We start from the raw sequence: 68,212 nt of genomic DNA on the forward strand, positions 1-68,212 counted from the left end.
GGAGGAGGAGCCGGGACTGGGACTCTGCACCCCTGTGCTGTTTGCTTTGGTACGGTAACTAGATCACGGCAGCAAAGCAGAGCCCAGCTGCGGTGCTGCGGGCTATGGAGGATGGTGCCTCCCCAGCGCATCAAGCACAGGCAGCATCTCCTCGGGGCTGGGCTGTCCTGCATCCCCAGTCCTTCACCCTGTGGTTGTGGGTGCAGAGAGCAGCAGGAAAGCCAGCTTTGCCCTGAGGCCACGTGGGAAGAGGATTGACTGTCCGAGCTTGGAAACCCACCTGCATCCTGACCTAAGGCATTTCTCTATCTAAGGTAGGTGAGGCACTTAGGGACATGGTTTAGGGGGCATGGTGGTGTTGGGTCGACGGTTGGACTCGATGATCTTAGAGGTCTTTTCCAACCTCAATGATTCTATGATTCTCAGACATGGGATGTACAATTCAACAGATGGCCTTGATTTCTGCGAACCCAAGTGGCAGCTCAACTCTGAAGCATGTCCAACAGGATCTTTTCTGCCTCCCCATCACATTGCCAGTGTTCACTGTTCCCCTTCATGCTTTTTCCCCCCCCCAGACAGAGGCACCCTAGAAGCACTATTCTCTTAATTAAATTTCAGCCCCGGGCCAACAGCTAATTGATGGATCTGAAATTTTTTGTTCAACATATTTGGGATTCAATTAAAACCCAAAATCCAGTTCTCTTCTCCCCTTTCTGCCCTTATCTGCCAAGTACTGCGTGACCCTTTATTATTTCTTGAGAAGTAATTGGCAGATAAATCCCCCTGGCACCACGAGATCTCCAGCAAATGCACCAGAGCATTAAACTCTGTAGATGAGGAATGAGTTCCTGCTCCTTCTCCTGGCACATATTCTGACACGTTAGGAGGATTTGAGAGAGTTTTAGGTGGAAGTGGAGGCAGAAGGTCAGCACTCAGTTTGCTAAGGAGATGCTGGTTGAGAGGACAGGCAGCTGCGTGCTGTCAGGAAATAAATCACCAGCAGAAAGGAGTTAAAAAGAAGTAACTCATCATTGTAACTTCCTCCGGATATCCAGCGTCTGAATAAAAACCTTAATTCCTTATAAGAGATCAAAGAGCCCCCTTCAAGCTTGAGCCTGGACTACCTTGTACCCTGCAACACCCCAGCCTGCTCATAAAGTCTGAAGCTGTATTTTACCCTCAGCATTTATTTAGTCCCAACAGTGTGAATGTAGGCTGCGAGTTTATAAATATGCCACCAAATAGAGACTCTATTACTCCTAAATAATTTACCACATTGAAGCCGCTCCTCAATTTAATCTAACCTGTTAGTTTCTTAATTAAAGCCCTTCCAGTGCTTGTTGACCTGGTAAAATGCCATCTGCTTTCTTCGATTACACAGCAAACAAGTCCCCTGACAGGGGAGGGGGGACCTGGCACTGCCACACACTCCCAGGGAGGGGGATGAACTTGTGAGCAGCACAGAGAGGGGGATGGAGGAGGCAGCGGCTTGGGGAAGGGCTGGTGAGAGCGGGGTGAGTGGGGTTTATGGGCTGGGAGAACCACAGTTTGGCTGAAGTACACAGCATTCATCAGAGACTTCCAGTGTAGGAGGCACCACGTCCAGCAGGTTTACCTGAATCTGGCTGGTCTCAACACAGCATTAGTGATAGAGGCCACAGAGTAATTGCCTCTATGGAGTGCATGGATGGATCCTCAGCAACGGCTGTTTACTCCTGCAAAACACAGAAGTTTAAATAACTTAAAATAACTTACCAAAATTATCAGTTTAAGCTCCAGTCAGGTTGCCTTCTTACCTTGTCTCTGGATTTGGGTGGTGGAAAAGGTGCTTTCAGGGGAGGAATCAGGCATCCATGCCAGCCTGTGCCAGAGGAGAACATGGCCATGCTGATGGCTCTTTGGGAGAGCCTCTCCCCTGTGATCCTGGCCAGTGTCCCAGGAGCCAGCCTGTCCCAGGGCCACATTAAAGAGTAACCCACAAAACGTCAGCAGTTCCCTAAAAAAGGGAGGAAAAGACCACAAGGGCACCCAGCACCTGCCTGCAACCAGAGCAGGTTGTTAGAGCTTGGCTTTCACTCTGTGGTACAATACTGCAAAGAGCACATTATTAAAATTAAAATAGCAGTACCTGTAAATTAGTAATACTCAGGTCACTGAAGAGGATGCTGAGCAACTGCTTAAATTGTTCAGAGCCACAAGAGAGGGTGGGTCACCCATTAGGGAGTGAATTAGATACAGCCCCTTCTCAACCTGGTCTGGCCCCTGGCTGCTTCTTTGAACTAATTAGTTCAGGAAGGTCCCAGTTAAGGAGCTGCTAATAAAGCCTGGGGGATAGTCCTACAGCAATATTACTGTAATCACTCAGCAGTTATTTGTTTATTTTGCAATCCGTGTTTCCCAAGGCCCCCGGAGGGCTCTTTGGCCAGCGCTGTCCCTGGGACCTGCCTCCTCTCCTTGCTCGCTCAGAGGTCGCTCCTCAGCACTCTTCAAACCAAGGCATCCATTTTGGCGAGCACGCTGTGATGCACAGCAGACTGAAGCTTTCCAGTTCTGCAGGAGTAACTCTAATCTACTAAAATACCCTCAGTTTAGCAGTTAACCAGCCCTGCCCATTTCTGCCCTGCTGGGGTTTAAATGCAGACCCCGGTGGGAGGGCATCGCCTGTGCCCCAAATCAGGGGCACTTTCCCAGCTATCGTCTGAGGGAGGGAACGTGACTGCAATGCCACAGGTCCCCTGTGCTGTGGGTGATGGGCAGAAGTATAAAGTATCCTTTATATATATATATATATATCCTTTATCTGTGTTTTATAATTGCTGAATTTTCTTCAGTAACCACCTCATGAATTGTGCTCCGAGTGTGCTGTTTCTATAGAGACAGGGAATGCTGCGAGTGCACCGGCGGCCGCTCACTGCTCCTCCAAAAGGGAATGCCTGAAGCCATAAGCCGGGAGCCTTTAAAAGCTTTCCCCTCTCAAGGAGAAGGTCCTGGGGTGGTCCCGGTGCTAATATGATTTTGAGATGGTCAGCGAGGGCCCGTTGTCCTCCCGTGCTGGCTGATCCTGTCTGTCCTCGCGTGCACAGTGTGGGTGGCTGCTCAGAGGAAATAAAATAAAAGCAACTTTTTCCAGCCATGCAGTGCCAGTGTTTCTGGCAGAAGAGGACAGGAGCGGGTGGCCGCCGTGGGGCCCCTTGCTGCTGGTCCAGAGCTGGGCATGGTGCGCCCTTGGCTCGGCCAGGCAGGAGGGAGAAAGCCAGCGCTTTCAGAGCCAGGGCTGGGGGCTAAGCCGTGGCCAGGCATGGGAAAATGTTTTGCTGGAGTTGCTAACAGTGGCTATTCCCTGATGCATTGGTGCTCCTGAGGCCTGCTTCGGCATCCTCTGGGAAGGGTCCTGGAGCGAAGGTGGTGGCGTGGAGCCAGCCCCGTTCCTGGCTCCTGGGCCAGAAAGGAGCACAGTAACCCCCCTGTGCTTCCCAACACCTACTCGCTGCCAGGGCCACCTTTGCCCCAGCTCTGGCCCTTCCTCTCACACGAACACGAAGGCCAAGAGAGGGGGTTGCTGCCGTGAGCCCTGATGCCCCACAAGGACAGGGGAGGGCAGTGCGGCCATCCCCGGGACGCCTGGGCAGGTCACTCTCAAAGGACACCGGGGCTCAGATTGCACCTTCCCTCCCACCGGTGGAGGCTAAGGCTGCTGCCCTTCGGTCACAGGACCAGGCCAGTGCCTTTATCCTGCTTCTCGCATATCGGACACCTCCCTGCCCACACCCCGGGACGCTCGGCTGGGAGCAGTGTGGGGGATGTTACCCCCGAAACCAGCAGCTCCCAAGACAGAGACCCAGCACTGTCCCCTACCCTGGGGAAGGGGCAGGCTTTTTGTTTTGCCTCTATTAATATTTTTAAAGCAATACATCATTGCTTTAGCAGCAGATCCACCTCCCTCCCTGCTGCCTCTGCCACACGTGGGCCAAAGATCTGCTCCATTCATCAGCCTGAGATTTATGAGGTGCAAAGGGCTCCGGTTACACCGCTGCCCCCAGCCTCCTCCCAGAGACTGGATGAATGAGATGCTGCTTGTTCCTCTCATACCAGAAGCAAAACAAGCCCAGAGGAGAGTAAAGCCATCATTTCACCAAACTCAGCTCCCTAAGTCTCTACCAGCACATGAAATCCTCCGCCATGAGACCCCTTGTGTCCCACAGAAGCCGGGGGAGCCCCTGCTGCCCACAGAGGCTGAGCCTGCGTCCCGCCAGCCCCTCTGCACAGCCCGGCTTTGCTCATGTGAGACACTCCAGAAATAGAAAAGGGATTGAAGGTTTCGGCTACTCTGGATTCCTTGGGCCCCCAGGCCCCACTGCCCCTGGCTGGCTCTTGGGCTCTGCTCTCCCATCCTCCCCCGTAAATCACTCTTCTCCTGGGCTGCCATTTCCCTGTCCCTCGCGCCTGGCTTTCCTCTCACTTTGGCCTTTTCAAGAGGCTGAGCAAGAGGATGGCCATGGGTAGAGGAGAATCGCTCCTCTCCAAACCCAGGAGGACCATGGCGCCGGAGGAGCAGGCAGTGACGCACAGCTTGGAAGAACTTGGCAGCAGCCCTGGGGTCGGGAGGCTGCGAAGGGACCTGTCAGCGGCCGTCTGCATCACCCAGGCAGGCTTCGGGCCAGCAAGCCGCCTTTCCGCCCGGCCCCGTGCAACCTCGGGGGGAGGCCAGCACGATGGTAGCATACAGAGCTTGCTTGGAGAGCTGGAGATGTCCTCAAACATCTGGCACCAAACTTTCGAGAAGCAGTAAATGAAAACAACTCTCTTTGCAAAGAACCCCCCTATCAACAAAACCGCAGATTTTTAAATAGGTATTAGGGAAAAGCTAAAAACCATTCAGGTGCCACCACGCAAATTCTGCACCACATGTTGATGAGCTCTCCTGTAAGACTGGAATGAGCTTGCCAACCCAGAAAGAAACCTGGAGATTCCCCCGCAAAGATCCACATGGATACAGTGAGCAGATAACTGTTTATTATTGCACGTAATCCAGCAGAACAACCGACAGAAAACTCTGGACAGTAGTACACAGATTGTAGTAAACAGCTTGTAAAATCTGTGATGAAGGCATTTTTGTGTGAAGAGTGAAATGTATCTGCATCTTTGTAAGACCTGAAAAGTATAACACAATATCCTAGTCAGTTTTGAAAGCATGCAGTTTGAGGTAAATCTGTTATTTTGCATCTAAGAAAACGAAATCCCTAAGGGGCTATATATATGTGTATATATATCCATATCTCAGCGCAATATGGATATATTTATACGTCACATAAAAGCAAATCTACCTACTTTTCTCAGAAGGTTACTAGGAGGAAAGCACGTTACCGAGTGCGCATCACATGCATAAAAAATGGGGGCGGGGGGGGATTACCTTAGCACTGTTGAAAAAGATCCATTTTTGTGCTTAGTGATAAATAAAAGCCCCTCAGGTCTCTCAACGGAAATTGTCTTGGTGGTTAAAAAAAGCAGTTGGCATATTGAAACCGCAGAGCTGGCAAGTGAATGCCAGCAAACGGAGATAAAACGTCAAAGGCAGCAGAGCCTGGGGTTTGCAATACATTTATACTTAAGAAAAGAAAAAAAGAAAGAAGCAAATTGCTACTAAACTATGCTCTGTGGAAGTGTAGATGATGCTGCACAGCTTTCTCAGGACTGGTACAGCCACATGGCTTTTAGGAAGGGATCACATTCACTTCTCCCACAGTTAACACCACGTATTTGCTACTGTGGCAACGTTCCTGAGCTGAATAAGGTTAAAAAATAAACTTGGTTCACAAAGAAAAGTACTGAATTATTCTCACTCTCTTATGCCATAATTAGAGCAGATAAATTAGGCAGGTTTTGCCCTGTGTCTCCAGTCAGTGTAGAGCCCTGCCTGTCTGCCACCCCATCTCTGAAATCCTTTCAGATTGACCTTTGGAGCAGACTGGGCATCTGTTTTTTTCCTTACCATCATTTCCCCATTCTTTCCAGTCCCTCAGGTTTTCCCACCCAGTCCTGTGCTGTGGGACTTCAGGATACACAGAGGTGCACAACCGACTATAAATAACATTTCCGATTACCTTAAAAATGGATAGAAAATACATATTGCTTTTAGAAGAAGGAAGAAACATGTCCAAGCACTCAGCCTCACACTAAACTGTAACTTCATCTGTGCTGACTTTCTAAGCTCGCACTGCAGAGGATCAGAGCAGATCACGGTGGAAACATCTCCTTCCAAAGGTCACTCTCTCTTGCAGCTTTGGGAATATTCGGTGCAAATCACCCAGGCCTCTGAGCCTCACACAAAAGAACAACAGCTAGAATTGCCCTTCTGTACTCTACCACTGCTGAAAGTCTGGCTGCTGAGTATTTTTGAGCCTAACACCCAAAGAAATGGAGCCACTCAGGTCTCTGCACCTTTTTCCTTTCGGGAATAACGTAACCTCTCCCACAACAGCCACCCTGCATCCTCTGGCTGGAAAGTCTGTTCACTCTGTTGCAATGAAAGAGCACAGGAGCCCCCCTGCAGCCCAGAGCACGAAGGGGAGGAACCTGTGGGCATACAGAGGTATTTTTCAGTAAGTACCTCATTTTCATTGTAACTTGCACCATTTTCATAGAAAAAAGGGGTAAAGGGACAAATTCAGCACATCTATTTCCTTTACTGTTAGAGCGGGAAGTCATCCGCTGCAAGACACTTCTGCGTGGAGCATTGCTGGTGGCAGGAGAGCGCTCGGATGGTGCCTGGTCCTGAAACGGGACCACCTCCACCCGTAGCACCCCCCGCATGCACGAACAGCCTCGGATCAGCCAGTCCCTCGCACCCCACCCCGCGGCCCCCGTCCGTGGCACGTCAGCAGGCATGGGCAGGACTCTGGTTACTCTTCAACAAGCCCAATTTCAACTTGCTCCCCCTCTCAGTCCTCCATACGTGGAAAACGACTCCAGGCAATGGGGAAAGGAAACACTTTTTGTTCATCCCTTTGGATGACTTCCAAGCATGGAGGGCGATGTTGTCCGCCCCTAGCCGTGGCGCGGCTCTCATGAGTCATTTTGGTTGCTGTGTATTGCTTCATCTCCACGCCACGGATGACATTCTTCGGGAAATCTCTGACACTGAGTCAACCAAAGGAGTTACAAAACACATCAGTGTGCACAGATGAGACCTTCTTACTCGTTTTCCTACAGCTACAGATAAATCCCTCATCCCTGGCATGACAGGACAGTTGATGGCTTTGGTGAGAACAATTTAAGGCAACTGCTATTTTATACAAAGAAGAGAAGGAGGTTGAATTGCAGAAACCCTGGCTTTTCCTTGGTAGATTGCAGAGGCCAGCCACAGCCTGGGAGCAGGGAGACTGAACTGATCTTCAGGCACTTTTGTTTAAGGTTCATGTTTGCAGTGCAACCTTGGGATCTCAAGTCCTCCTCTTAGGTGTTTCCAGGTGGCTGAGATTTAATCCCTGCCGAGGTCTGTGGTCTCCATCAGCAGCAACGCCTGTACCAGACAGAGATGAACGGTAGAGTCAAGGGGGAGCAAAACACACGACCGACACATAATCACGGCTGTCTGCAAGGCTTTCACCTATGCAGGCTGAGTGGGGACTAATAACACAACAGAAAGCAGTGCTCAGCAGAGCAGTTTTATCCCCCAGGAGGCCCCAGGAAGGCAGCCTGATACCCTCACAGGGGCTTGGGAGGAACCTCTCACATTATGTTCACGTGAGGCCCAAGGGTCAGGTTCAGCCTTGATGGGTTTTTTTGCAGTATTTGAGCCCAAGGCAACAGAAATCTTGAGCAAACCCATGACACGTTCCTGTGTGCAGGAACCCCGGAGGCACAAGAAACCTCACAAGATTTTATTGCCACCAAATCCAAATGCAAACCCTCATCCCAATTCAAGTGGAAGAGCTGAGCAAGCTCCAGTTTAACCTTAGTCAGATACCCATCGCAGCTCATATTTACCTTTAGTAACACAGCTACGTAACAACAGCAGCAGAACTAGCACTGGTGCAATTAGAGCTGCAAATTTCAGTTTCACGTTCTCTTTGTGTTCCTGCCTCTTGCTGGGCTGAGTGCCAAGAAATACTGCAACGCACGAGTTACCTGGCAGCAGCGGCCACGGAACAGCAAATTGAAAGTGTTTCTTGCAGAAAACAAATTTCAAATTTAACATCACACATTCTTGCACTGGAAGTCTCCATGAATCACGTCCATCCAACTGGGAAAGCAAAACTATACTGTGGGACTGTATCCAATCAACACAGTTCAATTTTTTAACTTTGAGGAAATAATTTTACGAAAAGACTCGAGAACTATCCACTGAAATTACTCCACAAACACTCTTGGAACAGACAAGGGGTAACTGAGAATCTCAACGCTCAATGTAAGGCAATTGCATCTGTTGAATAAATGCCCATGCATTTCCATCGCCAGGGCATCCATCACTGAATGATTTGCGTTGGCAATAAAGCCAGTCAACCCTAAACCGTCCACAGTGAAGTCTACAAATTGAGGATAAAATCTCATTGCTCGTCTTACCTTGTCCGAGGGGCACATCATGTCAAAAAATGTACAAATAGGATGGCCAGACCAATGTTCAATAAGATGACCATGCAGATCACGATTGTGTTAGGTCCCTGAAGGAAAAACCCAAAACAGAGTATTATACACTGCAATTCCAGGTGAAGAGACAGATACAGCTTGATTCTGCTGTTCAAAACCACCAGAATCGCCCCCTTCCAACGTACATAAATCTGGCACTTCACCACCAGCCTGAATTTCAAACTAGTTGAATATCTATCAATCCCTATTCCTATTTCTCCCCTGCAAACTCCTGCTAAGGAGGCTAAATCAGGCTTTTTCTGAGGCTAAAGCAGATTAAAGGAGACCCTGACCACAGGCACACAAACTGCCAAGCCCGTGTCAAGCTGCTCCTCCCAACTCCCTTCTCCACCCATAGCGCCCACGTTTGTAAAGCTGCCATTTTTAAGATGACCAAACGCATCTGTATGAGATTGCTCTAATTTCAGACCAAAATATTTCCAAGCTGTGCTTTTCTAAAGTCCCGTCGGAACCGTTCACGTCCAGAGGGCTGCAAGATGAGAAGCAGCGGGCTAACAAAACGTCTAGTTTTACAGCTGTATTTGCTAACAGCAAAACTGAATTTCTGTATTTTAAACCTGGGAAATCAGCTGGTGATTCGATACCACAGTTCAGCTCATGGGGTGCCCCTGCTGCAAAAGAGTAAAAGTAACAGGTAAAAAAGAAACCCCACTCAGCTTTTTCTTCCCTGTCTGACATTTTCCCCCAAAATTTCCAGATCCACACTGGCTGGTAAAAGGGTGGGAAAAGAAGGGGAGAAAAGTGTAAAAAATGAATCAGAAAATGCCTGTTTTCCTCAGATTTTGAAATAGGGACGTGTCTGAAAGCATATCTACCCCGGCGCAGAGAGGAAGTTAAAATAACAGGGTTATGACCGCCAGCCCCAGCAGGCGGGGCAGGGTGGGCTGGGAAGATGGCGGGAGAGGGGAAAACAAGACCCTCCTCCAGCAGGCTTTGGGATCCCGAAAAGAGCCTTTGGGCACCGCTCGGCGCCCGCTGCAGCCCTGAGGCCACGGGCTCTGCATCCCTCTGGGCCCTTTCTGACCTCCCGGGGAAAAATAAGTCAAAAAAAAAAAAAAAAAGCAAAGATGGCTCCCAGGGGTGCCTCCCGGGCTGCCCCCACGTCACCTCTTCGCACTCCTCCGCCTCCTGCGCTGCCGCCACCACCGCCGCCGGGGCTGGGCCCCGCTTGGCCCCCGCCTTGGGCTCCGTCCGCCCTGGCGCCCTGGCCTCAGTCTTCCTGTCGGCGGCGGGCTCAGCCCGGCCCGCAGCCCTGCGCTCGGGGCTGGGGTGCTGCTTCGGCTCCTTGGGCCGGGGCGGCTCCGGCTTGGCCTCCGCTCTGGCTGCCGGCTTCTCCTCCCGCTCCTGCAGCGGGGCGGGGGTGCCCCCCTGGCGCTGGGGGTCCCCCCGGGGCTCAGGGGAGGGTGGCTCAGGCTTGGGGAGCGGCTCCTCCTCATAGTCCGCGGCGGGGGAGACCGGGGAGGTCCGGATGGCGTAGCTGTGGTAGCCCTTGAAGAGCTCGACGTCGGGCTCGCGTGCCATCCTCTGCAGTGGCCCGATCTCCATCTGCTCGGTGGGACGCCCCCAGCCCCGCGAGGCCGGCCGGCCCTCGCCCTCGGGGGGCGCGGGGCTCCCGCCGCCCACCCGGCCGCCCGCCTCGGCCCAGCTGCCTGGACGGAGGGCGCCGTCCTGGCGGGGGGCCGCCTTGGCCCGCTTGGCCTCGGGTGGGGTGGCGGCGGGGCTGGGGGCTGGGCTGGCACGGCGGCGGGCCTCGTCCTGCTCGTGGAGCTGGGGGCTCTCGGGGGGCGTGGGGGGCGGTGGGGCACCCTCGGGCCGCGGCGCCTCCTCCTCCATGTTGACAGCGTGCTCCGTGTTCTCCATGATCTCCTGCAGCAGCTTCCGCTTCTGGTACTCGGGGCCTGCGGAGAGAGGGGTTGGTGTGAGGAGCTTCCCCGGGGGCCAGAGGGATGGCAGGCCACCCCAGCTCCACGCCACCATTGCACCTTTGACAGCCATGTCCACAGCCCCAACGGGTTTGGGGATGACTGCGAGAGGGTCCAGGCTGGAGGCTGGGAGAGGAGATGCTCCCAAACCAGAGCCTGCTTCCAGGAGGGATTTCCTCCAGGAGCAGCCGGAGGCTCTGAGCCCCACAGCGTGCTGTCCGGCTGGGAAGAGCCAAAGCAGCAGGCAGGGAGCTCCAGATGAGGGTGAAGAAACAGTGAAAATCTGCAGCCCAGCTTTTTGCAGTCATACAGATGGGTTATCCTGGGGCTAAAGAGGATCCAGCTCCCACCCAAGTTTTTGTTTTTTTTTTTAACGGCTGGGAAACTCTTCCATGTGGCTTCTTTGGTGTCTAATAGCGTGGCAACTTCACAAGTGATACGGGGCATGCCCAGTCTCCTCGGGAAAGGCAGGTATCCCCAAATGACCTACCTGTCATCCCTCACGATGGGAAAAACACGTTTCTCATGCATGGAGCAGGGCTGGCAGTTTCACAGCCCTCCTCTCTGCACTGAGCCCCGCAACAGCAGCAAAATTACCTGGCACCATCACACAAGGTGACTCAGGGCTTCGACTTTCGTTCCGGCCTCATCTCCCACACTGACTTGTCAGCTCTTAGCAACGTTGCCCTCACTTCAATTATTCACCTATTATTAAATCTTTACTTCTTGTTAACCCTAGGCCATGTCTGCAAAGCAAATTGCAGCCCAGCTAGGGTCTGGGGAAGTCAGCCAGAGCCTGACACCGAAGATATCCATCGTGCTGGGCAGCTGGCTGAGCAAAATCCACCACTGAACAACTGGGAATATCTTTTGGAATAACAACCCTGCACAGTGCTCTGCATGCTGGGACCCGCGCTGGGACAGGGGTCCGTGCACATCACCGCGATGCTCATAGCAAGTGAGAACAAGAAGAGCATGCTCCTTATGGGCAGCGCGAGGTCGCAAAGCAGCTTGTTTGAAAGCAAAGCACCTGCTTTTGAAAGTGGCTTTGGCCTCATTCTGCTGAATCCAAGTGATGCTGAGGGGTGCAAACGTACAGGGCTTGCTCTGTGCTCCTGAATGGCACAGACCCTGGAGCCGCGCCGTCCCCGGCTGCCTCACGGTTCCTCCCCTCATCTCCTCCACCCCAAGGACTGATGCAGACTTGAGCCTGGTCAGGAAATTGGGATTGGTGCTCCTTTCCCTCTAATAAATCAGCGGTGTGATTTGCACGCTGCTACCTCCTGCCCATGCAGGCAATGTCTCCGCTTGAAGGGGGCGGTGGGGAGAAAGAGGGCACTGATTTTAGCTGCTCTGCCCTGCCTGCACACTCCTGTCAATCAGCAGGTGACCCATTCAGGGCCGTTTATTTCTGGCTGCAAGTGGATTATTTGGAAGCCGTTTCAACAGTTGTTCAGACTCCTCAAAATAGGCTGCCTGCAGCTCCAGGCTCCTCACTCTCTCCTGCTGCTTTCTTCTCCTCCTGAATAATTCACACCAAAAAACCCCCAACTGCCTGGAGGGCACCGCACAGCTCTGATCCTCCTCACCTCCCCACCTGCACCTCCCAGCACGACATTTCAGCAAAGGCTTTGGCTTACATCCCTCTCCTCTAAGCTATTAGTGTTGATATCCTAAATGAAACCCAGGGCTCAATACTTAGTAGAGATATGAGGCTTGCTGAGCAGGATTGCCCTGTGCCAGACATAGCAGGGTCTATCTGCCGGGATAGCAGGGGGAAACGCAGCTGCCGAACACTGCCAGGCTCTCCTGGCTGTGTGACCAGCAGCTCTGACTCCTAGCAAAACCCAAGGGTGGACTTTTGTCTGTTTGTTCCTGGATGGTGCAGCTGTGCAAGAAGAGACATTTCCCCTTGTTGTGCACTTAGGGAATTTAGAGGTTTAAAAGAATCATAGAAGAAAAACATGCATCAGCAGCTTACAAGGCCAGGACCCAAGCGAAGCCCTACATAAAAGCGGCGAGAGGATTCAGCACCCGAGGAGACAGGAGCAGAGGCCAGGCTGCTTCAGGCATTTTGCAGAGACCGTTTCAATTGTCTCATTCAATTGCCATGGGTGGAAAAAATAATCTAGCTAGATGTCAAAAACCTCCCATCGGGAATTCCAGTTTCCTTCACCTCTGTGCTATAAATACCCCAGTGTGCAAAGGGTAAATGTGGAGCTGTGAGTGGCAGCTGGGGGGCTTATGTCAGGATCAAGCGACATTTAGCTATTGTTAAATGAAGTGCCACACGCTGGCTCACGCCCATGCCCGGCCGCTGTGGTGTTTCCCCACTCAAAGCCAGCTCCGATGGGCCTTGCTGGGTGGTGGGGAGGAACGGGCAGCCCTTCAGCACAGCGTCTCCCCAGCTAGTAGGTGCAGGGCAAGGTGGGAGTACGGGGAATTTAGGCAAATCTGTCAGCATGACTCTCCCCGGCCAAGCGCCAGGTGTGAGTTGTTCCCCTTTCCCACTGCGTGCCCTGTGCCGGGGTGTAGTACCAGACACCCGGAGGCACTGAAACCAGAGCAGGAGCAAGCAGCAGGTTTTGCTGAGCAGGAGTCAACCTTTGGCTTCTACTGCCGGTTTTGCTGCTGTGATGGTCCCTTGTGATCCTGCCTCAGCAGCCACGAGGCACTTGTTCCAGGTAACAAAGGCGGATAATAAGAAAGACAAGATAAAAATGGAGGCACTCAGATCCTTTTTTCTGCTCTGTTATTACCTTCCCTCTCTGGAAAGGAAAGCTTTCCAGGAAGAACATATCTCTAGCTAACTCGGTCTAGAGAAAGGTAATGGCATTCACAATGCTGCTTCTAATATTACACTTCCTATCTACTAATCCTCAGTGCTTGGTCTCACAGAAGGAACCTCCCAAGTGTTTTCCCAGACAAATAATCAGCAGTGACGCTAACAAATAAATAGGGAATCAGGGAAGTAGTATTTTGCATTAGTAACTTTCTTATAGGATATTACAGCCCCTAATTAGCCGAGTCTGATCATACCCTGGTGCGGAGTGGGGCCCCACAGGATATGGGCTTGTGAGTCAATGTGCAAAGCTGTTCCAAGAAAAAGCTACGAGGGATATATCTACAGGAGCGCTGCAAATAGGCCTGAGCTCGCTGCCTGCCCTGCCTGGTGCTGGGAGCGCTTCCGCATGGAGAAACACGAGGGGAAGTTGAGGGACTGTGGACTTTTCCTCCAGGCTACGGTAACATATTCCAGCAGGTAAAACAGTGGTGCAAGGAGGACAGCAAATCATCCAGGGCAGGGGGCTGGCTGAACTTGCACGAAAGAGGATTTAGGATAAACAGGAAGGCAACTTGTGGAGTTATAAAGCGGTTGAAGCATTTGAACAGATTCCCCAAGGAAGTTGCAGAATCCCTCTTAGAAGATGCCTCTGGTCTTACCTGGCTGGTAGAAGTCCGGGGAGAGCTCCCTGGCCATCATTCTGGCTATGCCTGATTCGTTGTTAGCTGCCTGAGCTGCCTGCTCAGACCCTTCAGCCTTGGCTTTGGCATGAGCCGTCCTGCGGAGAGAAGAGGGGACAACAGTGAGCACCGTCTGAGCCAGGATTGTCCCAGTTCGAGCAGTGGACCCTGTCCAGCAACAAAATCAAATCAGCCAATCTGGCATAACAGCACTCAGCGCTTGCCCACTTGACCCAAAAACCCCACACTCGAGGAGAAAAGACCAGATTTTCAACAAGTAAGGGGCACAGATGCTTAAGGCTAAGGTGTGAAGGTTGCACGTAGCCACACAAGGGAACAGGGCGGGTGTATTTGCAAACACGAGCATGTTCACCTGTTGTAGCGAGGCAGCAGGTGCTGCAAAATGGGCTTGCCGCCGTGTTGCGAAGCACTGAAAACCTAGCTCAGAGGAATGCCTAAAGCATCACCGCAGGCATCTTTGGAACACAAGGGAACAATAACGTGATGGCTGAATACCGCTGTACTGTCACCAGCCCTGAGCCACTGCACCTCGCCAGAGGCAGCGTGCCCCTGCCCAGCACACTGGACACGTTTTACCCCAAACGTCTCTCCTGTAGCTCTCCAGCAAACAACACACATTGTCCAAGGGGCTCCTTTACTCACCGCAGCCCGGGGGGCTGCTCTCACCGGTGCCAGGAAAGGCAGAGCTATTGCGTCCCTCTCAGCTTGGCTCCCCGAGTCCTCTCCACTCTTTCCCAGCACATCTCCACCTTGCTCCATAGGGCTATAGGGCTATCAGAGTTATTTCGCTGGCCAGCTGTCATATTCCTCGCGTGCCTTGTGCTCAGGGCCCTGTGATCTTTATGCTAAAAGCAGGGCTGGCTTTACAGCCCAGCTGCTCGTGGTCTGGGAAGGAGCTGACTTCAAATAGCAAAATCGCACCTTAAAAATAAGGGAGGGTGAAGTACCGTATATTCAGCTGCTTTGTTCCAGCCGGGGCTTACAGAGAGCTGCTTTCCCCATGCTCTTACTACCATGTTTGCCGAGGCTCCCCATATCTCCCTTGCTGCATGTAATGGAGCATACACTGGCTGCAAATGCAAACCCACATATTTTTGTGTGGACAGTTCGATACGCAGTTAGCAGCCCTTAAACACCAATTCACTACAAATTACAACCTTTAATGGGGACTTAGGGTGTCTGATGAGCCCTTTTCAGACTCAGGTTGGTATCTGGTCGTGTTTTAGGACAAAAAATGAGGAAAGATGCAGTTCTCATCCCTGCAGTGAAAATGCTCCAGAGGAATTTTTGGACTGTCAGTCATGAAATCAAGATTAATTCTTTCCCATTAAACTGAGATGCAGTATACAGACAGGACTAGCTTTAGTCTGAATACTCAACAGGTGCAATGAAAAGGTGATAGAAATGCTGTTCTGTACCCTTAGAAGGTAGAAGATATATATATACACACATACATACACACACCCACCCCCCGTTTTGAGTAGCTGTGGGGAAAGAACTAAATGTAGGGCATTAATCCCAACTGATACAGGCAATAGTGTGACTTGACGGGGAGCCGAAAACGCTGTTCAGGGCCCTGCGATAGAGAAGAGGGTGTGGAGCTGCTGTGGCTCAGCCAGTCTCTCCCTGGGATGACATCCCGCTCTGCTGGAGCCATGATTCACCTCCCTGCCCACACTCACACATTATCTCCCCACTTTCACTGCAGGCTGAGCTGCCTGGGATTGCTGTCATTCCTGTTTTTTTATCCAAAATCTCCTGAAAAACCCAGAAACAAGACATGATGAGGCAGAAAACAGCAATTTTAAGCCGCTGCTCGCAAGCAGGTCTGAGGCAGCTCTGAACAGAGAAAGCACCTCCTTTTTTGGTAGCATATAATCAGCGTGATTAATTCCACTATAATCTGGCAGGGGCCAAGGGGGATGTTTCTGTGCTCTCCATGCCTGGGGGATCAGAGTGGGCTGGGTGCGCTGCACGTGGGGCACACAGCCTGCCCTGGGAAGAAGCTTGCAGCTCTTCACCCTGGCAGGACGTGCTCTGACCCCTGGCTTTGTCCTGCTGCTCTCGGAGGATGGGATTCACCATACAGAGATAAAATCCTCCCTTTCAGCCGCTCGCTGAGCCAGGCAGAGGCTATCCCGGCCACTTCCCAGCCAGATAACCAGCCAGCTGGCCCCAGCTGGGGGAGCAGCAGGCAGCTCCTGGCAAGCAGGTGGATGCCTTCCTAAAGGTGACTCCCAAAAAAGTAGTCTGGAAGTGGACTGGATGCAGGGTCTGTTCCCTCCGCTAATAAGGACAAAGCTGGACTCATGCTGATGTGTTACCAAATGGGTGCAGATAGCTCCCGCACGCTCGGCTCTCCCCCAGCATCTGGGGCCAACACAAGGGAACAGCCTGGGGGTGTTGGAGGTGACAAGGCAGCTCCCAATTACGCTCTTCTCCTGCTGGAGATTTCCTTTCCTCCAGAGAAGCTGCTGGATGCTACCTGGCTGCTGCATGGGGCTTGGGTACTGCAGTTCCTGCGGGTAAAGAGATGGCAAGGCCAGGAAGACCCCAACCTGGGCTGCAGAGAGGATGCTGCGGGTGGTGGGGAGCTGAGCCAGCTGGGCTGAGCCATCGCTGTGAGCCACCACGGCCCCAAGGCTAGCAGGGCTCTGCAACGAGCCCTCCTGGGCGCAGAGGGGCGTGAGGCCAGGGAGGCCATGGGGCAGTTCCAGAGCTCCACACACAGGGCTGTGACAGCAAGCTGAGCGACACGACTTTGGGATCCCCCACTGCCCTGGGGATGGAGCTGCACGGCAGCTTTGCCCGGCTCCCTCGTTCGGCAAGACACGCCCAACCTCTGCTCCTGTCCCCCTGCTTGCAAAGTCACCCAGAAGTGTTTGATTTGGGGGGACTAAGATCAACACAGCTGCAGCTTCAAATCTGGCAGCTCCGGCACACCACGTGTTGGCCCTGGTGTCCCGGGGAGGCCGTGGCACAAGGCAGAGCACTGCTCTCCCCCAGCAGCCTGGCCCTGCGCTGGGTCCCTCCGTTGCTGAGATCATTTATTACAGCAGCAGCCAGGTGATGAAAATCTGGCTTACGGAGACACGGCATGGTGTTTTAAGTACATCTCCCCCGGCTGTGCCGCGCATCCCCGGGGCACGAAGAGAAGACACTGCTGCATGCAGCCCTCCAAAAAGCCGTGCTGAGGGTTTAGTAACACCGTGACAAAGCACAGCCTGGAGGAAAGGGCCCAGCCATAACAATAACATCTAACTTGCCTAGAGTATTTCTGAATTTATTATTTATCTGCATGGCTGACAGTGCCTGGGAGCTCAACGCAGAGAAAAACTTGGCCCTCACTGTAAAGCAGCCCTGGGAGAGCCCAGCGCATGCAACCCACAGCACAAAAGCCTCTCCCAGCCCATGGCCTGGGGTCTGCTGGGCACAGCAGTTAAAAAAAAAAAAAAGCTCAGGCAGGTTTGAGGGAGGCAGGAAGGTGATCTTTGAACCTTAGACATGAAACATATAAGAGGAAAAATTTCTTCCAATTTTAAGATCTGCTCAAAAACCAGAATCAGCTTTTGTAAAAAGGAAAATGCCGGCCTTTTATTATATGCATATAAATTTGATACTTTTCAGCACTTGAATCGGGGCCACACTTTTTTATTTACTGCTGGTTGTGCTGTCAGCTCCCAGCGCCTCTGCAGAAAAGCAACCCGTGCAAAAACCAGCAAAGGAGAAAGTCTGGAGACGGAGGAGGTCAGGGTGAAACTGAAACAGAGGCCCACAGATTTTACAGCACCCAGCAGCAGAATTCAAAAGCCCCTTTTCAAGGCAGCGATGGAAAATGAGCCATGAACATTAAACACCTCCAACTGGGGGCAATAAACACAAAGAGGGGCCTTTGCAAACCAACACCGGTGCTCCCCTTCCCAAGCGAGGCAGTACCGTCCCGGGATGAGCGCTTCCCAGTTTCACTCTGAGCCATCTCCCCAGGCAGCGCCGTTAAAAATAGCTCCGGTGAATTCTTTGCAAGGAGGAGCAGCAGCCCCGTGCTGAGCCGAGGGGAGGTATGTGGGCAATGCCTGCAGCCCCCGTCCCAGCCCCACTGCCACCCAGCAGCACCGGCTGGGTCGCGGCGGCTGCTCTGGGGCAGCCCCGGGCAAGGAGGCTTCATACCCTGGCTGGATGGGTGGGAGAGGGAGGGTTAAATGCATCTGCTGTTTTATTTGCTCCTCTGGCACAGCTCTAATGCTCTAATTGTTTATGTACTAGTGTGGGGACAGAGCACCACTCCTGGCCATTCTGGCCGTCTCCCAGAAACACTGCCCGAATCATTCCTCCAACTGCTACTAAAATCCTCTGTGGATACACGAGCCGCAGCTGAGCACCACGCTAACAGGTGAGACCCAAAGCCAAGCCAGCATGCCCGCCTCTTTGGACAGTTTATGCTGTTTTGCACATCCACATTGGATTAGACTGTAAATGAGATTGGAATTAGCAGAGAATACTGCAAATAACAGACGGGGCTGGGGCGCCTGCAGGTGCAGTGATGACCTTGCTGCTAGAAATAGGGAAAGAGCTCAGCTCTCTGCCCAAGCTATTGCACATTTGCTTATTAAGGGAAAGACAGACCTGTCCAGCACCGTCCTTCTTTCTCCAGGGTCTCCCTTCTCCCATCGATTCAGCAAACCCTGAGCAAGGACCAACTGAACACCTTTTTCTTGCCGTTCTTCATATCATGAACTGCCAAAAAGGCCATTAAGCAAATTTAATTCATCAGTCAGCTCTAAGAAGGGAGACTTCTGCTAAACTCCCCTCTCCTGGAAACTGGCTTTTCCACGCCCAGCCAAATCCCTGCTCCAGCAACCAGCAGGAATCATTTTGTCCTTCTGAAGAAACTTGAGATAACTGTTTGTCTTGGCAGGAATGTTTGCAGCACTCAGAAGGGATACAGGGAAAGCTGCAGAAGTGCTTTTGCTGATGGCAACATGGTCCCTTCTGCATTCACATCACGAAGGGCAAGGACACACAGACCTGACCAACCTGTGTTGGGGGTTGGACTAGATGACCTTTAAAGGTCCCTTCCAACCCAACCCATTCTATGATTCTATGATTCTATGACCTGACCAGGACAGACACGTTCCGGCTTCTCCGTTTTCCATACTGTCTTTGGACTTGTGACACCTCTATAGTTGGAGCACCCCCTTCTTCCTGCTCAGTCCCAGTCCATCTCCTTTGTGCCTCTCCCTCTGCCTCCGTGTGCATGCAGATACCAGCAAAGCTCTGCTGCCCTCATTTGCCTATAACCAGCCCAGGCAACTGAACATCCCTTTTCCGTCCATCTCTTGTGCCACTTTCCCTGCCCACAGTCAAACCCATCTGTGTGTCCCACCCCACGGGTGTCCTGCCCTGAGAGCCAGCTGTACCTTTCACCCTCCTTTTGCTCTTTTTGCTCCATCACTCATGTGCACGTACCCACTCAAGTTAGACTCTGACATCCCTGGGGTGCGTGAGTCTTTGCTGGTTTATATTATGGACTCTGCACCTGCAAGGTGTGATCTAAATAATGAATTAAGCACAAATCAGCACAAACTGCCTCCTAAAGGAAACACCTCCATACCACTGTAAAAGAAATCCAAAAAGAGAAGCCGTCCTGACCTTGCAGAACAGCTCTGCCCTCCAGCCTCCCTTCCCTTGCAGCCAGCTGACGAGATGCCCCAGGCTTTTCACTCATGGTACCAGCACTTACACAGAAGTCGTAGCACTCTACATGCCTAGGCTGCTTAGCTGGATATGTTGGACCTTTTCTCCTTCCTTCCACAGAAAGGGCACGAACAGGCCATTCAGCCAGGAGAAAAGCATCCTTTTCTGTGCAGTGCTTCAGGAGCACAGGCCTGGCAGAGCTCCCTGCCACCTAATGAGCTCAGCAAGCATTAGCCTTTATGATTACTTGGTGAATTTTTAAAATACCGAAATGTTATCCTCAGCTCTAAATAGCTCAGAGCCACTTGCATCTTTCACCAAGGGATACTTCCCCTCGGAACAGTTAAAGTGATATTAATCTTACAGCAGACAGATCTGCAGCTGTCTTCAATAAGATGACAACCTACGCACCCCAGCCCTGCGTACGGGAGATTTGCTCAATTAATCTTTGCCGCCCTGATTGCCCCGTGAGCTGAGCGGGGCTGGGTGGGCAGCTAGCCGGCAGGGCTTGGCCGTGTCAGCCCGCACGGGAGCCCATGGGCTGTGACAAGCCAGCGGGGCCGGCACAGACTGCAGCTGCTCTCCATTTCCCCTGCAGCCCTCGGATGCCAGCCAGCAGCTGCCCAGAGCCCGTTCTAAATGGAGCGGTGCAAGCCAGGGCCTGCCAGCAAAAAGGGCTGCCGGCCACCGGTACGGCAGCATGGCCCCGGGACCACTGCATTGGCCCCAGACAGGCAGGACGGGAAGCTCCTCGCCCTGCCGGAGCCAGGCAGGCTGGGAGCAGCTCATGAGAGCACCCACGGTGATATCTTTGGGGAGAAAAAGGGGGGATTTGCAGCTGCCCACTGGACTCCCTCCTCCTCCCCCTGGTTTTCAGGTCCACTCTCCTCTGTGCTGCCCTGGGTGCAGATGAAGCAGAGCCCGGGGAAGCGAGTCTCCCAGAGCAGCACAGCCTTGGGACTATGCACAAATGCCCCTGATTTGTTCCAGCTTCCACCACACCATTACCAAAGGGGCTCAGCTAATGCTCTGCAGACCCTTATTTAATTAGCTATCACTGCAAGATCAAAGCAGCCAGGTTATCCCACTGATAAGTGCATCAAAACATCTTTACAGCACATATACAATCAAGGTCTTCCAGCCTTTCGTCCCCCGTGTGCTCCTGCCTCCCTGCCTGTACCTGCACTGAGCAGGCAGGGGCTGCTCCCTGCCCTGCCCAGGGGAATGAATTCCCACTTCCAAGAAAACATCAGGGCTGCAGCAGTCATTTGTTTCGAGGGAGCCCAGCCTGACCCATGAGCTCCTGCCCAGCCCCAAGCTCTGCCAAACGGAAAGCATTCACAAGCCGAGTGTGTTTTACCCAATTGCCAGCTCCGCCAGTGCTAAAATGGGTCAGAAAGAGTGTGTTTTCTCTATAAGATTGTTTTTTTTCAATGAAAAGTTTTAGCAACTTCTAACTCGAGTGTTTTTCAGATTTCAGCAATCCAAACCAAGAGAGTGAGGAACTGCAGTATCTGTTTTGCCTTTTTTTCCCCCCAGTCAAAAAAGAAAAGCAGGATTTCTTTTTTTTTTTGAGGAAATGAAAGCAGGCAGATTTCTTAAAATATTGCGTTTGGTCAGAAGCCCAATTATTCATCAAAATTTAAGGCAGAAGCATTTTTCTCCCAGCCCTATAGGTCTCTTGAGTTGACATTCACAGATTTGAAGTCTAGGAGAAACAAGAGAGGGAGCTGTGAGGGCTGCCACCCCACTGCCGGGCTGCAGCACCCGCATCCCCCATGCCTGCACCCAAGGCTGCTGAGGGCACCCAGGTGGACGGGACACCAGGTCCCTCCCGGTGCTCGCTGAAGGCTCAGCAGGCCTCGCAGGAGCAAAACGACAAAAACTTGGACTCAGAAAGCCAACAGGCTCTGGCTCGGCACCAGGATAAGCTGAAAAAAATGCACCTCCTCCAGGAGGAGGGAGGGTTTCTGTATCTCAGGTTTGATATTTAAATTGGACATTTTACTTAAATACTTTTTAGTTTTTGATATAAGTCTATTTCACATTCCACTGAAATGATGATAACCTCTGAGCAAAGCCTGATTGAATCAGATTATTTTAAAGCCCAGTTCCCTGCCAGCTGATTTCGAGCATCTGGATGGGAGTCAAAGCCTTCCTGCTCTGCCCGGCAGCAGATCAGTTGAACGAGAAGTTACCATTTTCCACAGTCATTTTGCAGATTAAAGTCACACTTCATTTTTCCCTTTCTGTGTTTGTAAGCTGTTGAGATAAGGATTTCCCTCAAGGTTAGACTGAACAGCCCATTAATTCCACTTTCCCTGCCTGGCCAGCTATCTGAGCCGTACCCATCGCTGGGACTGACGTCCTGCCATCCCAACTCTGCTCCTCTTGAGGGGATCCCTGCAAGCCACAGCCCCGCTTGCTTCAACCCCAAAGACCCGGGAAGCCCTGGAGAAAGCAGTCTGCTGCCCAACAGATGCTTTCTCCTTTGAGCTACTGAAAGTGCACGCTCCCTCTTACCCTAATAGGGCATGAAAGTGCCTAAGAAAATTCATGCGAGGCGGGTGGAAAACAGATAAAGCCATGCGCACCCCCCTCTGGAGTCAAAACGCATCTCAGCGTAACAAGCACAGTGGGCCAAAAATGTGTCAGTGCTGGAGCTGCAGCCAGCCTGGGCTGGGGACGAGGCTGTTCCGGGAAAGAGCTGAAAGAAAGGGGTGAAGGCATCACACCATCACTCATTCCATGGCACTGAACCCCTCCAGCCCGCTGAGCCCCGCACACGGGGGGGAACACATCGTGGGGGTCCCGCAACTGGGGCAGGTGTCTGATCCCGGCGCCGGACCCAAGCCCCGCGGCTCGCTGTCCCCATGGCCGCATGGGACCAGGAACGGAGAGGGGCTCACCCAAACAGTGCAGCCTGCTCCCTGCCCAGCATGGCAAGAGTGAGCTAGAAGCAGGGGTGAGCCCAAAGGTCTTTTGGGGTGGGACAAGGGAGGTGATACGAGGGTCAGGCAGCAGTTTGAAACAGGCAATACTTCTACAGAGCTGGGGACGGCTGCTCTGGGGCAGCAAAACCAAAAAAAACAGCCCAACCAAGGCCAAACCAGCCCTGTTCAGCCCAGATCACGAGGCTGCAGAGACCAAGTCTTGGCTCTGGGACAGGAGCTGTGTGTCCCCATCTCCAAGAGGTGAGTGTCACAAAGTCCTCGAGCTCCCAATGCAGTGTGCGAGAAGGCTTGGGTGGAAGTATTCCTCCTAACCAAACCACGCGTGGTAACAATGCAATGCCATGACATAAGGCAGCCTGTGGTGTTCTGGCTCCAAGAGCTTTGAGGGAAACCCAAGCTGAAGTGGTCCTGGCCGTGGTGGCATGGGCCAGGCAGGTTCCCCCTAACCATCCGTGGGGACGGTGATCCTGGACACTGACCTCAGTTTGTGCCGATAAGCCACACGGAGGAGGTCACGCCTGCTCAGGAGCTGCAAGGGGAAAAGGTCTTTATTTGCCTGGTTTCATGGGAAGGAGCAAGTGCTGCTGGCACTAGCGCCACACAGAAAGTGGGAGAGTCCAGCTCCAGGCTTCGGTTGGTATGGAAATAGATGCCAGCAACTGGGTTTCTATTAACTGAGAGTGAATGAAACAAGATTGTCCTCTTTATAAACACACTGAGCTCTGTGAGAAACGTCTGTTGGGAGAGCAGGACCAAGGAGCATCCCCTCACCACTGTGTCCTGGCACCAGTGTCCTGGCACCCAGCTATGGCAGGAGCCGCGTGGCTGCCCTCCTTTCTCCCTGCCCACGTGCACGCTGGCTCGTTCCTGCCTGTGGCAGCAGTGAGATGCTTATTCCCACTATGGGGGCTGTGGGGCAGCCAGAATGCCTGGCCATCAAGGACCTGCCCTCAGTCAAGAACCTGCCCTTGGCTCCTGCCGCTCGACCGCCTCCAGGTGCGGTGGGCACCTTGCTCAGCATGAGCCCCGCCAGGGACATGGCATCCTCCTCTACCCCTTGGGGGATTTTAACAAAGCCGGGGCAGTCCTGCCCCCCCTTCACCTGCACCAACCTATCTTTTAAGCCTCCTGAGAGGTCAGGCTGCAGCATCTTCGGTGTCTGATCTTACAGCTGCAGAAATGCTGCTCCTGACTCCCGTGCCTCTCCCTAGCAGCTCCCGCTCAGAGGTGAGTTGCAGCCAGTATCCCACCCGGGGGAAGGACAAGCTCTGCCCATCTTCTGCCCGCTGCTGCCTCCTCGTTACACACCCATCCATCACACGGTGTGTGCAGTCCTGGTGCAAAGAGGTCATGAAGCTGGGACAGCAGAGGAGGATCAGCTGCTCTCCTGAGCAAGGAGCCCACCTGGCAGAGACTGCCTTGAACCACTGCTGCCTGCTCTCGCAGGGTGGTCATGAGCATCCTGCCCTCTGGCCTCGGACCTAAAGGTCTGGAAACGCACCAGGCTCCTGATGCGTCTAACACCTCTGCCTCTGGCTAAAAGCCTGAGAAAGGCAGAAAGCAAAGGGTATTTTAAAAAATCCTAAGACTCTTTCAGAGCAAGCCCTGAGTCTGAACATGGGGGTTCAACAGACCCGAAAATCCCAGGTGTGAACTCCCCAGCCTCGGGGAAGCCAAGCTATGCTGTCAGCCCCAGGATGGCTGAGACCACCATGGCCATCGGACCAGCCCAGCTCTGCCCTGGACACATGCCGTGCCTCACCAAAGAGGTGCATTGGGAAGACATCGCTTTGGTTGCCCACCTTCCCCGCCGTCAGCATAAACCCCTGAGAGCGCCGGGGAGGGAGGGCAGGAGCTTGCTGGGGCAGAGTCGTGCCAAATAAAGCACCTTATCGGTGTAAGCGTGCGGACGAGCTCCAGCGGCGTGGGCTGCCGCGGGCCTCGGCTCCCAGCTGTCACACTCAGGCAATGCTGATAAAGCCCTGCTCTACCTGCCCTTATTTAGTCAGGAGGCTCTGCTGACTCCAGCGATTTCAGGACGTCATTTGCACCACACACCCGCGTTCCCCGAGGAGACGCTCACTGCCGCCTGGCCACACAGGCTGGAAACGCTGAGCGCAGGGAGACAGCAGCAGCGCTGCCGGGAATGCGGCCGGGCAGGGGAGGTTCGGAAAGCGATATGGGAGCCGTCAAGCACTCTTGTTATTTGAAGGGAGAGCTAAGACGTGCCCCAAAGACATGGGTACAGACAGAAAAACAACTTAAGCTTCAAAACCAGGCAACAGCTCACACCATGAACAACGTCTCTGCCACGGAAGCCGCACAGATGTGATTTCTGATGCCAAGCGCTCACTGCAGCTCTGTGACGCTTTAACAGCCCAGGCTCACTGTAATGAGTCAACCCTACATTAACAGAAATTAATGCCTAACATTTCAGAATGCAGTTTAGAAATTCTTACAGATATCTATAAAAGCAGCAGTATTGCAGGACCTCTATAGATATTACATTAAAACCAAAAAGAAATGCAAAATTTATTCATTTTTAGTTGTACTCTCCAGGCATAAAACACCCCAGCTGCACGGGGGCTTCAGGGCCAGTATCTGAAGACAAACAGGTGAAGCACAGAAGCCATTACTGCCCCTTGTGCCTTGCTTTCCTATTGATCCTGTGACATCTGGCAGATATAGCTGAGGTTTTGCTAACAGGACATAACGCCCATCAAATGATCTCAGAGTGTGGCCAGACCCATGCCTTGCAGGACGCACAGCCAAGTCCCTCCACTGATTTTGGTCCAAGCCACTGGGAATCACAACCCCGTGCAGAGGCAGACCACGGCAGACACTGTTGCAGTGGGATTTGCAGTATTTACACTCATTTTGTCCCCCAAAAGAGCCAGTGAGAAGGAAATCCCCTGTGTGAGCTGCCCGGCTACTGAGCGTACAGCATTCCAAAAAACAAAAAAAAAAATCAAAGGTTCCCCCTGCAGCTGGTCCTGCCCTTCCTCTTGTTTTTTATTTTATTTTAATCTGTTCTGAAGAGATGAAAGCTGACCACTTCCACGCTCCTTCTCCCTGCTTTCAGTGGGACCATCCTCCCCACGTGACAGGGGAGCACATACTGCACAGGCAGCACCCCTGGGTGCTGCGGCTCCCCAAGCACCCAAGGGTGCAGAGCACCCTGTTCGGCACCAACCCACATGCCCAGAAAACTCCGGGGCAGCTGTTACACACCTCCGGATGGCTTTTAACTGGCTCACTCATGGCTTGGTGGCGGCTGTCCCCTCCTCGTGGGGGCTGGCAGGGGACAGACCTGCTGGCCGTCCTCCAGCCAGCTTCTTTACTTACGCACCGGGAGATGACATCCCGGCTGCGATCCCAGGACCTCACTGACTTTCCCACCCACCCCGACATTTTTTTTGAAGGAACGCCCAGACAGGGCGGAGGGTGGGAAAGGGGAAGGCTGGAGGGACACGGCGGGTGCCTTCACCTGGCACTGCGGGAACAGCTGCGTTCCAGCTCCAATGGGAATCCCTTGGAATCACAGCAAGGAAGTCCCGGGGCACCAGCAGTACCGGGCACTGTTAACGGACATCATACGGCACCTGGTAACCCCCACGTCCACCTGTGGTTACCCCTGGGCAGGAGTAAAGCTGACTCCACTGGCTGCTGCAGAGGCTGCACTCCAGGGTGACTTTTCTCCCAAGTGACAGCAGTCTGGGGGAGGATTCCTCATACCTTAACGTCCATTAGCTCTATCCCATCAGCTGATCCCCAGTGCTGCCGACAGACATGCCCCGGGTTTCTGCCCGACGTCTGAGCAGCGCCAAGGGGCTTTGCCTGGGGTGAGGGGGCTGCTGGCTGAGCTGGGATGGGCTGTTCAGGACAGCATGACCCCCATGGCAAATGATTTTCACTAAAATAATGAAAAAAATTTTAAAAAATTGCTGTTCCCTCAGCTGGTGGCTAGGCAATGCCAGCTCTGTCCTCAGCCACTTGCACAATGGGGAAAGCAGCTGGATTGCCGACCCGGGAGGATTCGGGAGGGAGCCAAGGAGGCCAGGGCAGCACCACGCGGGCAGGACAGGCAGCGGGGCAGGCAATAGCTGGCACTGCCCACGGCGCCGGCTGGAACGCCCAGGCTGAACAGGCAGACGGGGCAGGAGCTGCAAAGCAGCCTGGTGCCTCAGATGCCCTCGGAGCAGAGTGCGGGATAAGGAAGGTTTGCTGTCTGCGGCTGACCATCGTCCCCGACCGTCACCGCTCTCCCGCCCACCTCCACAGGGCAGATCACAGGCAGGACACGCATCGGCACTGCTGGTAGCCGCCTGCCCGCGCACCCCCAGAGCTCGGGCACGTGCCTGGGATTCCTGCGGTGCAACTGGCCGAGGCAGCTTCCAGCGCTTCGGCTTGTTTTCCTCAGGATATCTATGCTTTAAAGAGCCTTTTATGGTGCAAAAGAGTAAAATCTGGTCTTCTCCTGACGTTTTACCCCCAGACAGTGGAAGGCTGGATATCACCATGGTTTAGCTCTGCAAGGGGCTCCCCCAGGTGCCAGAAGCAAATGAAACTCAAACAACCATGCAGAACAGCACAGGTACGCAGAGGTAGTCGGACGTCTGCACAGCCCGGCTGCTGTGTCCTGCTAATTAGTTCCTAGCAATAATCTTACATACAGATATGTCACATCTTCCCCCAAAAAAGGATTCATGTAGCCTCAAAGACATTTCTTTGGGTAAGGTACACACTGCCATCTGAGGAAAAATATTAATGCTCCATCTAGAAAACTCCACCTCGCAGTTACGAGCTAGGGCAATGCTAATGACAGTACAGCCCTTTTATAATCTATAATAACCGATTTTCACAACCTGTCTGCAATTACTCTCTGTCCTGGGTGTGGAAACTGAGGCAAGGTTCAAGGCCAAAGAGAAAGTTGGTGGCAGAGCTGGGGTTTAACCTAAGGACCCTCTCGAGGCAAAATTATCTATATTTACTCTCGACCCCAAAACTGAGCTGAAAGGAGGAGGAAGGAGAGCACGACTCAGATTTTCAAAAGGCAGCAGGTAGAGAGAGTGGCTCTGCCCGGAGCAACACATGCCAGGAATAAACACTGATGGAAACGGTGAGTTATAGTTTATGGGACGGAGGAGCCCGAATTCTCTTCTTGCAGTGGGTCCAGCTCAGCTGCAGGCAGCACCGCAGGAATGGGACCAGGGGCATCACACTGCTGGGGAAAGCGGTGTTTTCTTCCCCTGCCACAACCACCACACTATCGCAGGGTATGCTAGGGGAGGACTCCCTGGAGGAAACCGGCTTTAACGTCTTACTTCCTCCAGCTCCGAGGTTTCCTTAATAGGAAATTATTCCCCAGCCGTGCTGGGGAGGGACGCAGTCCCCCGTCAGGGTAGCAGGCGCATTCCAGCCCCTCATGGAAAACACTGCAGAGCCACTTTTGATCCAAAGTGTAAATAGTATATAATAAAAAGAGGCTTGCGTAAACTGGCCGAGCTGTCGGGAAGCAGCTTTTACAGCTCCAGCCTCCTTATTTACAGGCACCCAGCACTGCAGCCGCACACTTCTCCTGGGCACAGCGAAGCCAGTGTCAGGCTGAGCCTGCCCTGCCGGGAGGATCCGGTGGGCCCCATGCTGCCCCAGCCTGTTATTTTTATCCTAGCTGGCCCTGCACATCGTTTCACTGGCAATCCTGCTGGTTTTTCTCCGTTGGTCTCCGAGGCAACTGGGTTTTGCTAAAAAAACAATCACGTTCCCCGCAAAACTTTGGAGCAGAAACAGCCGCCAGGAGAGTAAAGCCAGGGTTTCTTGGAGGGGAGGGATGGGGTTTGGGAGCAGGCGCCCTCCCTGCCGCCATTATTTCCCATCTCTGCTTGGTAATGAAGGAACACTGATAATTAAACTAAAAAGGAGCAAGGCAGGACAGCCATGGAGTCCTACCCACTGCCCAGCAGCTAAGCAAAGCCTGCGAGGGGGCAAGGTTTTGATGGAGAGGCAAGATGAAACCTCGAGATCTTTCGTAACCACGTTTCCCTGAGGAAGAGGAAAGGAGCAAAGGCTCTGACCCTGCCTGAGCCCTGGTCTCTGCCAGGCCGGCTCCAAGACTGGCAAGAATGCTGCGGGAGCAGAGGCGCACTGCTGGCACAGCTCAGATGCAGGCAGGGACGCGAGCAGGAGAAGGTGGTTTTCCCCTGCCCTTCCCAGGCAGACCCTGGAGTCCCTCTTTTATCTCCTCCCTCCTCCATCGCAGGAGGGATGACAGAGCAATTAGCACTTTCCTTTCCTGCTAATTTCTAACGCAGCTAATTCTGAGCGGAGCCCACCTATCGGGTCCCAACATACCAGGCGGTGTAGGGGCAACGCAGTGCCCGCATGTCTTCTGGCACAAGGGACAACCGTGTGACGAGAGACTGCCACGTGCTCACAGCAGCCCCTTGCACGATCCTCCCTCGCACGTCCCTGCACACGCATCCCCAGGCACGCTGCCGCTCGCTCGCTGCTGGCTGCTGCAGCCCACTTCCCACCCCCAGGGTCTGGCCAGGACAAACTGGGGGGAAAAAAGGAGACAAACCCAGCTGAGCCCTCCCTGGTTCCTCCTTTCCCAGCACCCTAAAGCATCCCAGGCTGCGGGACATGGCTGTGTGCCATGGGATCAGGCTCAGCCATCCACCGTGGGCTCAGTCATCTGCCCTGGCTCTGGCCACCACCTCTCTCATGGCAGAAACACTCAAAACCTGGCTGAGGGCAACTGGGTCCTGGGGGGAGACGGGACTCCCCGAGGCAGCCCCCTCCTTGGTTTGGTATCCGCCATAGGTCCTCCCTCCTGGTTCACAGCATCCCAGCAGAGCAGAGCTCTTCCCAGAGAGCCCATTACACTGAGCTGCTAAAATTAAGCAACAACCCTAATGCATCCCATAAACTCCCTGCAGAGCCACACTGGGGTCTCCAGGGCCGAGCCACGCTCTGCTGCGGACCCAATTCATCTGGGACACGTCCTGCTGGCTGCTCAGGAGCCTGTTGGATTTACCATAGCCAAACCCTACTATTTCTCATCCTGCCCCATCAATGACACCCAGCAGCTCCAGTGGCCTGGCATGGCACCAGGGTGCTCCCCATCCCACCAACTCCTGCTCCCCATCCCGCTGAGTGCCAGGGCCAGTGCCAGGCCCTGTCCAGCAGCTCCCTCCTGGACCAGGGCTGCAGGGGGACAGGAGAGGAGGCATGAGGAAGACAGGTCCCAAACACCCCTGGGCTGCCACAAGGGCCCTCAGCCCCAATTCGCCAGCATCTACTACAAAGAATTAAATAGAAATTGCAGGGAGACATGTTTGACCCCACCGCTGGTGCGCGGTGAGGAGGCACGCAGCACGGCTCCAGAGGGACACGTGGGATGGGGACCACCACCACCATGGGGACCTGCATGTTGGAGCCCTGAGCACCTACCTGGATGCTGCGATCTCTGACTTCTGCCGGGCGATGGCCGCAGCCCTCTGAGCGCCCTCCACGCTCCTGTCCACCTTCTGCCGGATCTTGGCGCTCTTGAGGGGTATCACACGCTTCTTCATGCCCTTGACGAGGACATTGTGGCGGTACTTGCCCTCCTCCTTCTTGCCATCGGGCAGCGTGGTGCAGCCGTAGCCGTGCCGCAGGTTGTCCAGCCACTCGCCCTCATACTTCAGCCCGCTGGAGCGCTCGCTGACGCCAAAGCCGGCGCGCTTGTCGTTCTTCCACTCGCCCATGTAGGTCTCTGTGGTGGTGGCATCGATGTCGGACTCAAAGGGGGGGTACTCCTCACCCTCAGCGCCCTCGCCCAGGCTGACAGTGGAGGTGGCGTCGCTGGCGGCCGAGCTGATTCCACTCTCACTCTTGAGGAAGCTGACGCGGCTTTTCTGGCTGGCCAGGGATGACTTGGACTCAGACTTCTTCAGCTTCCCCAGCAAGGAGCCCCTGCGGAAGAGCCCCCCCTTTTTGGGCTTGCCGGCCTCCGCCTCCGCGTAGAGGCTGAGGGCGAAGCCCCCACGGGTGATGGTGGGCGAGAGGGGCAGGTTCTCGGGGTTGGCAGCGGGGGAGTCCTGCTGGGGCAGGGTGCCATTGCTGTGCTCGCTCCGCAGGGAGGAGAGGGAGGTGCGCAGCGGGGAGCGGACCACGGAGGCCATGCCGTAGGGCACGCTCTGCCGTACCCCGTAGCCGTGCCGCATGCCGTTGGTGAACTGGCCCTGGTACGTGCCTGTGGGAGAGAAGAGGGATGGGGTGAAAAGGCAGCTCGCTCCTGGGTGAGCCAGCAAAGGAAGGTGGGCTGCGGGGTAGTGCTGCCCTAGAGCAGACGTACCCACCTTCCCTCAAAGAGAGGAGCCCCGACTCCGCTAGTGCTCACCCGTGTGCAAAAGCAGCCGTCCCCAGGGAGTGGAGGGCAGAGGACACAAGGCCAAGAGCCACTGCTGGCAGGTGACAGCTCACTGGAAATGGGCTGGGGCACCAGGGGACTCTGGTGCAAACCCAAAGCCACTTAACGGATGGGGTCCGGAGCATCTGGAGCAGGGAGCGGGAGGCAGCCCCACGGGGCTGGAGTTTGGGCTGTGCCAAGAAGGTGGCAGCAGCCCCAGCGGACACACGAGCTGGTGTGGCACAGCTCTCCTTGGCTCGGTGACAGTCCCTTTCCGCCTGTTCTGCAGTTTGTCACTCACAGGCTGCCAGGACCGGCTCTAGACCCGAGTCAGGCACCTGGCCATAGCACAGGCTGCCCCTGTACCTGCAGCTGCATCTGCTTGGCCCTGACATACAGCTTCTCCGTGGTCCCAAGACCAAGGCTTGTGCCACACTGCACAAAGCAAGAGATGGGCGAAAAAGGGAGGAGAAGAGCGGAGCAGCTCTGTGCGGGGTTCCTCCAGCTCTGCCCCAAAAAACACCACCCTACCACGCTCTTCCAGACCCAGCTCAAGACAGCATATGGCATCATATGATGGGGGGACACAGAGAGGATCACGCTCACCATGGCCAGGGCTGCACCCTGGGTATGAGACCCTGCTAAGAGCCAGAAGGACCTTGGCAGTGACACCTTGAAGGACTGGGAAAAGCACATCGCTCCTCTCCAGGCCCCTTCTGGGTCTGCACCTTTGCAGGCTCCAGAAGAGTGAACTGGAGACCACCGCTCTGATTTTTCTCACCAGGATGTCAAGAGACTTAAAGTAGTAGCATCAAAGCCCCCCGCAAGAAGGGCTCCTAGGAAGGGCAGGAGGGCTGGTGGGGCAGCCTTCGCCTACAGTACCCACACTCAGACGCCAGCACAGCGGGCTGCGAGGGTCAGCACATCCCCACTGAGTCCTGTGGGATGGGAGCCCAGCTCTCCTCGCTCTGTAGACACAATTGCCTCAGAAACCAACAAACCACCCAAAACAAAAGCAGCATGCAGCTCTGCTCCCGGTGTTACAGGACCTAGAACAGGCCACCTCATCCCAAACCAGCAGCCTGCGGGGCAGAAGCCACTGGCAGCCCTCCTTCCCAGCGTGCAGGGGTGCAGGCAGAGGGTGCTGGGGGAGCACAAACGGCCTTGGAAAGGCCACCCCACTCCTTTACTCTCCCAGGTGGTGCTTCATGCAAGCGAAGGGCCAGCCATGCTGGGGGCATTTTCACAGGCATCTGTCCTAAACCTGGTTTTCATTAAGCAATGACCTACCAGGAGGCACCAAATTTTGGGAAAGAAAGCACTCCTAGGTTCCCGGGGAGGCTCAGCAGGGCCAAGCTGAGACAGAAGGGGGTGACCTATCTTCAAGGCACTCATCTCCCCCCTCAGACACCGTTACTGAGACCAGGGATGACCCTGCTCCCCAGGGAGTAAATCCAGTTCCTTCTTTGGAGATTGCGGGAGTGCATATTTTACAGTCTCTCAGGCCACTTCTGCAGCATAATCTCTCCTCCCAAGCTTCATGTTTCGTTGAAATCCTCTTTGGACCCGCCTGTAGGGTGTTAACTTACAGCGCCGGGGGCCAGGAAAGACAAGAAGTGCCCAAGCCAGCAGCAGCTGCTGCCCCAGGGTGAGCTGCCCCCCGCCAGCCCCTGCCCACCCCATGGTACACAGAATTTCGGGCTCTCTGCAACAGTTGGCCTCCCCTACCAAAAAAAGTAAGGGTTCAGGTAGTGCAGAGCATCTGCGGGCTGTGGCAGGCACGGGGAGCAGTCTGCCAGAGCAAGGGGCCATTGCCCAGTTTCTTGGCAGAGCTTGAAGCTCCGTTAGGAAAAATAAGGGGGGCATTGTGGGTTAGGGGTTTGGGCATGAGCTGGGAGCCAAGGACCATCGTTCAAGATGTCCAGGCATCTGGGTGAGCTTCTCACCCTGCCGTGCTCCCAAATCCCTCTCCGTAAAATGGTGATGAGTCTTCCTAGCACAAAATGAAGTCACAGAGACCCCCGTAGTGCCCTGATGTCCATCCCCACCGAGAGCCGGTGAAGTCGGTGCTCCATCCCTGCCCGCCCAGCCAGCAAGCAGGGCTGACGCACGATCGGGGTGACATTGGAGACCTCCTTCTAGGACGGGGCAACCTCGCACATAGCAGTCTGCAGCTGATAGTGCCGCCGCATTAACCCCCTGGAAGAGGAACTCTGGAAAAGGGTCGCAGGTTTAGGGGGGCTGAGCTACTCTTCGGAGACCAGGCTGGAGCAGCCGCTGCTCTCCAGCAAGTCCCCAGCCCCCTCCATCCCTGAGCGGCACCGGGGCCACCTGGATGGGAAAAGCCACGTGGCATAGCGGGTCTTCAGGGAGCAGAGATTGGGGTGCGGCTTCTTGGGGGCACGCATGCCTGCCCTCAACACGAGGTTTCACACCAGCTCTTCAGGCTGGCCTTGGCTGCCTGATTTCAGCCCGTACGGGACAAGCAACATTATCCCTCCGGCACGTGGTGTGACCAAACCTGCCAAACGCATCTGGCTTAACGAAGGGCACTGACACACCACGCTGCCCGTGGCTGCCCAACCGACGTGGGGCTCAGTGAGCACTGCAGCGTCCCTGTCATGCTGCAATTCAGTGCCTGGCTGAGGCTTCGTGCCAGGGCAGAGCCATAAACCACCCCTGGAGCAAAGCCAGAGGCTGCTGAGAGTGGCGGGAGGCGCCGGCAGCCGTGCGTCAGGGCACGCAAGGTTTGAGCAGAGCCAAGCCCTGGCTCACCAATATGTACCAGTGCAGCCAGTGCAAGAGAGAACGGGGCTGTGCAAACCCCCTCTGCACCGTGGGCAGTCGCTGAGCAGGGCTGCATGTCCCTGAGCCACGGCTACCTGTGGAATATCAAAGCAGCCTGGCCAAAGGGGGACAGGCAGGTTGCAAAGCTGCCAGCCAGGCAGCCGTGTGCTCACGCAGGTCTGAGGTTCTGGAAAAAATAATAAAAAAACCCCAGTGGATGTGAAAAACACCTCTATTTAGGACGAAAATGGGACAGAGTCCCACTTCCCTGCCTCCCCAGCCTGATTCACCAGGGTGGTGGGACAGAGCCACCTAACCCCATCGGGGTGCTCTTACTGGGGTATAGGACCCTCATAATCCTTTATTGCCTGCATTTTTTCTTGTTGGAACGATGAAAAGTGCTGGTTCCTCTGCAACCCCCAGATACATGGTTCATCACCTCTGCTCATCCCCGAGCAAAGTAGGGAGGTGGCCCTGTCTGGGTATCTTCAAAGGATGGGAAGAATTAAATTGTGGGATTGATGGAAACAGTATCCCTACAGCCTTCACCTCTAACAACACCAAATCCCCACAGATGGGGTGGTAGCACCCTCTGTTTAGCCCTGCCAGCAGCTGGCAGCAGGATGAGACAATGCCCGACTGCATCAAAGGCAAAAGCTTCAGCTCCTGGTGCACACCCAGCCCAGCAGTGAGAGCCTGCTGTCAGCAGCGTCACATCTCCCCTTCCCAGCCTGCCTCTAAGCTCTAGTATAATTAGTGATGAATGTAAATAACACAACCAACCAGGTAAATAATGCAAACAACTCAATCGTATCACTGCCCTACGATCCTCTGCTGTTACCCAGATACTGTGATGACAGGCGTGTTAGAACTCAGTGTAAAAGGCCAGGGACATTAAATCAATGCACAGCACCACGTGCGAGACAGGCCAGCAAAAACCTAGTGCTTCTTTTTGGTACTAACAGTATTATCTGATGGTTTCTGTTGGAAAAGAAAGGTGGGGGTGGGGGGGGGAGGGGAAGAGACGAGAAAAAAAATTCACAGCATTAATTCATGGGTCAAATTCAGCCATGTGGGAGCTTTGCTACAGAGGCAGCAGGCACAAGCCAGCACCATCTCGGCTTGCCCGGAGCCTGTTCCTGCTTCCCCAGCCACAGTCCTGTGGATGCTGCTCCTTCTGCCCCAGCCCAGGCCCCTTCCCACCACGCATTCCCTGCCCCGAGCACCCGAAGAGCCGGCACTGCTCCACATCACCCCGTTTCACCTCTCCCGCTAAAGCACGCTTCTGCATTTCTTTTCCCCTGCCTTGTGGTCTCAAGATCACTGAATGGTCTAATGGTTTCCACACGCAGTTAATTGACACCACTGGTTTCCCTTAGCGCCCTAGAGACCAAATTGCAGCATCAAAAATAAGTTGGTTTCAGGCTGCTTCGATTGCAGGTGAGTTGTTCGCCCCCCCCCCCCCGATATATACATATATACACACACACACACACACTGTTATTTGTATAGCAAAGCCTAGTTTTGGGCCTGGATCCTGCGTATGCAGCACGATTCTGCATTAGCAGCGAGATTTTTTTTCTGCAATGACATTTGACTGGGTCAATCACTCGGAGTCAAAAGCACAGAAGTATCCAAAAAATGAGGCCTTCCTTACAGCGGAGACAAAACTTACAGGTGGAAGCCAAGTAACTACGTGTTTACTCACAGCTTAGGTGAGTGATTGATGAGTTCCTTCATGCTGTGCCTTCCACAACCCCAATCACTGTCCACTTCAGCGAGCGCATCCTGCCCCTATAAAGGGCTCTGAGCTCTTTCCCGGTGACAGCAGCAGACACGCACGTATATTCAGCTTGGATACCCAAGGAAATACATCACAGTGTTACTGTCTCTGCCTGGCCACACCAGGAGCTCTGAGCCCCGTGGCTGATTTCAATCAACATTAGAGAAGGCGAGCTTTTCAAGCCATCAGTCTCCCATAGTTTTCACAAAAATGGGCACTTGGTAGCGGAGAGAAAAAGCAAACAACCCACGAAGTACCTGGGCTAAACCATACCACGAGTCCACTTCTTATTAGACACCAAAAATCTATACATGATTTCCAAAAGCTTCACTGCAGATTTGGGCTTTATTTAGCCACCAACCTCAGCCAGCCACAAGATAAAATATACCTATAGAGCTGTCTGTGATTTGTAAGTGTATTTTAAAGTATAAAGTTTTTATGTGTGTGTATATATATATTAAAAATATAGATATTAAAAAAAAGGTAATTTAAAGTCTATTTTAAAACATTAGAATCTGTTACGCCCCCCGAAATCTGCAGGCAGCCCAGCCATAACCTAAAGCTTCTAACGACCTGACAAGAGCCGCACGTTCCCGCAGCCCTCTTCCTCGTGTGGCTGGCTTCCAGGGGGCATGAGAATCACGTCCCCTGCTCGAGGGATGGCAGATTTCCAAAGCCTTTCCAGATGTTTATCTTGGCAACCTCAAATTCAAATATTAACAGGTCCAATTAGCAGCCTGGCCACATCTGGATCTTGCAGATGGTTACTGGGTACAGGTGAGGAGACCAAACAGGAGCAGGTCCTGCAAGTCATTCCATCATAAGATCATTCCACCCCTGTCCTACACACGCGATGCTGGCTGGCAGTCCCCACCTTGGCTTCGGATGCAGCTTTCTACGCGTTCCCGTACCATCAGGGAAGCTCATGTGTTGAATGAACGGCTCGGACCAGGCAAGACGTGATGGCCCAACGCAAGGAGCAGCTGCTGGGCACCGTGGCGCAGCCCTCATGAGCTGGGTCTGGCCAGGCCCCAAGGGGCTCTGCTCAGCGCTGCCCAGGGTGGCTTTGGCAGGGCACATCTTCACGGATCAGGGCTAAACTGCCAACCTCGGGTGGCACCAGGCATCACGCAGACGGTGCATTCCTGGTACGGGACAACACCCCGGGGAGCGCTACGCTGACGGAAGCGATATCTTATATATCCTTACAGGAGAAAATCTTCACTCATCTTTCCCCCTCTTCTGTCCCAAGTTTTCAGTCCAAAATCTAATCAAATTCAAACTCCTACATCAAGTTTTGCCTCTCGAAATTCTCTACAACATTAACTCGAAATCCAGTAGCCCTGCACCCTCAGAAGAAGATGCATTTTAGGAAGCAGCGAGGAAGCGGCGTGCGAATTGATAGGAGACCTTGCGATCTCCGTAATGAAAGTCCTAACGGCAGCCGTTGCCAACAGTTATCTGATCACTCATCAGAGCACACCTTACACGTAACCTACACGTCTTATGGCCACACGTGAAGTTTCTGCAACGCACGAGTGCACACGTATGCGTTAGCCTGAACTCTCGCTGCCGCCATGCAACCTGCACAGCTCAGCGTTTAACTGTTCCACAGCCATGGGGGCAGAGGGGGGAGAAGCTTTAAGGAGCTGAAGGGATGAATCAGTTCGTGTCTGTACCTACAACCTCAAAGGGCACAAACAAAATCAGCCAACTTCAAGACCATATTCCCAGGTTTAAAGTTAGCCATGTACCTAGGCAACTCATCGAGAAATATGTATGTAAAAGCATAACCCTGACAGCCAGTCTTGAATTAGTCTATTTTTCTAATGTCTATAAATCCGGTGCTTTTCATTCTGAAGATTTATACCATTACCATTATTTTTCTTGACAAACTAACTCCGTTGCATGTCCTAGATAAATATAGATGCAATTCTGATCCATATTTTGAAGGGTATTTCTCTCAAATCACCCTCTCTATTTAGCTATCCTAAATATGGCAGCCTGGAACATTACAGTACTGAAAAGCTACAGAACTACTTGCACAGAGATTCTTGCAATGTTTCTAACCCCAAAATTGCCACTAATGCAAGAACACAATTAGACTGAGCATTTACAGAGCACAACAAATATCAGACTAGGCGGTGCATTTGTGTACTAGTGGGGATTGAGAGCTTCCCACTAATCGAAGGGATTTATTTTAGGGAAAGGCATGTGACTACATATTCTAAACAGCTTAGATGAACTCAACCAAAACGGTTCAGCAAAGCAGATGTCCAGGCAGCCCGTCAGAGGCACGCAAGCAGTGGTTAATGCATAGGCAAAGCGTGCTACGATGCCGTGGGCGGCTTATATCCAATGTGAAAAACATTCACAACTCGCTGCCCAGTGAGCGAGTGAACGTCTCGCTGCGGTCGCGCACCAGCGAGGAATTTCTAGCTTGGTTCGGCAATGAACTGCAATAACCAGTCCCTGGGGAACCGGGAGTCACAGACTACACAAACCCAAGTTGTTCGGTGTTAACTATTGATACAGACGCTCGAGAGCAGCTCCTGAGGGAGGGATGGCGGGGGCAATGCTCCTGCTGCTCCTCCCTCGTGTCCACAGATGCTGCGCCCGACTGAAAATCAGAGCGCGCACACACGTTTCCGAGGCGGTTGCACCCCAAGCACTGCTTCTTGACTGAAGCACCCCAATGGCTCATTGTAGACCACTGTGCCTGTCTGGATCTCACTAGTGGGGACAGGATCGGGTCACCCCTTCAGCGGGGACAACACGCAGCTTCTGCCATCGTGGGCTGGGTATCACACTGTTCATCACCCTCCCAGCCCCTCCGGAGTCACCCTTACCTCCGTCAGCATATGTCTCGGTGCCATAGCCATCCTGCAGGCCATTATTCCAGGTACCTTCGTACTTGGCTCCACTGCTCGTGCTCTGCCTCGTGCCGTACCGTCCCTTAAAGCCATGGGTCCACTCGCCTCTGTAAACCCACCGTCCTTTGGTCTCGATTCCTAGGCCGTGCCTCTTGCCTTGGGACCAGTAGCCTTCGTAGGTGTTGCCACTGGGCCACGTGTATATGCCCACCACTTCGAAGCCGTAGTTCCAGGAGCCCGAGTACTCGCCCTGGCCCTTGGGGCCGGTGCAGATGCCGTGCCCGTGGGCTTTGCCCCCTTCCCAGCCCCCGCAATAGGCACCTCCATCATCGAAATCAAACCTGCCGCCGCTCATGGTACCCTCCGGTGCCCCCTCAGCCGGGCAGCTCTCCCAGGGGCAGAGCTCCGGGGCGGCTGCCGCATCCCCGAAGGAGCCGGGCTCGGCGCCGGGAGCGACCCCCCCCTGCCTCGCCTCGCCTCGCCCGGCCGAGGGGCCGGGGAACGGGAGGAAGGAGAAATTGGAGGGAGGGGAGAGGGGCGGGCCGGGCCCGACCCCCCCCCCCGGGAGGAGCAGCCGAGCCGCGCCGCTACCTGCCCCGCCGCCGCGCCTCCGCCGCGGGCATGGGGCCGCGCCCGGGGAGCCGAGCCCCGCGGGGAGCCGAGCCCCGCGGCGGAGGAAGGGGGTCCCGAGCCGGCCGCGCTGCCCCGGCCCGGCGCCCCGCTCGGCTCTCCTCCCCCGCCGGGAGAAAGGTCAGCGCTGCCCTAACAAGGCCATCGGATCCCAGGAGCTGCTCCCAAAAATAACCCCCCGGAGCCCGGCCTCCGCCTCGGGGCCCTTTTATGAAGGAGGGAAGAGACACATCCCACCCCCCCACCCCCGCCCCGGGCAGGGATCCAGGCGGAGAAGAGGCTGGGAAAGTAAATGTCTGCTTAAAATAGAGCCTGGGAAGGGGGCGCGTCGCTCCCTCCACGCCGCCCGCCCGGGCGCACCGGCAGCCGCGCCGGGAGAGGAGGGAGCGGGCGGGGGAGCCGCGCCCGCTCCGCCGGGCCCCCCGGGAGGGATGCCCAGGGCAGCGGCAGGGGATGCCTCTGGAGGCGGGTGCGCTCGCACCGGTGTTTAACAAGGAGTAAAAGCACAGCCACCACCCAGATTACAGCGTGCTTCTTACCCACCCCGTCTGCTACTTGCAAAGTGAATCTCCAGCTCTGCTTTAGGGCAGTGAAAAGGATCCACAAAGAGTCATTCCTCCCTCTCCCAAACAACAACAAACTTAACAAAATCTCCTTCTGTTTAACAGCTGGCAGCATAATTTAGTCTCACTATGTTTGGAAAAGAAAGGCGAGACCCTCCTTGGGACAGCTGCACACACACCCTGAGAGTAGTGACAGTCCACCTTGCCTGTAACAATCCATGTCATCAAATACAGATGGTAGAGAGAGGATGAGGAATGAAACACCAGGTAACAGGCTAATCCAAGCCCCCCCTTCTCTCTGTCACACCTGTCCCATCTCCTAAAGACACTGTCACAGCAAGACCGTGAACAGATGACCTTCCCCTCACTGACCACGAGATGCTGAGAAGCTGCAAGAGCCGTGGGGCAAGACCATGCCATCAGCAGGCTGCACTCTGCTCTGCCCTTCGAGATGAGCTCCCAAGACCCACGCCGAGCTCTGGGGCAAAGCTGCCACAGACAACAGCGAGTTTCAGACTCGCATAACACATTTTTACAACTTGGACAACCTCCCCATTGGTATTTCTAGGAAGAAGAGGCATAGGAAAAAAAAAAACCCAACATACAATATATAACTGCAAGAAAGGCTAAGTATGTATATATAGCGAATAAACTACAAAACACCTGCAGGCACAGGTGAGAAGGACCAACTGCCCATGATAAAGCTAATTACAAAGGCCTCACTTTTATTTAGCCACAGGAAGGAACGGGCACTTCGGTGAGGGACTCTGACACGACTCAGAAGTGCCACTTGGCAGAACCAGCCCTCTAAAGCTTTTTTAAAAAATATCCAGATCTTGAAATTGGCTCAAGTGGGATTTTTTTTTCCCTTTAAATCTAAGCTTTTAGACTACTCAGTCATGCTTACAAGGTTCCTGCTGCACGATTAAGGGCTGGAAATTAATATTTTCTCAAAGCAAAACCAGAGGTTTCTGGTTGTGGTTTCTGGGTAGACCAAAGCATCTTAAAACGCCTTGTAGTAACAGAAGGGAAAGCGTTAAGGCAGCAGTGGCAGCTGCCCATGGTCTTCTATTTCATGGCGTTCCAGGACTTGCCAGACCAAAGATGTTGTAACTGCCTTAAGAGGATGCCAAGTTCAGGACCACGTAATTATTTACTTAGCAACTCTTCCTAATTACACAGCACAGTTGTGAACTGATAGTACACTTTGTTTAAATGTTAATAACTTATGCAGACGCTGGCATTTAAAAAGCCTTCGTTGACCGCTGTCTAACATATCCACACAATCCATCTTCAGAAAGCACTAACACTGCCTGTGCACTAAGGCACCACCCAGAGCCGGTCCAATTTCTTCATTTTGGCAGAAAAAACCCAGAAAGCCACATTCAGGCTGAGGAGGCGCGGAGGAGCCCGCTGCACCCAGCCAGCCCGCAGCCGGCCTGGGGGTGACCTCTAGTGGCCCAGCACTGCTTGCCTCCCTTCCCAGTCTGCACCAGTTCACGTCTTTCTACTCTATTTTTTTTACATTACCTCCTGGATTTCAATCCGCTTTCTATAACGCGGTACTGAGCACCTGACGTTGCAATCCTAAACCCCGCAGGTACAGGTCTGTGGTGACTAATGAAAGAAATGGTAAAAAGCAGCACGGTCTTGAAAGGCATTTTCAGCCCCACAACGGTGCTGTGGCTGCTGCCTGCAAGCATTTGGGAACAGTAAAGAATACTTACTTGAGAAGTAAGGTCGTTCTGCGCTTTGCAGCCCGGTATTGCAGACAATAGTTACCAAACAATTGCCTTGAATTCAGAACACGGGTGGCAGAAATACAGCTATTTAAGAGCGAGGAAATGGAAGGGAGATGTGGGACCCGAGTACACTCTGCAAGGGGTAGATGACACTTCAGAACTGGCAAAACAGGTAAATTTGCATGGCTGCTTAGTTCTAAGATACTAGGTACTGCCACAGAAATGACAAAGGAAACCCCAAGAGTTAAGACCAAAGGATTTCGCAGGGAAATGTTTGTCTCCATTTCTTCTCCAGACCTCACAGGTCAGAAAAGTTCGGGTACTGCAAACAGTAAAGACAAACTTAACACAACTCATCTCTCCCTCAACTAATCATATTATTTGATGGGATGCTCCTTTGCTATACACATATTTATAAAAGACAGAGCGTGCTGATGCACACAAAGTACGGCAAGCTGGTTGTTTCTGAAGAAGGAAGTTTCAGGAAGAATGCAAAGCTGGACAAGGCATCTAAAGTGACAGTGGTTTAGTAAAAAGACTAGAGGGGAGGAGAAAGAAAACACAGTGCTCAAGATTTCCCTACTGTGCAGCTGACAACCGTTCACTCAAGTCTGTGGGTCTTAATACTCGAAGGGTTATACTTGGTGTTGTAGGGCAGGCTGAACAAAGCTAAAAAAACCCAATTCATGCACTCTGGGGGGTTTTTAAGACCACTGAAGCGAGCAAATGCTCTTTCGGCCTTCATAAAACCCACACTGAACAGAGTCCATCATCTCATTTTTCCCTTGGTTAACCGAAGCAGCAATCCCCCTGAAGAAAGCAGGGTCCTTCTCCTGCTCCAGACAAGTCTAAGGCCTGTTGGACATTCGACAAAAAGTTATGCTTGCTTTACATTTTCCCCTAACCAACACTACAGAGATCAGAATAACCTCTTGAAACAACCTTGCTTTGATTGTCCACGTTTCTTTTCTCACCAGGCAGCCTTGCAAGCAGATGTTATGTTAACCTAAGAGCATCTGACTACATTAACATCAAAGATAGGGCAAGAGGATGCCTGTTCAGCTGATCAGAAATAAAGCCTCTTTAGGCACAAAGAAATAACAATGCCTCCAATCAAAGAAAAAGACAACTCTGTCTCCTGAATTTGCCTAGAGTGGTAATAGGACCAAGAAGAGGACAGGAGATGGTCACTCCTTTATGAAATAAAATCAGAGGCACAAGCATCCAAAAACACAAGTGTAAGTGTTAACAACCTGAGATCAAAGCAATTTCAAAGCAGCTGAATTACATCAAATTTCTCACAATAAAAGCTCTGATCACCAAGCAATCTAGAGAATCTTCTCTTCCAACAAACCAAAATGGGAGGACTTTGAAAACAAAGTAGAATTTCCCAAATGTTAGGTCACTTAAGTTATAGGCAGGTACACTCTAAACACGCTCACCGTGTTTAGTTCATTATCTGTTCCAAGCTTAAACTATAATGCTTAAGCTTAACTGCTTGTCCAGCTTAAATAATGAACATTAGCTAAGATGCAAAGAAGTGTTTTTATTGCAAGCACAGTGAGCAGGGAGTGGGGTGCATCTCACATGAGTGTGATGGAGGGCAGATTTAAACCACGCACCCTTCTGGTTTTAGTGCTCGTTGCTGTCAGGTGTACATCATTTCTGCCATGTGAGACATTTTCTTTGGAATATACAAGTAATATTCCATGTATCCCGAAAGATCTTCAATAGTCACATCATCCACAAAGGCCCTGGCTTGCTCAGAGCAAGAGCGTGGAGAACTTGAGGGAGTTCTTGATGGCAAAGACTGGGAGTGATCCTCAGAAATTGTTCTTCTATCAGGTGCCAACGGGAGGGTGTTCTGCAAGCCAGAGAATTTGTACACTTCCATATCTTGCCATCGTTTACACTGACAGGCTTTATCTGCACACGTACATGGCTTATTCATGTTCAGCTTGGACACAGATTGAAAGTCAGAAAGCTCCCTAGTCTTTAGGCATGCTTTGGATACTAGAGAAACGGCAGCTGGAGAGTTCTCCTGTCTGTTCTCTGACGCCGACTGTGTAACAGAAGCTCCCAAAGACTCCACATCAGCTCCCTTCCGGCCAACGTCAGGAGCAACACCGCATCGTTCCTGTGCACAAGCTTCCTGTGGGACTGGCATCCCAAACCCACTGCTGTCGTCCTGGGCATCAATCTGGCTCTTGTGTGCTAGCTGGCTGCACGTGGAATGTGATTTTGTGCTGCAATGGATAAACTTTGGAGGATGAAGAATTGGAGACTTGGAACGCCTGCGACGCTGGGTTCTCACAACTCCTCTTGAAGGCTTCTTCATAGACCTGCCAGGGAAAGGTACAAAAGGGAGTGAAGATTCACTGAAGGACTTACTGCTGGATTACACGTAACATTGGGCAAAATCTCTACTACGTTTATGTTGCATGCAAGAGCTTTAAACTTAGAGGACTTGCTCAGGGTATTCTGCTATCTCGGAATCTGACTTTGTTCTAGTCAGGCAGCTCTATAAAATATAAAAGGAACACCTGAGAAATGAAATCAAAAGTGCACGCTTTTAAGGTTAGAAAATGAGTAAAGCATGCGAGACATGACAAAATAACCTTTAAGAGAAGGACACAGCACAAGAAGACAGCACAAGACTAATTAATCAAGGGCAAAGGGTGGTTTTGTTTCAGTAGATGAGCATCAAATTCTGCGTCGACACTCCAGAAACTAATTTTTTATTTTAATCTAGTTCCCAAGGCACAGTGACAGCTTCTGCAATGTCAAACGACTGAGGTGCGTTCATGGTTGTCTGATTCAAAAACAGCAGTTCACATTTATATTGAGAAACATCTATAATGTTTAGCAACCTATAGGTGAACAGCATTTCCTTTCACTTCACATAATTGTAAGTAAGAATAGTAGTCACATATGAACAGAAAAAGGTGGTGTAGAGTATTTTAAATAGTCCTTTAATAAAGAAAACTTGGCTCCCTTGTTTAGGGGTGTAGTTACTAGAAACCTTGTCTATTTAAAATTCCCTTTCAATGCAGTACCATTTGAAGTAGTCTGATAATCCCAAGCTTCTCTTACCCATGCCAGGTTTCCTTAGAAGTACACACATTCTTAGGTTTGGTTTCATCTGCCACTGTTCTAACTAGTGCTCTTGGACTTGTCCCTTCACCCACAGAGAGAGAAGCAGTAGATCTGTGAAAGACAGAATGAAAAGTTGACAGCCTGGACTGGTTAGCATTATGAATATGAAAAAACTTATCACTCTTCTCTCCCAGAAAAGATTGCTCCAAATCATTTACAACATGTCTTAAAAGACCTGCCCACAAAGAAGACCCAAATCAGAAAGATAGCGTTTACACATTCCTATCTCAAAAGTTTGTGTAACGGACTCTTTCACCAAACACGATGCCATTCAGCAACTAGACTGCAAATCCGAACTCCACATGCCAATGACGAAGCACACACAATGGCTAAATTTCAGTTTCCCGGGAGAGGGGAGGGGAAAAACACCATCACTGAAGAAACGCGTCTCTTTTTCCAGAGACAAATAAGCCATTCTTTCCTAAAAATAAATGTTCTTTGGACATAAATAGACTTTGTTTAACTGAAGAACACTTCAGCCTCTGTCTAGGACAACATAAGCTAAAACTCTTCATACTATTGCGAGTTCAATCACTTGAGCAACAGAGTTGTGTCAGATCTTCAACTTCTATTCAAGCCAGGGACCTTAGAAGATCTACTAATTTTTCTGGTGCTATAAATTCAGCCCAAACTCCCGTTTTCAAGGAGCTGTGATAATCCCAAGAACAATTTTTCCAAGTTGCGACTTCACATATTACACTGGAATTCACAAGGAAATTATTTTCCAAATCCGGTATTAAATTAGTTTGTAAGCAGGGCGGATTCCCTGAAAAGTGAAAATAAGTCCCCACACACTGATCTAGGATAGGGTTAACTGATATTTAATAGAGTCCAAACTATTAGTCAAACAGCTGCTATCTTCCATTTAAAGGACAACGAACACAGAGCAGAAAATTGAAGGCCAACGGTAAAAACTCCGAAGTAGTTAAGTATGCCTGCCTGGGGGGTGGGACTAGAGATACTGAAGAAATGAGAGGCATTTGCGTGGTGATTCATTTCTAACGAGTTTAATTACTTCAACGAAAGACAGCTTTAGAAGCCCATCTACTCACGATCTAAGTTCTATGGTAATTCTGGTTACCACCGTGATATTTACACACTGCCTTACCTACGCTTTCATTTCAGCTACGGGCACAATTGCGTCACTGACAACAGCTTACTGAAACACAGTACTACGCAAGCAATGTGTAACGGTGCACATTTGTCAGCAGAAAAAACAGTCTATAGAAGCCTTTTTTTTTTTTTCCTTTTCATTTCAGATAAAAATGATCACCACCAACAGAAGACATGCTGCTTGTGTTCTGCTGCTACCTGGGACAGGGAGGGTAAGTGCCACGTGTCGGATCTCCCACAAAACAAGACAACACAAAAAGCACTCTTTCTCATTTAGTGATTTTTGGTTATAAATAGGAAATGTGTTAAGTGACAGCAATGAAAACAGTTTGTGTGGGAATCATGCACTGAATCTAACGCTTTCCTTTACTGACATGGAAAGAACATTTCCCTCCTGGGAAAAGATGGGAGTTTATTCTCATGACAGGCCTTCAGAGCCATGACAATATGCTAACTTCAAAAGTAGAGTTCTAGTGCTACGGACAGAACCTCTGGCAGCCAGATTCATGCCAAAATTCATTTCAAGCATGTTGTCAAGTGCTGACTTGTTTGTTTCAAGCCTGTTGGGAGCTAACAGCGATCAAACAAATGACGATTCCTTGAGAAGTGCTGTCTGCAGCTAGTGAATTTATTTCAGTTTGTTTAACTAGAATGAAGGCTTTCAGTCCCTAACCCTTTGCAATTACCTCATTCCTTCAAATTTAACAGCAAGGGTGTTCCCTTCGAGTCCATTTGTAATATGTTAACTCTGTACCTCCCTGTGGTGTTACTTACCCAGCTGTGTCAACTCTTAGCTTTTTGAATGCTGTCTGCAGGCTTTCCTCTTCTCCATCCTTAGCTTCCGTTTTCATTATTGGGATGGCCAGAAGGTGACAGAGTTACCATGTACTGCTACAAGCAGAAAAAAAGACATATGAAAATAAGGACCAATGCCTTGTTAAAAACATCAGTTGCCCAGCAGCATCGTAATACATGAAAATAAACTCAAAATAGCACACCGAGCGCACAAAGCTGAGGTCATTCTAGTAGAACATTTTTGAAAGTTGATTCAGCTTTACGATACCCAAGAATGGAACAGTCTCTTGTACAATTGCCTAGGTGAATTAGCAATTTAAAGTAAAATTTGGTGTCGATAGCGTCTTGCACATCCATTACAGTTTAGACAGACTCTTCTATTTGTCTTAGTGTGTTACCAGAATAATTCCAGAAGAGGTGAAAGGCGAGGAGGAACACCACCACTAGAAACAGTCGACTTCCTACAACTGCTATTTCCAACTTTGGGACTTGATGTTACATATATACTTAAAAAAACCCCAAACCAACAGATTTTTCTTAAAACAAGATAAAGTTTTAAGCTAAACAAATTTTTTTGATGTCTAGATCCCAGCAAGAGTTACACAATCCTACCAGAACATGGTATTTTGATTGCAAATAGCCATTAGAATTTTCTGGTATCAGCTCTTGAACAAGTACAAATGCAAATAAGAGTACAAACAGCAAATAGTAAGCCTTGTTTTAAATAAAAAAAGGAATTGACAAAAACTGGCTGATTTTTTTTTTTTTTAAATCTACCCTGGCCATCATTTAATATAGCTACAAAGGAGTCTCAAAGACTCCTCAAGACTAAAGGAGATTTAGAAAGATCTAAATTTAATGCTCTTCAGTGCCTTACAGTTCTGCAGTCACGTGCACATCCTACACCAGCCATGCTTCCGCTAAAAATGTACTCGATAAAGGTTTGCCTCCTTAGCATGGGCTTTGCTTTTGCCGAGCAGAAACCACTGACAGTAGCAAGTCTCAGTTCTACACCAGACTACCTCAAGCTCAGTATTTGTTGAAGTTTACCTGGCTGATTAGCCTGCTTCATTTAATGCTTTTGACTTGACTACTTCTGGAAAAACAGGGCCATTTGGTGTGGACGCCATTACTGCGAGAGCCTTTGGCCACGCTGTATGGGTTGTGATGAGATCATCTTCTCAGTCTTTTTTTTAAGTTACAAGGTTGTCATACTTGACAACGTTCTATGAGACCGGTTTGGTAGACGAGGGGAGAGCAGTGGATATTTTCTACCTGGACATCAGTAAGGCTTTTGACACCGTCTCCCACAAGACCCTCATAGAGAAGGTGATGAAGCATAGGCTGGATGATCAGTCAGTGAGGTGGACCGAAAAGCGGCTGAACGGCTGGGCCCAGAGGGTGGTGATCAGTGGCACAAAGTCTAGCTGGAGGTCAGTAACCAGCGGTGCACCCCGGGGGTCAATGCTGCGTCCAGTCCTGTTTAACATCCTCATTAATGATCTGGATGACGCGGCAGAGTGTACCTTCAACAAGTTTGCTGATGACACCAAACTGGGATGAGTGGCTGATACACCAGAGGGACCTCGACAGGCTGGAGAAAGGGGCCGACAGGAACCTCATGAACTTCAATGAGGGGAAGTGCAAAGCCCTGCCTGTGGGGAGGAACAAGCCCATGTGCCAGTACAGCTTTGCAGAAAAGGCCCTAGGGGTCCCGGTAGACACCAGGATGGACATCAGCCAGCCGTGTGCCCTGGTGGCAAAGGGACTAACGGTATCCTGGGCTGCAGGTCGAGGGAGCTGATCCTTCCCTCTACTCAGCACTGGCAAGGCCACAGCTGGAGTCCTGTGTCCAGCGCTGGGCCCCCCACTACAAGAGAGATACTGACATGCTGAAGAGAATCCAGTGAAGGGCCACTAAGATGATGAAGGGACTGGAGCATCTCCCCTATAAGGAAAGGCTGAGAGAGCTGGGACTGTTCAGCCGAGAGAAGAAAAGGCTCAGGAGGGATCTCATCAATGTATATAGATACCTGACGTGTGGGTACAAAGAGGACAGAGCCAGGCTCTTCTCAGTGGTGCCCAGTGACAGGACCAGAGGCCACGGGCACACACTGAAACGCAGGAGGTGCTGTCTGAGCATAAGGAAACAACTCTTTGCTGTGAGGGTGACTGAGCACTGGGACAGGCTGCCCAGGAGCCTCCCTCCTTGGAGATACTCAAAAGCTATCTGGACGTGGTCCTGGGCAACCGGCTCGGGGTGGCCCCCCTTGAGCAGGGGGGGCTGGACCTCCCGGGATCCCTGCCAACCTCAACCGTTCTGTGATTCTGTATCTTCCTGAAGCTCTAAGAATCCATTACGACGGTAACTATCCAAACCCAGCAAACGATAACAGCTCCTGTAACAAGAACACACATATACGGAGCACTGACTCTACCTAGTAATACAGCAGTAACGCCTACATTAGTACTACTTTTACCAGCTAAGCACCAGCTTTTTTTGTAGCACGGAAAAGAAAAGGTCTCGGTGAAGAGAGAGGAGTAATCTGAACCTCCGCAGCTCGGTTACTTATGCAGATAGAGTGGCAATTTCTGTTCCCTCACAACCTCACTGCAGTCGGAGGTGGCAGCTCTCCCCGTTGTTGTTGCGGCTGCTCGCTCTGCCGTGATTTCATCTGGGCACCCTGTATTGCAGACAGCTATTATGACACACGCAGAAGGATAATGTATCATAACAACTTCAAGGCACACGTTGTCCAGTGAGTCAGCCAGCAAGTAAACACGAGCGGAGGAAGCGAACACGGAGACTGACAACACGATGCTCATCTGAGCGAGTTACTGTTTTATAAACTCTCTTAGTTAAATACTACTGCTCCGGTGAAACGTGCGGTCCCTACTTCAGTAACATTTTTCCTTGACCAGAAAAGAACATTCTTTAAAATAAAAAATTCAGCCTACAACCTTTTTCTTTTTAAAATACCAAACCCCTGTATTATATAACCTTAGCGAGACGATGAGAGTAAAAAGTTTTTAAATCACTGTACGTTACTCAAAACATACTAACAGTTTTAGACTACATATTTTATCGTGCTGCCTTTCACCGCTGACACGGTAAACCCTCAAAACGATGCAGAATTTATTCAGGTAAGAACCCGCTCACTCTGTGATAACTAAGTATAAGCTTAAGCATTTTAGATGCACCAGCCAACTAGCACTGGTATCGAGAAAAAATGAATTACTGTGAAAACCAACCGAAGTTTAACGTTGTGTCAAAAAAACCACACTGAAACTTATGTTCTCCGTCTCCTGGGAGCAGAGGCATCCACCCTTTCCCACTGTACTCAGCCCCTTCCCAGCAGTCCAGGACCACCAACCCAGCCCGGCGCGCTGCGAGACGTCCCCCCCCGCTCATAAAGTTGTGAGGGTGCAACGCGCGAACACACCCGTTCGGCTTCACAGACGGCCGCGGAAAGGGATTAAGAGCTGCCAGACGTCCCCGGCCAAGGCCTTCGGCAGCACGACAGGCGCACCGAACGGGGACGCGGCCGGCCGCCCCGCCGTGGGCCCGCGCACGGGGCAAGCGGCAGCGGCCGTTCCCTGGCCGCCCGCAGACGGCTGCCGCCCGGAACCCTCCTCCGGGAGCTTCGCAGGCTTTCACGCCCCCCCGTACTTGCCCCCTCAGCCCCGGGGAGGCCCCGGGCCCAGCGGCACCTGCTTTTCAGCCCATAACCCTGAGGCGGGGCCCAGCGGACGCCCCGGTCCCGCAGCTCCGGGCGAGCCCTGGCACCGGCGCCCGGTCCCGACCCTCGGGCGGGGGCGAGGCCCAGCCGGCGGCGGGGGTGACTCAGCGCAGCCCCCGCGCCCCGCCGGGGCTCCCCCACAGCCCTCCACCCCCGCGAGGGGACCGGCGGCAGCGGCAGCTCCGGAGACCACGAGGGAGGGAGGGCCCCGCCGGCACCAGCCGCCGGGGGAGAGAGGAGGGACCCGCGCGGGGGAGGGCGCCCCGCCGCCCGCGCTCACCGCGCTCGCCCGAGGGCCCGGCCCGGCCCCCGCCGCCTCCCGCCGGGCCGCGCCGCTCCGCGCCGCCCGGATGAGACCCACCCCCTCCACCGGAAGCGACGGCGGCCGGGCGGGGGCGGGGCCAGCGCCGCTCGCGCACGCGTCCTCGGCAGGGCGGGGGGAACGGAGGGGCGGCGGGCACCGCGCCCGCGCATGCGCGTCCCCGCGGGGCGGTGACCTCACTTCCTGTTGTGCTCCGCGGCCCACACACGCCCCCCCCCTTCCCCCGCCCCCCCCGAGAGCGCGGCTGGCAGGCGGCGGTGAGCGACGCCCCGGGGGCGCCCGGACACCCCCGGACACCCCCCGGCACCCCCCCGGCACCCCCCCGCCCCGCCGGGAGAGCCGCTCAGCGGCCTGTGCGGGCGGCGGAGGGGCGGCCGCGGCCCTGGGGAGCGGGGAGGGGCGTGGGGGGCCGGGCGCGCGGCGGGGGAGGGGGGGCCTCCGCGGGCCTTCCCGCCGAGCCGGTGAGGAGAGGCCCCGGGGGAGCCGGCGGAGCCGCGGCAGGGCGCGGGTGGCGCGAAACCGCGGCCCCGGGAGGTGAAGCGTTGCGCTGCCAGGCGCTTCAGAGCCTTCTGGTAGCCGCGGGCCCGCGGGGGAGGCGGCGGCGGCAGCGTGGCCCTGCTTCAGGTCTGGCGGCGGTTCCTTCCCCCGGGCTGCTGAGCTGTTCGGTTGTCACCAGGGGACGTACCGCAGGGACGAGCCCTCCACGGCGGTGGCGGTGCCCAGCTGCCCCTGGCTCTTCTGGCGGTGTCGCGCTCGCAACTCGACCTGAAGTTCGAGTAGTTGGCGGGACACACGTCGTCTGTTCGCCCGGTGGAAGAAAGGCGCTTCGTTGTTTTTGACGCAGGCTGTGCCCGGTCTGAGAAAAGCGGAGTTCACGGTGAAAAGTACTGGGCAGGTCCGGTGGGAGGGCAGTGAGATTGCCCGCAGAAGAACGAGCATCCATTACACGCGTCATTTCGGTTTTGCAGAGACCCTGTGTGTTCAGGCCTCAACGTCAAATCCTAATTTCTGTATTTCAGTTTATTCTATATGGCACGGTTGGTTGCACACTGAGAGCCCATCAATGGACTTGGAAGCTAAAGATGAAGAGGAAGAGAGTCTGCAAACAGCTTTCAAAAAGCTGAGGGTGGATGCAGCAGGGTAAGTGAGCAACAAAAAGGACCGTGTAATTTGTCGGTTTCTTACCACGTATTTGTATTTGTTTTCTATTATTTTGAATCTCAAATGTCATTTGGTGAAAGGTTCCTTACACTCCAAGAGGAGACAACTGCGTCACTTCACGTGAAATGCAGTCATTATAACTGTCTAATAGGCAAAGCAGTGCTTTACTACTGACTAATTTTGACACAATATCCAATGGAAATTACACAGTGACTGTATGAAAACATGAAATGATTCGCCCAAAGCAGCGAACCCACTCTTAACTGTTGTGGTAGCCGAAGTTACCTTGTGTGATACGGAACTTGTTTGTCCAGTCACGTAAACGCTGGCGTCTTCAGCCACGTTATCAGCCTTTACTGTAGCGCACGAAGGTTTGCTTGGAAAACGTCTGAAGGACGCACCATCGCTTTGTAGTGCGCTGGAGAGCCCAGGCTCACTGGAAATCGTCAGGCTAAATACGAGCACTGATCGTTTCTGGATTCAGGGGATTTTGTAGAGTAGATCTTGTAGAGTAAACATGCACGTGCAGACATTCTTATGCTAAAAACTTGTTCCATAACGCGCTGTGTGTACTGACAATATGTAGTATAAGCGTCTTCCTTAAAAGTAGTAGTTAATAAAACTATGCAGCCTTAACACTTTGTGAGGTAGTTCACGTGAAGTCTTTTGGGAAGTCACAGACACAAGGGAAAGCTTTGTACTGATAATTAATGTTACCTTGTGAATTCGCCTCCGTAGCCATCAATACTGCGAACTCATGACTTCCTCTGCACGTTATAATCTATTTTGCTTTGCTACTCGTTTCTTCTACTTCAGGAGGTCTTCTGTTAAATGTGAAAAAAAATAACTGTTCTCTAACAAAGAGCTGTGCTTATTAAGCATGCCGCTTTCGATGTATTACCAGTGACAGACTATGTGGAATTCTGGTTGTTTCCTGATGATATCTTCTTAGGCATAAAAAGATGTTGTTTTGCAGGCATGTGTTTGGAACAGCTCAAGTCTTGTGACTAATCCCTTAAGATCAACTTTGGGCTCTTCTGCTAGAATTTCAGCCTTGTTTCTTAGAATTTCCTATCCCGTGTTCCAAATCACACATACAGCCATCATAAATACAGGTTTGCGTGCTGAGGCATTTATGTTTGTTGTCTGGACCTCCAGAGCCAGATGTTTTTTTCCGTTCCGTGTTTATCTGAGAAATTTAATGAGAAATTAATTGGTAATCTGTCCTTGTCTGTTGTACCTCATCCACTTCTCCACTGACGACTTCTCAGCCTGCTGCTATGGGTTCCTGACGGCGTTTTAGATGAGTAGGAGTCTATCTTTAACAACTATTGTCTGACAAGAACATGTGGAACCTGAGTTTACATTCCTTTAATGTGTCATTTTGGTACAAATAAGGCATGACATCAGCCTCTGGGCATTCTGGCCTCTCATTTCATCTCACCTATCTTTAGACCCTTGACTGAGGTCAGTATAGTAAGAGTGGTTAGATAAATCTCTGTAATAGCCCGTTTTTAACCACTAACTGCAGAGGAAGTCAAGGCTGCAAACTTAAATGTCTTGGCTCAGCATCTAAAGCGAATAGGCTGACTCGAGACCTTCAGGCACCGCTGTGATGTGGCGTTTCCCTTTTCACTCAGATGTATTGCAGCTCTGTCTGTGGGCGACGGGACGATTCTCAGAACACCGACAAGAGCAGCCACGGATGGAGCCAAGCAGCAGGCTGTCTGCTCAAAGGAAGCGTGGCATGGGTAAAACATACCGTTCGCTGCACCGTGCGTGTGTTCCCGGTTTCAGAGGTTTAACACTTGCATACTGTTTCCAGTGAAAGTTGTTGATTAGTTGCTTCAACATACCTTTTCTCTCCTTTCTGTTACAAAACTTTACCATAACTGTTTGATACGGTGTTTTTTAAGGGGCTTTCATCAAAGACTTTAAAAACAGTATTGCCTCTTCTCTTAGAGAGGGTACCTGCAACTTTGTTTTCCACTGATTTCCTCGGAAGTCCTTTTCTTGAAGGCTCACACCTTCGCAACCCCCTCTCACATCTTTCTTGGGTTATTTTGTTTATGTATTGAAGTACCTGGATATTCAGTGCAATTCTGCCAGCAGCTCCAACTGATACCCAGGTTCCGCACTACAGTTCAGCTTGGGATGACACAGTTACCATTTGCTTAACACAAAAGATTTGGGGGGAAGTACCTTTAAATAAGGGCTGTTTGTATGTGTCTTTCCTTTGGGGGAGCCCCAGTTTCTTCAGATTCCTCCACTGTTCCTGTTAGAGATTGTAAGTGACCAGTCACCTGATGTTTCTAAGCAGGAAAAAAAATATTGTTTAAAACGTTTTTAGCCACATTTTAGAGCTTATTGAGCTATGGTGTAGATTCTGGAGTTACCTACTTGCTCACCTGTTCTAACCCTGCAGGTGTGTGAGAAAGCCTTCCAGAGGATCAGCAAGAGTCCCACGTCGCAGACGCTCCAAGTCTCCCGTCCTGCATCCTCCCAAGTTTACGTATTGCAACGTGAAAGCCAACAACCAGCTGAAACACAAAACGCAGGCAGACGCGTCGAAGGGTAATACCAGTTCAGACATTTTTGTTAGAGCAGAACACGGTACGAAGGACAGGCGCGACTCTCACTTTGAGGCCAGCGATGACAGAACTGAACCTTTGGAAGCTTTCACCGCCGAAGAGCCTTTGGAGAAGTCAAGAGGGAATTACCCTACTCTCTCCTCATCCTTTGAAACTAGCTTGCATTCTAGCCAAACCTCAGATTTCCAGTCCCTATCCATGCTTAGCAACGGCAAGCAGTGCCCTTGTACGGACAAGAAGTGCCAGTGCAAACAGTGGCGAACCATGGAAGTGTACTCTTTCTCTGGCTTACGGAGCGTCCTGTCAGAATGCGAAAAGGCAGTCCTAGGAGTGCATGCCCAGTCTCTTCAAAATAGATCCCCCTGTGGGACAGCCTCATCAAGTTCTCCTAGATCTTGTTCTGAGCAAGCTCGAGCCTTTGTGGATGACGTGACTATTGAAGACCTTTCGGGATACATGGAATACTACTTATATATTCCCAAGAAAATGTCTCACATGGCAGAAATGATGTACACTTGACTGAAAGCAACAGAGAATCCGGAATCAGGGTTTGTGATAATGGTTGGGTTAAATGCCTTGTCAGCGCCGTGTTTTCACTGTTGCGTGTTTGATCAAATGTTTCTTTGCCTCATACAGTTTAGTTTTCTAATAAAACGAAAAATGGAATATAGTTTCTGAGCTTAGTTCTAAAAAGAATGCACTAAAGTCTCTGAATACCTTAACAAAAGCACTGTAGATCAAATGAACTCCCTTTGTTTTTCGGTTTGTGCTGTGGATATTCAAGCTCTGTATGCTGTTTTCACTATGTTTTGGGGAAAAAAAAGCGCCTTTTAGGTTTTGTTCTGAAATTTTGCAGTGTTTGGAAGGTTCATTCTTAACGTGTCCCAGTACTTGGAGAAATGTTTCATAGCTACAGCTCTATCCTCCTCATCCTGCTCTAGAGAGAAGAATGAGGCGGCGTTCGGTATTTTGGATGGGATGAATCTCCTTTCCGTGAACACTATCTGGCTCCTTTTTAGTTGGATCAAATTGTGAATACTTCCTCCTCACAAATTTGTTGGGAGGTCCAGAATGTGCGGGTGTGTGCTTGGACCCTTTCAAAATCTAACTAGCTCACTCTTAAGCAGTTCTATTTTTCTGCAGATAAGTGAAGCTCTTAGAAGCAAAAATATATTTTGTTATTTGTGCTTTACAGATGGAATGATTTAGGGGGGAGTGAAGCAGGCTAACAGGTTTTTTTGGCCCATGCTGTCTCAGAAGTGGAGATGGTGGAGCCATGTATACAGATTGTTTCTGAGTATGTTTGATACGTGGAGCAGCGTGGAGATAGGGTAAACAAGAAGTGTGTATCGTACAGGCTGTGTGGTGTAGAGCTATAACATTCCTTCTGGTTGAAAATACTGAAATAAAAAATTTTGTTGCTGAGACTTGCATTAATAAATGTTTGTCAAAACCCAGCAAATTAAAGACTGAATAATTTGACTTACGCTCATCTGCCCTCAAGACCTTTTTTTTTTTTAAAAAAAACCCAAAAATCTGCTTTCAGTGTCAGCTGTACGCACACGCTGAACAACCGTTTGAGTAAAATACTGCCACTTTTACTTACACGCTTAAAAATTAGTGGTCAGCAAGCCAAGGAGTCACAAGCAGTTGTACAAAAATAGATTACAGCAGATGTAGACAGTTGGCCTTGTATTCCGTGCTAGAGAAGTCTCGGATGTTCTGGATGATAATCGCTGTCTGTAGATTTTATTCTAATTGTCCCTAAAATTTACGAATCCAGGAAGTTCAGATTTAAAGTTCAATAAGTTAACGTAAGAGCAAAATAACAGTTTTAGTTGTATTCTTAAGTGTCACGCAGCATGCGATACTGGCTCGTGCTCTCAAATTTAACTGATTTCTAAATTTTCTCGGGTTAGTACTTCACTGTCCCCTTCCCTTCAGCTTCCTCTTCCAGCGCTGTCCTGCGTACCCACACGCACGGTTTTGGTTTTCTTCGCTTTCCCTTCTTTATACCAGATCTACTGTAGGGAGAATGTGTACTTTGCTTTTAAACGTAAATATTTAGTACTAGTTATCTTTGCTGCTGCTGTTTTTCAAAGGCTATTTCTGCTTCAGCAGAGGGTGTCTGCTCGTGTTTCTGTTCATGTTTTGGTTTTGCGGCCTCTAAAATCGTTGGAAGGAATTGTTGCGAGAGACAGTATTTCTCCCTTTTAGACTCTTTAACAATTACCCTGCCTCTCGGCGAGCGTTGGCCTGGAGCCTGCGCGTACGAGGCTGGGGCACGGATCGTTAGCATGCAGAAATACAGTTATTTAAAACCGGCATTGCTCGTCCCCACTCCCCTCTGCAGCTGGAGCCCTGCGAAGGGGCACGGCGAGCCTCTTTTCCCCAGAAACGTGGCGCGGCGGCCTGGCTCAAGGTCACCTCGGCGCAGTTGTTTCTGCTGCGGAGCACAGTCCTGCTTCTCTTTCTTTAATAAAGCGTGCACAAACCCCTGGAAGTGTCTAGACCTTCAAGCTGGTGTTACATAAAACCAGCAGTGACCGACGACGTTGGAAGGGCACAAGGGCATTTTCAGCTGTGGAGCAGGACAGCGTGCAGCAGGCCCGCTGTATCTGGGGAGAGCGGGGAATTGGGGAAATGATGGAAGTTAAACTAGTCCAAGATACGCCCTGAAGTTTAGGGCTGAGAAGTGAACCCAAAGTGCCAGAAGGCCGGACAGGAGGGAAGAGTCTGCGATCGGGTTCTCTGCGCACATTTCCATAGTGTCCTGCGCAGGAGAGAAGTAACTGGTAGCGAGGGGGGGAGGAAAGGGGAAAGAAGAGACAAAAACTCAGCAGTCTCGTATTCTGCCTGAATTACCGTTTGTGCTCGTGTTTAAGCACATCCAGTGCTGCCTGCGGCAGAGGAAAGACACGATATTTTGGGTTCTTGATTGCAACAATCAGGCTCGTAGCAAACGTACCGAAACATTGCTGCTGACATTCGCAGTGCTCAGACCATCTCCTTTGGGTGAAATGATGAGCTCTAAGAGAGGACCCAAGCCCAAACTTCCCGTTTCCTTCAAAGCCGTCCCAGTTCAGCTCGCTCACTTCACTCCTCCGATAACTGAGTGACTCCTGCTTGCCTGAAACCTCAACCGTTACTAGCGAACAGCATCTTTTCTGGGAATGCCTGCACAGCACGATCAGCTTGATTGATGAGCATCAGCGCTTGGCCTCAGATGTGGCCCGGTACAAGCAGTGCTGAGCACAGCCCTGCCAGCCTCACTGCTCCCAGCCTGCCGCTGTACCCGCCCCAACAAGCCTGGGGAATTTTTTCCGTCCACGGGTGCTCTAGAATGTGTCCCCAGTCAATCTACAGAAGAATATGTCTAAAATTTTCTGAGGAAGCACTGGTGGGCTTGCAGCGGTCCCGGGACTTTCCTCGGATCGTATCCCACCTCTCTACGTCCTGTCTCAGCAGATCCAGGCTGGGTTTTTTTCAGTGGCTTCTCCCCACCCCCAGCACTTCACAAGTTACTTGCCTGTCCAGCTTCAGGACTAGTTCAACGGAAGCGGGGATGCAGAAGGGCAGCCTGGATCAATGAAATTTATTTCTCGACTTGCAGAAGCCAAACCGAGTCCTAGCTAAGCTTTACATTGGCAGACGCTGAATCAGGCCACCAGGGGAAAAAAAAAAAAAAAAAAAAAAAATCCATGGAGCTGACCCTACAGCCCGATTTCCACCCCCTCCTTCTAAACAGGGAAGGTGCTTCTGTGCCTGCAAAGTCCCATGACCGACTCCAGCCGCCTGCTCTCTCCCCCCCCGTAACATTTGCATCAGCTCTGAGACCAGACACGCCGGGTTGTGTATTCCCAAACCGCCAGCACCCACAATCCTGCCCCGATGGCACCAGGGCTCTGCTGATGCCACCGGGTCCGGCCGCGCAGCATCCTGTGGGGCAGCCCAGCATCATCCCCTTTCGCAGGCAGGAAGGCTGTGGGCAGGAGCTGGGGATGATCTCAAGGTCACGCAAGGTCAGGACACCCCTAAAAGGGGGCTGGCACCAATCCTGCCCCTCAAGCCTTGCTCAGTTTAGCAAGCCAAAACCCAGCTGAATAAATAAGCACCTCCAGAGGTGCCGCATACCTGCAAGACCCAGAGGGATGAAGCAACTTGTCATTTTTTATTCCCAACGGCGCAGCATTAATTCATCACAAAATATACCACTAGATGGGGCTTTCTGGACAGCGATCCACAGGAGAGAACCGCTTCTGCTTGGTCAAGCTGCTCCTTTCCTTTCCTTTCCTAAACCCAAAGGTGTCCCTTTCCCGTGAAAGGAGCCCCAAAAGATGCTTTTTGGGCAGTGAGGGCTCTCCTGCGCAGAGCAGGTGGGAGGGGAGGCTGCTGCGCAGAGGGCAGGACAGCACCACGCGATGGGGCCAGCTTTTTGTTCTAAGCCCCATTTGCTCTGAGTTTGCAGCAGCGCAGGCCACCGCCCTGACTTTGCAGCTCCAAAGCAGAGGCCAAGCGAGAGCCTTTCCCTGTGGGTGTCCCCGAGGCCAGCGCAGGGTCTCCGGCAGCACTTGGGAAGCCCCGGGCTGGGGAGGGAGGACGGTTTTGGGGGCTGCTGCCTACGGGGGAGAAGGTAGGACAGGCACTTCCCAGCCTCACCCCTCCACCATCACCTTCCTGTGCACCCTCGGGAGCAGGACATCACAACACCAAAGCATTCATTTTCACCTCCCAACCCTCAGAAAATTGCTCCTTTCACTATGTTTGTGCAGCCGGGTACCAGTTCGGCCCCGCTCCCTCCCAGTGCTCTTGGGTGAAGTGTGCCTCAGTTTCCCCACTTGAACCAGCTCTCCCAAACCCTCCCCTGTTTCCCTCCACTCCTGGGGCAACCTCACCAGCTCCAGCATGGGTGGAGATGGGAACGATGTGTGGAGGAGGAGTCACATTCGCACCCAGAGCCCTCTCGCAGCCCCAAGACCAAGCCTGCAGAGTCCTCTCCTCCATCTTCTCCACAACTTGCCCCTATGACCCCCATAACCAGGCTGGTTCTACCCCCCGGCACTGGCAGCTAGTCCCACGTGTGGGAAATTATCTCCAGGCTGCCAGATTGCCGGAGATGGAGCGTGACAAAGCCAAGTGTCATAAAGCACAGGCCCACATGTCCAGGTCACTGTGTCTAGAAATGTGTCAGCTGCCTACAGGCGTTTGCCTGAAAACCTCTGGGTGCTGCTCGTAGCGCCCGGAGAGCAGCAGCTATGGAAGCCCCAGCGCCCTCCGAGCAGCAGAAACCCGGCCGGTTTGCAATTGCGACACACCTTGCTAATTCTGGAAATGACCCCCAACCGTGCCTGCTTTGGTGCAGGAGGGCTCGTCCGGTTTGGCCCGGCGTCCTGGGGCTCCGGTACACAGTGAGGGCTCCTGGGCTCTACCCCGCTACAGGCTGCACGACAACCATTAGGCAGTAATTAATCTGTGCTCTCCAAAAATCACTGAATACCTTTAAAGAGCCATTGCTGCTTCTTTCCGTGAAGGTTGCAAGGCAGGCAAGACACCTGCTAGACATTTTAAAGCCACTATCCATCAATGTAGCTATTTATTACATATTGCCATATCTAAACCAGTCAAAAAAATCTTAATCTCTGCTGCAAAATATTCCTAAGGAGCCGCAGGGGTTGGAGCTGCCCCGGATTGCCGAGCTGGCAGGCAGGCAGGCAGGCAGCAGGAGCCTCCGCCGCTGACTCGCCTATTGAAGCGATGCCTGCAAGCGCGGCACGTTTCCGTGGGAGCCCCGCCACAAGCGGGGACGGGCTGCGATTTCACCCACGCCGCTGCCACCATCCTCTCCTGTGACCCCCGGCGCCCACCGCCCTGCGCTGCCCGCCCCAGCTGGGGAGATGGAGCTGCCCCGGGAGTGATGCTGCTGGCAGGAGCCCATGTGATGCTGGGCTAGCGCCGCTCGCTCCCTCGTCCCTCTCCCCGCTCGCTCGCAGGCTGTCATGGCGACTCCCAATAATGTTACTCCCACCAACTGCAGCTGGTGGCCCATCTCGGCGCTGGAGAACGACGCAGGGAAATCCACGGAGGGGGAGGAAAATCAGGACCCAACAGACCCCGCTCTCAGATCCCAGGACAGACTGGTTTTGTACCACTGGACCCAGTCCTTCAGCTCACAAAAGGTAAAAAAAACATCGCTCGGATGGGTTCCCGGGGAAGAATCACCTCCAGTCCCCAGGGCATCCCCTTGCCTGGGGAGGACGGATGCACTCGCGGGGAGAGCAAGGGGCTCATCCCCAGGGCTGGCGAGGGCAGCAGCGTGCGGCCAGGCAGCTCTTTTGTAACTGCAGTTCTGCATTTTAACAGCATCTGCCTGGGGAGGGGACGGGGATGGGGGGGGGGGGGGACTCAGACAAATCCTGCTTTTGCTTTGGCATCGCGGCTTGTACCCGGAGCCGCCTCGGCTTTGTGCTTGCTCACAGCCCAACCCTGGCGTGGCCAGGAGTGCAGACAAAGGCTGAGCCGGGCCCCGGGACCACCCTGCTGCTGGGAGAGGGGGAGGCAGCTCACGAGCCGGGCTCCTTCTGGGGAGCGGACCCCGGCACGCAGCCCCCTGCCAGGCAGTGATTTGCCCCTGACATTGCAGCAGCGTCCTGGAAATCCTATTCCCGGGGTGCCCCAGCGAGAAATCACATTTTCCAGGCAATAGTAAATGCTCATTTTGCAGCACAGCAGCTGTGTAGCGAACCCGACCTTCTCCTCCTGGCCCCAAACCCCCTGTCATTCCCACACCATACATATTACATGGGGAATGGGCTATTCAGAGGGGTGGGGGGAACACAAAGTTCCGCCGGTGCAAGGGCCCCCTCGAGCCCCGCAGCCTGGCGGGGAGGCCGGGGGAAAACCGAGGGCAGAGACGCGTGTTCCTACTTGCAGGCACAAAGAAAGGGGGGGATGCCCAATGCAGCAGGGTGGCTGCACATGGTCGGCTTCGCCGCCACCGGCAGCGGGTGACTAATGGGCTTCTGTTCCGCACCGGCGAGGGATGCTCGTGCCCGGCTCCTCCGCCTTGCGCTGGGCTCGCTGTTATTTTTTGTCTTGCTCGTTTGGCCGCCGGCAGCAGGGAGGCAGCGGTTAAGGCACTTCTTGTACGGGGTTTCCTACAACCGGCCTCACCTCTGCGGGGCTGGGGACGCTGGGGACAGGGCAGGGCACACCTAGAGCCACAGGGCCACCTGGCACCGCTTCGAGCTTTGCTTTTGAGGTCACTTGCAAGCAAAGAGTGTTTGCTGGAAGGCGGACGAGCACAAGCTGGTGTGATGGACATCGCAGGGCGGGGAGCGCCGGGGGCTGCACGGGAACCCCATGCAGAGGAGTTTTGCTCGGAGCCGGCTGCGGGTGAAGCTTTTCCTGCTCTGCCCCCGGAGCCGCTCCGAACCACCCTCCACGGGGCTGGGGCTGTTTGTGGGAGGGATCCTGAGCCCCCACCAGGATCTGGCCCTGCCTGCAAAGGGGTTTTTGGAGTTTTACAGCCAGTGTTGGGTTTTTACACGAGATGCCTCATCGCAGCCGTGCCGGCACTGAGGGGACCGGCTGGGGGGTCTGGGCATGTTTCATCACCCCTGGCTGGGACCCCTGCTTGGGGTGCTGGCAGGGTCTCCCCTTGCCTGCAGACACTGGGGTTACCCCAGGAGCTGAGCCCTCCTGCCTGCGCTGCCTCATGCCCGGCAGCTGCCTCCTGCCAGGCCTTCGGCCTCGGCTCTTGATAGCAAACCGGGGAAGCATGGGGGGCTTGGGGCCGGATGCCCCGGGTGGTCCTGGCTGGGGTTTATCCATCAGCTGGGAGGAAAAGGCCAAGAGCAAGTTGCAGTTGAGGGACCCAGGCTTTTCCTTGTTTGACTTTAAAAGAAAAAAAAGATTTGTCAGCCCTGTAAATAATTAATGAGTAATTCCCCAGGAATTCTGAAGTACTCATAGAAATGCTTATATTTGTTAAGCTGTATTTTTAGCTGCTGCTAGTTGGAAGAAAACAAGCGCTTTTCCCTCATTCCGTGGTTCTGTAAATTGTGGCTGTCTCACATCCCCCGAGGGTTTTTTTTTTTGCCTGTTTGACATACTTAGTTCATGACGATCAGGTTTTTATAACCCAGAAGCCTAAAACGCCATCCCTGAGCACATATCCAACACCATCTCAAGCACAGAGCAAAGCAGCAGGATCAGCCCTGAGAGCTGTCTGGGGGCGACGGGGATGGGGACGGTGCCCCGCATCCAGCCCCACTCCTGCCTCCTCCTGCCCCTCTGCTTTCCCACCCGCGAGACGGGTGGGTGCCACCCCAGCAGTGCTGCTCGATGGGCTGGAGCAGGGCAGCGGCAGGGCAAGGGGAAGGCAGCAGGTTTGGCACAAGGGGTGTGAAGGCAGTGGGCAATGCCCTCGGGCTGGTGGCAGCGTGGAGGAGGAGGGATACTGTGCGGGGTCACAGGGGCTGCTTGAAACTCTCCAGAAAATGGAGCCTCTCCCTGCCCAAAATGTGCCTGGTAAAGCCAGAGCCCACCCCTGAGAGCGCGACATACCTGAGTTAGCATCCAGGCCTCCTTCAGCTGGGTAGTAGCACCCACTGGGTGCAAAGCGTAGCATTGCTGCAGCCTCTGCTTCCTCCTCGGGTATGTGCTGGGCTATGTTGGGACCCACAGCAGCATCGCTGATCCTCCCCAGCTGGGGAGCTGCTGCATCCCTCCGCCCGCTGCTGAGGGATGGGTTCTCAGCCCCCGAGCCCCTCCGCCTGTCGCATGGGCCACCAGTCACCAGAGGGAGGATGGTCCGTGATCCCGCAAAGTGAGGATGGGTTTGGGTCTTCCCCATTTGCCGGGAAGGGAAATCCTCACTTGGCTGCCTGGATTTTGCAGCTGCCCCATGCCAAGAGCTGCTTGGCCTCTTGCAGGACGTGGTGTGTCCTGGCACATAGCTGTGCTTAAGTGGTAGGGGAGGGCCAGGGAGGTGCGATGGGGTGGCTGTGGGGCTCTCGGGGTGCTTCGAGGGCTCTCAGGGCTGGCTCAGTGCCTGGGGCTGAGCCCTTTCTCCCTGGCGTCTTGCCCCAGGTGCGGCTGGTCATCGCAGAGAAGGGGCTGCCCTGCGAGGAGCGGGACGTCAGCATGCCCCTGATGGAGCACAAGGAGCCCTGGTTCATGCGGCTCAACCTGGGGGAGGAGGTGCCCGTCATCATCCACAGGGACAACATCATCAGCGATTACAACCAGATCATCGACTACATGGAGAAGAACTTCACGGGAGGTAAGGGTGGGGTGGGCTGTGTCTTGGGGGAAACTTGGGTCTAATCCAGATGCTGTTTGACAAATGCACCCACTTTGTCCTTTAAAGTTGCAGCATTACCCCAGAAGAGCAGCAAGCCACCAGCGCTCCCCAAACTTTTACATTTTCCCATGAAAATGAAGGATTTCCAGCAGAAATGCCCAAATGTCCCTTGGAAGTGCTGCTGGGGGGCTCTCGGGCGGGGGGGAGTATCTGGGTCCCCTCTTTTTCTGCCTTGGAGGCCACGCTCCCGAACCAGACTGTTTCCCCCTGTCCCCGTGGTGTGTGGTGGCATCTCACCAGAGCCACAGCTGGGGCACAGCCTGTGGAAATACTTCTGGGTTTGGCCACCTTTGTACTTTGGCCTCAGGTAACGGTGTAACAACCCCAGTAACTCCCCGCTGAGAGAAGGTGGGTTTGAGCCGGGTGCTGCTGCCCCTCTCCCCTTCCTCGATGAGCCCTGTGCCACCGGCCATGGGCAGGGGACCCTGCCATCCCCTGTACCACTCTGCCTCAGAGAAAACTGCCTCTTTAAAGTCAAAGAAAGCCAGCGGTGCTGGGGACCATGGGAGGATGATGTGACACAAACTCAGAGGAAGGGACAGCCGGGAGAGGTAAGCTTGTGTTCCCCCCGGGGCAGGCTGCAGTCAGCGGCCGGCTGAGCCTGGTGCACTGGGATGCTGAGATGGCACTCAAAGGTGGCTGTTTGTATGGCCGCTGCGGCAAGCAGCCTCTCCCTGGCATCTCACGTCCCTTCGCCCTCATTTCCCCAAACCTGCGGGCTGTCAGGCTGGGATGCTCCGCTGGGGAGGCTTCAAAGCTGAGCAGGGAGCTCAGGCTGTGCCATCACGACGTTCTCCCCAGCATCCATCCCCCTTGCAACAGAGACATCAAAAACATCTCAAAATAGCTCCCGAAGCAAGGGCGTCTTGCCAGCTCAGCTGCTGTCCTCTCCCAGCCCCGCTGCGGTGGTGCTGCTCGGCAGAGGCACGATGCTCGCTTGCCGGCAGGGCAGCGGGGACGGGATCGGTCAGGAGGAGCCTGCGCCGGCAGCGGCTCCTGAGGAATGGCAGCTTCTTTCCAGCCCGGCGCAGCCCCGGGGCTGAGGGACAGTGGGGAGCGTCGATCTATGGGGCTGCTTCGCCCGGTCTCTGCGAAGGGCAGGTGGTCCGGCATATGTGACAACAGGCTGTCCCCAGCGGGAGGGTGACACAGCGCTGCCCGTGCACTGGGAAACTCCTGTCGTTGAGATTTTCCAGCCAGGTGCAATTTCTTACCTTTTCACTAAGAAATGGAGAGGGAAGCTCTGGGGCAGAGGAAGGAGGGCCCGGAGCATCGCTCCCTGCTGTGTGCCTGCCCCCAGCCATCACCCACCAATGCTAGCTGGCAAAAGCGTTTCCAGGGTGCCGTGGCGTTGGTCCAAGGGGCAATCACCCACCTGGCAGAAACGTGCAGAGCTTGAAAATGCCTTGATAAGAAGGTGTGTTCACTGAGTTTTATTTTCCCCTGGGCTGGGAGCATGACCTTTTTCAGCTGCTTACACGCACCCTGAGGGTCAGCTATCAGTAAGGGGCGGTGTGACAAGCAATGGTTTTCTTTCCCCAAAAAAGCAGTGAATAGTGCCTATAAGCCACCTTTGAGGGGGCTTCTCACTACGGCACGGCCCAACGGTGCCAAGAAACCACTGATGGGTTGGCTGGTGGTAACGTCTCTCAGAGCCTGGGCGAGGGGCTCCTCCAAGGGCTGCAGCCCCCAGCCCTATCCTTCTGAGCCTCCCCCCATCCCACCTTTGCACAGCCCATCACTTGCTGGCTATATGCAACAGCAGCCCATACGTGCAGGTCCGCCGTGGCATGCAAAGGCAGAACGAGCGCCATCCCACTGAAAAACCTCCCTGGGATGTGCTGAAGGACACGGGCCGGTGGCCAGCACACCACTATTTCATTGTGGTCACTCCGTCTCGCTGCCGGATGGGGCAGTCGCTCTGGATGTGCTGGTTTCCAGCCTCAGCACCAGCCCGTCGGGTGCTGGCCGGGAGCCCTGTGGAAGGAGCACGCAGGCTTTAGGTTGGTTATAATTATTTCATTCAGCCAGTCACTTTTCTCGGATGGAAAATCCCCGCTTGGAGAGCTGGAGTCCAGGCAGCACAGGCAGCGGGCAGCCTGCGGGCAGGGAGGAGCCACCAAAACCCCCCCTCGCTCAGGGGACAGTAACGCTGATGCCCATCGGTCAGAACAACTTTACGGAGCCTACCGGCAGAGACAGCCCCGAATCAGAGCTGCTAGGAGGTTTGCGATACAGAAACTGCCAAAACTTCCCTGGCTCCTGTCCGGCTGCAGGTGCCGGCCGGCGCGACGCTGCCTGGCCTAGGGCAGGGCGAGCTGTGCATCTCCGCCGGGCGGGCATCACCAGGCTGTGCCCGCAGCCTTCCTCCTGCCGCCGGCAGTGGGGCTGGGCAGAACTGTCATTTCAGGCTCTTCTTTACGGAGCTGTGTTGGCCACGTCTGCCGAAGCCCTTCTGCCGATGTACCTTAACTCGGCCCGAGACGCCGGTGTGCAGTGAGCCCTGCACTGCATGCGGGCACCTGGGTGTACCAAGTCCCGGTGGTAAATTTACTCACTACCTATTAACAGCTAACTGCAAATGCCATAAACATTTATGAACCCATAAAAAATAGACCCGATATTCTTGGGGGAGACAAGAGCAACATTTCGCTCCTTGTGGTGTCATTTGCTGTGTATTTTGAGCTGAAAGTGTAATAAAAAGAGCAGGATACAAACTGCCATCCACAAAAGATGAATAAAACCCAACAAGGCGAGGAGCAGAGCCGGGGTGAGGGATGCTCCTGTAGCTGAGGCACCAGCTGAGTGTGGAGGGAAGATGTGCTGGGCTCCTTCTTCAGTCGTCAGCTCCCTGATTACACATTTTGAATGGGATTTTCAAGGAAGCCCAAGAGAATTAGATGCCTCATTGCCAGTGGTGTAACAAGTGCGTAATTCAGGAGATCCCAAACCCAAATCCCTGTGTTTTAGCTCTTTTCTGCAGAATGGGAAGATTTTGTTCCCCTTCTGAGGGATGTGAAACCACAGTGTACAAATTCAGGGGCTGCAGAGGCGAAGGGCTTGCTATGCTGAGCTCCTGCGGGCGCGGGGGCTGCGGGGCTGGGTAATGACACACGTACACATCCCTGTGGTCCTGCACATTTGCCCACCTCTGGGCACGGGCTGGATGTGCTCCTGGCCGGGACGGGCAGCGGGGAGAGGGCAGAGCCCAGCGTGGGGTACAGTTTTGAGTTAATGCGCCGCCACAGCCAGCCCTGCTCAGAGGTAGCTCAAGCCAGGACTGCACACTGGTGTCCCCCGCAGGCTAACGAGCCACTAATGAGTGTCCCCGCTAACACCTTTCCCTTTGCCCTCGCAGAAAATGTCACCCAGCTGATCCCTGAGCCGGGCAGCCTGCTGCACTCGCGGGTGCTGCAGTACCGGGAGCTGCTGGACTCGCTCCCCATGGACGCCTACACGCACGGCTGCATCCTGCACCCGGAGCTCACCACCGACTCCATGATCCCAAAGTACGCGACCGCTGAGATTCGCAGTAAGTCGCCTCTCCAGCGGGGCTGCCCAGGGCCAGCGGGACGGCTCCCCCAGCCCTTCCTTTAGGCTTGGTTTGGCTCCGCAGCCCAGCCAGACGCCCTGCTCTTGCTTGTCTCCCCTTTCCACCAACACGGGCAGGGACAGAGCTGGGAAATGGCAAAGCACAGCTAATTTGGGAGCTGCAGGCACGCTGTAGAAGCTTCCTAACCCCAGGGGTGTCTTGGCTCCCATGGGCCACGCACGTTTCTCGCCCATCTCTTTCTAGGTCACATGAATTTGCTCCCTCTCTCACACATCCCCTCTCTCTCCAATAGCTCTAAGGGCAAAGGTGGGAGAGTACAGCCAGATTGAGTTGCAGACAGTGGATGAATCGGCATAAGACTGTGTACCTGACCTTCAAGCGCTCATGAAACCTTGATGATGCTTAATATAACTCAATGGCAAGGACCGCTCCTGGAGAGAGTCCCTCGCCAGAAAAGTGACCTTGTTAGGAGGGAACCGGCGTGCTCCACGTCTCTCCCCTCCTTTAGGCTCTGGACCCAAACGGCGCCCGTAGCAAACACTGTTCCCCCCAGTCCCTTCAGCTGTCTGGGTCACGGATGGTCCCTCTGAAATGGGATGCACTCGCGCACAAAGAGAAATAGACTGTTCCTGAGGTGTATCTCATGGTCTGCCCTGCCTCTGCTGGCACCCTGCACAGGTGGCTTTCCCTACGTCACCAAGCATCACCTCCACCCCCAGACCTTGGGCACATGCAGGGTGCAGAGCTGATCCGCTCCCCAAAGGGTGCTGCTGTGTTGGCTTCAGACCCCATCTGCCTCACATCGCCTCCCCAGCACTCTTCCGAGGTCCTTAAAAATATCTCCCCGTCCAAACCTTCTCGCTGGTGGCATTTTTCCCAAGCCATTGCAACAGAGGGGCTGTGGGCAGGTCCGTGAGATGTCCCAGTGCCGGTGGTGCCCTTCCT

General features: G+C 53.0%; 4 protein-coding genes across 11 annotated transcripts in view; 2 read left to right on the forward strand and 2 right to left on the reverse strand.

The window, feature by feature from the left end:
- Positions 1-4,991: 4,991 nt before the first annotated feature.
- Positions 4,992-39,246, reverse strand: JPH2 (junctophilin 2). 2 transcript variants are annotated; one of them, XR_012996461.1, is made up of 7 exons: positions 38,514-39,246; positions 30,155-30,938; positions 14,013-14,131; positions 9,754-10,544; positions 8,563-8,660; positions 7,987-8,242; positions 4,992-7,519 (listed from the first exon to the last, which is right to left on the reverse strand). XR_012996461.1 is itself a non-coding variant. In XM_076351654.1 (6 exons), exons 1-5 carry the CDS (start codon positions 38,890-38,892, stop codon positions 8,580-8,582), a joined length of 2,154 nt encoding a protein of 717 aa, XP_076207769.1. In that variant the 5' UTR covers positions 38,893-39,246; the 3' UTR covers positions 4,992-7,519; positions 8,563-8,579. The 2 variants fall into 2 exon arrangements, 1 of the variants encoding a protein (XP_076207769.1); XM_076351654.1 differs by lacking the exon at positions 7,987-8,242.
- A 3,752-nt stretch (positions 39,247-42,998) lies between these two features.
- On the reverse strand, positions 42,999-50,656 carry OSER1 (oxidative stress responsive serine rich 1). Of its 4 annotated transcripts, none has more exons than XM_076352472.1 (4): positions 50,638-50,656; positions 46,516-46,632; positions 44,566-44,679; positions 42,999-43,814 (listed from the first exon to the last, which is right to left on the reverse strand). In XM_076352472.1, the coding sequence occupies exons 2-4, from the start codon at positions 46,590-46,592 to the stop codon at positions 43,121-43,123; spliced, it is 885 nt and encodes a 294-aa protein (XP_076208587.1). In that variant the 5' UTR covers positions 46,593-46,632; positions 50,638-50,656; the 3' UTR covers positions 42,999-43,120. The 4 variants fall into 4 exon arrangements, with proteins under 4 accessions (XP_076208587.1, XP_076208586.1, XP_076208589.1 ...); XM_076352471.1 differs by lacking the exon at positions 50,638-50,656 and adding an exon at positions 50,557-50,623; XM_076352474.1 differs by lacking the exon at positions 50,638-50,656 and adding an exon at positions 50,248-50,264.
- Positions 50,657-50,820: 164 nt separating this feature from the next.
- On the forward strand, positions 50,821-55,843 carry LOC143167250 (oxidative stress-responsive serine-rich protein 1-like). 4 transcript variants are annotated; one of them, XM_076352475.1, is made up of 4 exons: positions 50,821-50,855; positions 51,618-51,738; positions 53,400-53,510; positions 54,185-55,843. In XM_076352475.1, exons 2-4 carry the CDS (start codon positions 51,662-51,664, stop codon positions 54,867-54,869), a joined length of 873 nt encoding a protein of 290 aa, XP_076208590.1. In that variant the 5' UTR covers positions 50,821-50,855; positions 51,618-51,661; the 3' UTR covers positions 54,870-55,843. The 4 variants fall into 4 exon arrangements, with proteins under 4 accessions (XP_076208590.1, XP_076208593.1, XP_076208592.1 ...); XM_076352477.1 differs by lacking the exon at positions 50,821-50,855 and adding an exon at positions 51,037-51,059; XM_076352476.1 differs by lacking the exon at positions 50,821-50,855 and adding an exon at positions 51,087-51,493.
- A 4,219-nt stretch (positions 55,844-60,062) lies between these two features.
- GDAP1L1 (ganglioside induced differentiation associated protein 1 like 1) overlaps positions 60,063-68,212 on the forward strand; it is a 13,012-nt gene continuing 4,862 nt past the window's right edge. The window contains exons 1-3 of the mRNA XM_076352173.1: positions 60,063-60,526; positions 63,441-63,633; positions 67,073-67,246. Coding sequence (XP_076208288.1) covers positions 60,347-60,526; positions 63,441-63,633; positions 67,073-67,246 — 547 coding nt within the window. The 5' untranslated portion in view covers positions 60,063-60,346. The remainder of the gene's footprint in view (positions 60,527-63,440; positions 63,634-67,072; positions 67,247-68,212) is intronic.

Source organism: Aptenodytes patagonicus, chromosome 14, assembly GCF_965638725.1.
Source record: "Aptenodytes patagonicus chromosome 14, bAptPat1.pri.cur, whole genome shotgun sequence".
In the NCBI taxonomy this organism is placed as follows: domain Eukaryota; kingdom Metazoa; phylum Chordata; class Aves; order Sphenisciformes; family Spheniscidae; genus Aptenodytes; species Aptenodytes patagonicus.

What these genes read in the sequence shown, in the direction of transcription:
- JPH2 (XM_076351654.1), bottom strand. Translation starts at nt 38,892, where the DNA reads ATGAGCGGCGGCAGGTTTGATTTCGATGATGGAGGTGCCTATTGCGGG. An exon ending in CCCGGACTTCTACCAGCCAG is followed by an intron (nt 10,545 to 14,012) that starts GTAAGACCAGAG and finishes CTCTCTCCGCAG; the next exon opens with GCCCCGAGTACCAGAAGCGG. An exon ending in AGGCGGAGGAGTGCGAAGAG is followed by an intron (nt 8,661 to 9,753) that starts GTGACGTGGGGG and finishes TTTTTCCTTCAG; the next exon opens with GGACCTAACACAATCGTGAT.
- OSER1 (XM_076352472.1), bottom strand. Translation starts at nt 46,592, where the DNA reads ATGAAAACGGAAGCTAAGGATGGAGAAGAGGAAAGCCTGCAGACAGCA. An exon ending in CTAAGAGTTGACACAGCTGG is followed by an intron (nt 44,680 to 46,515) that starts GTAAGTAACACC and finishes TGTCTTTCACAG; the next exon opens with ATCTACTGCTTCTCTCTCTG. An exon ending in TCTAAGGAAACCTGGCATGG is followed by an intron (nt 43,815 to 44,565) that starts GTAAGAGAAGCT and finishes TTTCCCTGGCAG; the next exon opens with GTCTATGAAGAAGCCTTCAA.
- LOC143167250 (XM_076352475.1), top strand. Translation starts at nt 51,662, where the DNA reads ATGGACTTGGAAGCTAAAGATGAAGAGGAAGAGAGTCTGCAAACAGCT. An exon ending in CTGAGGGTGGATGCAGCAGG is followed by an intron (nt 51,739 to 53,399) that starts GTAAGTGAGCAA and finishes CTTTTCACTCAG; the next exon opens with ATGTATTGCAGCTCTGTCTG. An exon ending in TCAAAGGAAGCGTGGCATGG is followed by an intron (nt 53,511 to 54,184) that starts GTAAAACATACC and finishes CTAACCCTGCAG; the next exon opens with GTGTGTGAGAAAGCCTTCCA.